A 72,089-nucleotide genomic window follows, 5' to 3' on the forward strand; every position below is an offset into this window, starting at 1 on the left:
GTGAAGAGTAAGTTTGGTTGTCCAAAGCAATACTGCCAGGAAGTGACAGAGCTGTGGTTTAATCCCATGGAGTCCAGCTCTAGAATGCACATTCTTACATCTCCCCTATGTGCAGAAGACATGCTTCTAAAAATTACTTAAGTGCCTTCAAGTGCCCTCCAAAACATGCATAGATCTGACAAACACTTTTGGCAACATATCAGGATGTATTAACACATAAAAATCAGTAGCTTTAGATCCTTATATATCACCCTGCACCAGAATCAACTCCAAATGGATCAAAGACTTTGGAGTCAAAGCAGACACTCTGAAAACATTACAGGATGGAATAGGAGAAACCCTAGGTCTCCTTGGCTCAGGCCGAAATTTTCTGAATAGAGACCCGGAAACACAACAAATCAAAGAAAGGTTGGACAAATGGGATTGCATGAAGTTGCAGAGCTTCTGCATGGCAAAGGACATAGCTAGCAAGATCAATAGAAAGCCCCCAGATTGGGAGAAGATCTTCACTAGCCATACAACGGACAAAGGTCACATATCTAAAATATACTTGGAACTCAAAAAATTAAATCCCCCAACAACAAATCCTCAAAGAAACAACTGCCCAATAAATAAGTGGGCTAATGACTTAAAGAGAAACTTCTCTGAAGAAGAAAGAAGGATGGCCAATAGACACATGAAGAAATGCTCAACCTCCCTAGCCATAAAAGAAATGCAAATCAAAACAACATTGAGATACCACCTCACCCCAGTTAGAATGGCAAAAATCAAGAACTCTAATAACAACAGATGCTGGAGGGGATGTGGACAGAAGGGAACCTTACTTCATTGTTGGTGGGAATGTAAACTTGTTCAACCACTTTGGAAAGTAGTATGGAGGTTCCTCAAAAGACTCCACATAAAGCTCCCCTATGACCCAGCAGTCCCACTTTTGGGCATTTACCCAAATGTTTACAAACAAGACCACACTAAAGCTACCAGCACAACTATGTTTATTGCAGCATTATTTACCATAGCTAAGATCTAGAACCAACCCAGATGCCCCTCAGTAGATGAATGGATCAAGAAAATGTGGTATATATACACAATGGAATTCTATGCCTCCATCAGAAAGAATGACATTGCCCCATTTGTTAGAAAATGGAAAGACTTGAAAAAAATTATATTAAGTGAAGTAAGCCAAGCCCAAAGAAACATAGATCTCATGACTTCCCTTATTTGCAATATCTAGTATATGTATGAGTCAAGCAGAAAAGGTCGGAAGGATTGGGTGGGAGGGGAGGGAGGATGGGAAGGGATGGGAAGGGTAAACAAAGGAGGAGGCTCACAATAAAAAAAAAGAAAAAAAATCAGTAGCTTTTCCTGATAGTAACAATGAGCAGTCTGAGAAAGACATCAGAACACAATTCCATACGCAGTAGCTTCAAAACACAAAGAAAAAAATAAAAAGTAGGTATAAACTAAACCAAGGAGGTGAAAGACCTCCACAATGAAAACTACCAAACCTTCAAGAAAGAAATTAAAGAAACAATTTGTGGAGGGGAAGGGCAAAAACAAATTGTTTAAATAGGGATACAGGTGGCCCCATCGCAACAATGAGATGTACAAGTTGTTATTTCAAAAAACTAACTTTACAACTTTGGTGGGGGGGAGGGGATGGGAAGGGATGGGAAGGGATGAGAAGGGGAAACAAAGGAGGAGGCTACAATGCTTGATAAGAAATGTACTTATTACCTTGCCCATGTAATTGTAACTCCTCTCTCTGTACAGTATTTTCACAATAAATTTTTTTTTAAAAAAAGAAATTAAAGAAGACACTAAGAGATGAAAAGAATGCCTGGGCTCACGGATTGGCAGAGTTAATATCATTACAGTGTCTACCCTACTAAACACAACCTATAGATTCCATGCAATGCCCATCAGAATCCCGATGTCATTCTTTGCAGGAATTAAAAAAATAAGTAATCCTAAATCTGTTGTGGAAACATAAAAGACCCCAAATAGCAAAGGAAATCCTTTGTACAAAAAGAGTAAAATGGAGATATCACAGTATCAGATTTCAAATTATACTACAGAAACATAGTAAAAAAAAAAAAAAAAAACAGACACACACAAAAAACTTGAAACTGGCATAAAAAAACCCATACTTCTCATTCATGAATGTGTCATGAAGCTCCAGAATCATCTCAGAAATAAACAATAAACTAAAAAATTACCAAGTCTCTAAGCAGTTTTGTGAATGCCTCTATTTTAGGGAATCTTGCTGAAATTTACTTCTCATTCCACCTGATTTCTGAATTCTCTCCAGTAACATAACTCTTTGTTGGTTAGCCGGGGATCACGCTGGAAGCAGAGGTTTAAATGTACCAGGTGCTTACTGATCGTCAGATTGTGCTAAGGGCTGCACCTTAAACTCCTCCCAGTGTACACATCACACATGGCCTAATGCTGTGGGAAACACACTATTAGCTCTACTCCTTGTGTGGATGTCACAGGGTGCATACAGATGAGTCCGGATGTTATAGACCATACCAAAGCTATATTGTTTATAGATTTTTTTCTTGTTTGGTTGGTTTTCTTCTCTTTGTGCAAACTTTAGAGCAGAGGGGGGGGGGGAAGAGGGGGAAGCATAGTTGTATTCATTTTTATGTACAGTTGGCACCAATTATATATGATTATACAGAATATTATGTGTTATATGACACATGCTATATATTATATATTACATAATGTATAACATATGTAATAATAAGGGCTAAGTGTATTCCTACTCAATTTCATATTTATTGGGAACCTGAGTTTTGTAGCCGTGAGCCACAGATCTCAGTTGGCCATTCAATCATGAGTGTGAACAATCAATACAACAGTGCACTATATTACCAAGCTATTATGTTCTCAGTTTAGCTGTGTTCAATGAATTTTCAATGTAACATTTTTAACTTCCAGTGCGTTTATCAGAACATAACCCTATCATTAAATTGAAGAACATCTGTATGTGAAAATAAAATGTTTCACTGGATTTCCAGTTCCTTTTTGCCAAAGCCAGATCCACAGTCTCACAAAATGACAGACGCAAAGATCCGAGTAACAGCTGCCCACTTTAAACAGAGCAAGCATATCTTCTCCAATTTGGCATCAACCCACCAGGCCAGCTTCTGCACTTATCTGCCAGCCCTGAAGACATGTGGGTCTGCAACTTCTCTACTAAAGATCTTGACAGTTCCACGAGCCAAACCAGAGCAGCTACAATCCCTCCCCACACCCCCAAACTCTCATTTAATATGATTTATGTCTGTCTTGGTGTGCTACTTATTATTTTTATATCTCTCCCAGCACAGTGCCTTTCGCAGAATAGGTGTCATACATTTTAGTTGAATAAATGAATAATTTAGTTTGAAGACAGCTGCTCATCTTTGGTTAGAATTGCTCCTCTTTTCCAAGCAAAATACTTCTTCTAATAAAACCTGAGGTCACTTTAGCTCTTCGCATCAGTGTCAATATTCACTTATCCACCCCCGCCCCGTCATCTGAGTGGAGGGGGAAAACACTGAGAATCACCTCTCATAATCCCCAGGCATGAACTCAAGAATATCCTTTAAATATCAGAAGGGGAATTTTAGCAGATCTCTCTGGCTTAGGGCTGATCCAATATTCCAGGAATGAGGCTGCTCTCAGAATCTGCCGTCTTGAGCCGTAAAACATCTGGCTTCAGCAGCTTCCATCGTCAGGAGAGCCATAGTATAACAACATATGTCAAAGACAACAGGCAAACATTTGACACAAAGTTACTCACAGAAATTGCCTAATGCAGAAGAGATGGTGGGAGGCAGAAAAAGGAGAAATGGGGAAACAATTCCACAAGAGTCAAACTACCTATGTTTATGAGTGATATTTTCTCTCACTTGGCACTTGGGTTTTTTTTGTTGTTGTTTGGGGTTTCTGGTCTAGTTGTTTTTATTTTTTGGGGGGGGGGGTCCGGACATGGGGCTTGAACTCTGGGCCTGGGTGCTGTCCCTCAGCTCTTCAGCTCAAGGGCAGCACTCTACCACTTGAGCCACAGCGCCACTTCCAGCTTTTTTCCTATGTGGTCCTGAGGAATCGAACCCAGGGCCTCATGCATGCAAGGCCAGCGTTCAACCACTGAGCCACCTTCCCAGCCCCTTGTTTTGTTTTTTGGTCAGTCCTGGGGTTTGAACTTAAGGCCTGAGCTCTGTACCTGGCTCCATTCCTGACTTTTTGTGATTAAATGGAGATAAAGAGTCTCATGGATTTTCCTGCCCTGGCTGGCATCAAATTGTGATCCTCAGATCTCAGCCTCCTAAATTGGTAGGATTACTAGTGTGAGCCACTGGTGTCTGGACAACTGGCACTTTTAAAGAAAGCCCTTGAGAGTTTACAAATGAGCAGACCAACTAGAATTAGGTTAACAGAAAATTAGAAATTACAGAGACGTTTATCTATATTTGGCTAATATGGGTTTGCATGTGACTGGCTGTTGTTGCTTATAAACTCCAGGACTCACACTGTTTGCTCTGACTTTTTTATTTCTAGGTTCAAGACTGGGATTCAAACTCATTGGTTAGTGTTCCACCAACTGAGCCACACCTCTAAACCCAGCTTTGGCATTTCAACTGTGTTGGGCAAAGAAGAATTTCTAGCTAGTTAGCATGGAAAAATGTACGTCTGTCTTGTCTCTGCCACCTTCTCCTGTCATTGAATTTGCATGTGGCAAGGAATCTCACAGATAGAAGGATTTAAATGTAATAACTTAGGCAAAGGAGGGGCTTCAAAAGGATACCATCTGAATTGACTCCTTTTATTTATAGAAAAATTAACATTCAGGGCAGTAGATGACATTTCAAATACAGATAAAATATTTTATTCCCAAGGTATTACATATCAATCCTAGCAATTTGAATCCCCAGAATTTGACCATACAGAATTCTAGAAACAATATCAAAGACATAAAAAGATTATGCCTGTACTCAGTATGTTTACAGTTATATTAGAAACCTAAAACATATCCAAATCAAACAATACAAGTAGTATTTCCAGAGCAAATCTTTGGCAAATACTTGTACAGGAAATTTCTTATTGTTAAGTCAGTGTAATATATTCTTCTTATTCAAAAGTCAAAACTTACAAAGTGATTGCCCTTCTGTGTTCCAGGCACTTGTACCCCATATAACCTCATTTAAATGGATGAATATTTCTGCTTCTGTAAATGACAGGATTGATCAAATTTGCTAAGAGGCTAACAGGAGGAGGCTTAGAGCCAGGATCTGAGCTCCTGTCTAATTGTACTCCATAAAGAATATGTACTACATTACCACTGAGCCCCAGTTTAAATTTTTCCATTTTGAACACAAAGAATTATTATATCCTTTAGTATGGAGAAGAGAAGATAACAGGGAAGACAGCAACTCTTAGTAGGACTCACTTTGTCCCAGTTAAGCAAGAATCTTCCTGGTTTTACCACCAAAATGTCATTCCTATCTGGGGCAGGGGTGGGGAGAGACCACTCAGTTTCAGTTTTTAAAAGCTTTTTGGCTCAGACAGCCCCTCTATTCCAGACAAATGATGACCACCCCATTTGCATATTTCCACAAATATGAATAGGCAGAGGCAAGAATAATTTCTGCTTCTTTCAACATTATTCCTCAGGTTACTACCATGCTGTAGCCTAGTTCATCTCAGAGATGAAAATAGTCCTTAAAACACAGTGGAAACTCTATGTTTGTCTAGTAAACAGGCAGTGGAGTGTTTACTAAATTAGATATAGTAGATAAAATCAGTCCATAATAAATGACAACAGTGAGATCATCTGACAGAATTACTGATAACTGAAAGGGAGGAAGAGCTGGTCTCTGTATGTTGGTGATGGAGGAGAACACATTATAAAGAACAAGGGTGAAGGCGCAATGCATTGTAAGTATCATATCTCTCCTCTCTCTGGAAAAATTATGACAACAGCAGCTCTTCTCCAAAGTACTGCCCAGCTGAGGATCCCATTTGAGATTCCAAAGGACCCAAGGACAGGGAAAGTGTCCAAAGGTCCATGTAGTAAAGACTCGGTCTCCAGATGAATTGGGAATTGGTGGAACCTGTAAGCAATGGGGCCTTGTGGAAGGTCTTCAGGTCATTGAGAACATGCCCCTGAAGGGAAAAGGGGACCCTAGTCTCTTCTTAGCTATGCAGTGAGTGGTTTTATCCAGCCATTCAGTCCTACCATGATGCATTGCTTCACCACAGGCAATAACTAGCTATGGACTAAAATCTCTGAAATTGAGCTAGAACAAACCTTTTCTCTTTATAAGCTGGCTACCTTGGATATTTGTGATAGCAATTCAAGGTAACTCAGTGACTGTAAGAAATAAATTTATTATGACTTGGGAAATGGGAAAATACTTTTACATGTATTATTTCAGTTCATCCTTGCACCGACATGATTCAGTTAATAGTATTATGGTCCATTCTGTGAATACAGTCACTAAGGCTTCTAAAAGTCAAGAGACTGAATCCAGAGCCCAAGTTTGTGGGTCCTGTGACACAGCATATCCCAAGTTATCATCCAACCATATCAGATACTTCATGGATTTCCAATGTCTTAAATAGATATTTTCCAACATTTGAGAGACATTAAAGAGTGAAAGATTGTATGAACAGATCTGTGAAGTAACTTAAGGTAGCTTGAGTTTGTCCACCATTGCTTGTGATTTTAGTCTTATGCATGGGTCTTGTCGACCTGAATCTGGGCCAAACCCTGTAAGCAGTTTTCCTATAATTACATCCACAAGTATCATCAGCTTACAAATGCTTCCAATAAAAGACCCCAAATATCCCCCTCAGAAGAGAAATCCCATACAACATCTCTGTCGAATGTTTCCCCTTTCTCTTTCCCCTCCATTTCCTTTTCTTTCATGTGAAAAAGATGTTCTTGCACTGATATGCCTAAATGAGGAATTCAACTAAATTTGAATGTAGATAAAGTCATGTTCTTGAATAGCTTCCTTCCTTCTTTCTTTCTTTTCTTCCTCCCTTCTCTCCTTCCTTCTTTCCTTCCCTGCCTTCCCTCCCTCTCCCCCTCCTTTCTTTGCACCAGTAGTATTGCAGTTGAACTCAGGGTCTCACATCTGCTAGGCCGGTTCTATATCACCCAGCAACAACTCGGACCCTTTGGGCCCTGGAAGATTTTGAGATAAGCTTTCACTTTTTTCCCAGAATCCACGCCTGAACTAAGATCCCACTATTTAAGGCTTCTCATCAGAACTGATGAGATGTGTGGTGGCATGGGTGTGTCTTCTCAGCTCTGATGAGAAGCCTAAAATAGTGGGATCGCCCATGCTACCACACACACCTAGCTCCACTGAAATTGGATCTTATGGACTTTCCTGCCAGGCTGGCTTGGGACCCTGGTCCTCTTGATCTCACATCCTCCACATTGTTGGCATGACCGGTGCATACCACCATGCCCAGCTATTGGATAAGGAAGAGTCTTAGCCAGGTGTCCGGGGCTCATATCTGTAATTCTAGCTACTCAGGAGGCTGAGATCCTGAAGAGTATGGTGTAAAGTCAGCCAGGACAGAAAATTCCATGAGGCCCCATTTCCAAAACAGTCAGCAAAATGCCTTTGTATGACATGTGTTTGTGTGTGTGTACCTGGATCCAGTTTCCCACTTTTCAAAAGAGCGTGGGTGGCATGGATCAGCCCACTCCAATCGGCCTCATTTTAATGAATTATATCTACAGATCCCATTTCCAAATTAGCTTACATTCTGACATCCAGGTGGCTAGGAATGCAACAGATGAATTTGTGAACAATATAATCCAACTCATCACAGCAAGAATTACTGAATAAAACTAGTTAGATTCCCCAAACCTCTTAATTACCAAATTCGTTAAATAATTAGTTTTGTATTGTGGATGATGAACTTTTTCCATATTCACTAAAATTAAATCAGTCTTTCTCATATTTAATCCACTCAAATCACCCATCTGAGAGATCTTTTTAAAAAATTCCTATCCCTTTAACTCCTGATGTTTCTGTATCATTTTCTTTCTTAGTATGTGTTGAGATATAACACATTCTCACTTAGAAAGGACATATCATGTAGATATTAAAACCACTCAACAATCTTTGTCTTATTTGTTCCAAATACCTTATGTAGCATTTGCCTCACTGACAGAATTAGCAACACAGACACAGGCTCTAAAACTAGACATTACTTACATGTATTCAATGATAAGATCACCCAAATGTTTCAAAATATGCTTATTTTTTTAATTTTTATTGTGATGTACACAGGGTATACAGTTATATTAGCCAGGTAATGAATATATTGCTTTTTTTTTGGGGGGGGAGGGTGGTCCGGTCATGGGGCCTGAACTCTGGGCCTGGGCACTGTCCCTCAGCTCTTCAGCTCAAGGCTAGTGCTCTACCACTTGAGCCACAGCACCACTTCTGGCTTTTTTCTTTTTCTTTTTGCTTATGTGGTGCTGAGGAATCGAACCCATGCATGCAAGGCAAGTGCTCTACCACTGAGCCACCTTCCCAGCCCGTGTATATTTCTTTTTGAACAGTGTCACTCCCTCCCTCATTTTCTCCCAGTCTTTTATTTTTTAAGTCTGTTACCAGAATTAGAACAATAAAAATTTCCCTTTCTATACCCAGCAGTGAGATTGTTAGATCATACGGCAGTTCTATTTTTAATTATTTTTTAAGCAATCTCCCTATTATTTTCCACAGTGGCTGCCCTCACTCAAATCCCCACCAAAGATGTGCAGGGGTTTCCTTTTCCCCACATCCTCATTAACACAGTTATCTTTCTTTATTATAATGCTCATTCTTATAAATATGAGGTGATATCTCATGATTTTCCTTATTCTGTTAGTGATGATGAGAAATTGTTCATCTTCTGATTAGCCATTTGTAAGTCATCTTCTGGAAATTGTGCATTCAGATCCTTCACTTATTTCTAATCAGGTTATTTATTTTCTTAGCATTCAGTTATCTGAGTTCCTTATATATTTCAGATACTAATCCTTATCAGAGGCATCAGATGTATTTTCCCCCTCTCGTTCTGTCACTTATCTCTTTAGTCTCATTTCCTTGGCTCTGCGGAGCTGTTTCGTTTGATGTAGTCCCATTGTCTATTTTTGCTTTTGTTGCCTGTGCTTTTGAGTTCATATTTAGCCACCTAGCAGAATCTTTAAGAACATATGCACTAACACCTGGCAGAGCTGAGGAGTTCGAATAGTTAAACTTATACTAACATATGAAAAAGAACCCTGGTCTGAAAATCAAAAGAATGAGGTTTCAGGTTTAGCTCGGTGATTAACCAGCTGTGGGACCTGGAATAAGGGTTAAACCCAGTCGGATTCCCCGGCTGCTCTGAAGTTCGTGGAAGTGCTAGCCTTCTTGAGACTTCAGCTTACTCATCTGTGAAATGAAAGGCTTGAAGCAGATCCTATCTGAGGTACTTTTCAGATCTAAAATCCTGCAGTACTGCCGAAACGAATTGCAATGACCCTGCTTCTGAAACCTGGATAAGTTGCCATTTATATATCGCGTATCTATCTGCGGTATTCTTTTTCCAAACTCAGTTGGAAACTCAAACACTACGTCTCTTTTCCAAAAGATAGCTTGTTTGTAATGCAAGGTTTGGGCAAGGACTCAGACTCAGGTGCTACAAAGGCACTGGAATACAGAAGCCTGGGGATTTTCCGTAGCTGATACTGTGGTAGGAGAATACTTATCTATGAAAATGGAATATGGCTAGTGTTTTACTCACAGGAGACTGTTCACATGGTCAAAGATTTTTTTTTAAAAGTCCTCTATTATTTTTTTTAAAAGTCCTCTATTATTAAAGGAAAATGAAGCCTAGACAAATGCAGACAAACTTGACAGACAATGGTAGTAGATGAAATGAGAGGAAATTCTGAGTTTCAGTGTCTCTGTATAATGTGCATATACCCATGTGTCTATCTACCTATCATTCTTTTACAGCCCCATGGGCCCCTCTATACGACTACAAGTAAGTGTGGATATTAAATTTATGATAATAGGAGCATCGAATTCCAGTGCAGTAGTCTCTAAGCATTTTCTTATGAGGAACGATTCTGAACTTAAAGTTTTACCATTACTGGAAGAAAGAAAGGTGTAAGTTAGTGTCAGAGCCAGCTGACAGTCCCTCCTTGCTTGAAGGCTATGGAAACTTTGGGAAGGAATGTGTTGGTAGTAAGTAGGTTAGAAATCAACCAAGAATAGTTTTCAGAGGAATGGAGAGTTGGAAAGCCCTGTTCCATGGCTGTGCTATGTAATGGGAACTTGTTCTTTGCTCTATGACCCTTTGCTCTATGACCCATCTTTTATACCTTGTCTGACTTATAATGGGGGCTAAGAAAGCTAATACTCAACAGTAGGAGAGATGGATCTCCAGAAACCCTGCTTTATTTGTGGATTTTATTACATGTGGTTTTGACCAAAACCAGTTAAACACACACACACACACACACACACACACACACACTACCCAGCTTAGGTGACGCCTTGGTTGGTTATCAACAGTGTGTTGGAATTCTGCATACTGAACATTTGAGAATTTTCCTCAATAGCATTCTCTCTATAACTATATATACCTGCAGATAGCAGGGTTTATTTTCTAATAGACATTACTATGTTTCTAATATAGATTGCTATATGTTGCAAATTTTCTTCCTCTATCTTCTAGGCACACACATAGTGAACATTTCCCAGCTTTCCTTGCTATTAAATGTAGCTATTGAGCTCTTGCCAAAAGATCATAGAATATAAGTGAAGATGATATGAGGCATTTCTTCTCCCAGACCATAGAATTTTCCACGTGATTTTTCTATGCTCCCTCTTTCCCTGTCCTCTGTGTGAAGGGAAAGGGTCTATAAATACATTAAAGGAAGGACCAACAGAGTGAAGTCACTTGCGATGGAATGATCACATGAAAACCACCCAGCCAGGAATATACTCTTTCCTGAGTGTTCAATAAGCTTACTTAATGTATTCCCATGCCATAAGGTTCTTTGGCATGTCTGTCCCAGTAGTTAGCATTCTATTAACAAACACATTCATATGTATTAACCAATACATTAATATTTATAGTTTAATAATTCTTTGCTATATGAAAGGCATAGACACATATACACACGTTTAGTTCTCACAACACCCCACAGTATAGGTACAATAGCTTCAGTAACTTGCTAGAGTAACTCGATGGAGTACAAATCTGGGCAGCCCAAATCAAAAGCCTTGACTATATACACCATCACATCCACCACCTCACTCATGACAGGAAACATTTCTAAATCCATACCTGGGCAGACACTTACTTCTTAACTTATATTAGCTATTTTTTATTTTATTAAAACAAAAGAGAAATCAGGAGGGAGAGCAAATGTTTGAAAGAAAAAAAAACTCCCTAGTACAATCCTCTTAATTAAATCTTCACAACACAGAAGCAATCTCTTATTTTTTCAGTGGGGTCTGTGGACTAAAGATAATAATGAAAATAGAAACAAAAGGTTTTGCCCATGTAATTGTAACCCCTCTGTACAGTATTTTCACAATAAAAAATAAAAATAAATAAAAAATGGAATATGTTTAGCTGGGAGGTGGCGAGAATAGGACCATGTTTTGAAGCCAGCCCAACAGAATTCAGTGATTCCATCTCATAAATGAGTTGGGCATGGGAGTGCATGTCTGTAATGTAAGATGCTCAAGATGCAAAGGTAGGAAGTCCGAGGCTGACCTGGACAAAATTAGCATGAGACCTTATCAAAAAAAAAACTAAAAGCCTAAGTAATAAAGGCATAACTCAAATGATAGAACACTTATTTCAACCCCCAGTAATGAAAGTAAAAGTTGAATATGCTAATTTGATAGCCCAAACTATAATTTATGTCCATAGTTCAATAACCAAAATGGGATTTCCAATCAACTATATTTATTATAAAATACATCAGAGAGAATAATGGACAAAACCCTTATTTCTCACCAAGAGAAGATGGGTAGAATTATCCAGCCATTAAACATTATAACTTCAAAGCCTTTCTCATGAAATGAAGAAAATGTTCATGATGTAATGTGACCCAATTACTTATTAATTGATTCAACTCACTCATTCAAAATATGTTTGCTAAGTACCAAGTTCAAACTACATGAGAGCTTGTCATATGGTCCCAGTCTCTAAAAAGTATATGGTCTAGCGAGGCTCTGGTAGTTCATGCCTGTAATCCTAGTTACTCTGAAGGTTGAGCTGAGATCCACAGTTTGAAGCCAGCCTGGGCAGGAAAATCCATGAGACTCCTATCTCCAATTAACCACAAAAAGCTGGAAGTGGAACTGTAGCTCAAGTGGTAGAGCACTAGCCTTGAACACAAAAGCTCAGGAACAACATCCAAGCCCAGAGTTCAAGGCCCAGCACCAGCAAAAAAAAAAAAAAAGTGTATATAGTCTAGTGTTTTAATGCTAACATTCACAACAGATTGGTAGTGTTTCTTTCCCAAGGTTTACTTTCCTTGTCTATGAAATAAGAAGATTAAACTAGATCATCGCTAAGGTCTCTACAACAATTGGGTTCTGAAAGTAGAAACAGAAAACTTTATTTAGTCAAGCACAAACCATCATTTGTTGTATCTAAGAGGCCATGACTCAATTAAAAATGGAATAGTAGCATACACCTACTGCTTGTATCTTCATTTATCTAAGACCGATGGGTTTCCTGGGATAGAAAACCATTAGGTGCAAAACCCAGAGAATGTCAGGCGAGCTGTGATGGTGGTCACCTTAGCTCCATCACAAGTTACTAGAGAACTGGACACCTGGCTCAAGTGGTAGAGCACCAGCTGTGAGTGGAAAAGAGAAACCCAGTTTTTGAGGTTCTTATTTCAAGCCCCAGTGCTAGTGCAAAAATAGCCACATAAACAAATAAACACTAAAAACCAAGTTATTAGACTTAAATGCTCATTTTAATTGTAATGACAGAACCCCCAACTGATGGTTTGCTTGTTATTGGAATCATTTCATATGCAAAAGAAAACAAAGAATAGGGATTATGACATGAAGTAAAAATCCACTCAATTGTCAAAATGTTTCCAAGAAAAATACATTTGACATGAACGTTAACCAAGACCACAATATCTTATGATTATCAATTGTACCACCATCAATCTCTTGGTGTTAGATGTTTTAAAACTAGAATACTTGTTTAGAGATTAGAAGGAACCCTGACTGCCAGAAGTCTTTTAATATTTCAATTAGAGGCATATTTTCAGCTTCTAAAAACTGTGACTTTAAATGGCATATTATAATTTTGTTCTCAAAAAAATGCAGTGTTCTTTTAAAGATTATTCAAATACGACTGCTCTCTAAAATTCTCATCTCTCTTTTATCTCCTCATTTACCACATAGATCAGTACAATGAGGCTAACCCCAATTATATTGTTCCTTCAAAGTGGAGCAAAAGAACCCCAAGGGGCTTGTGGGGGACCCATGGGGTTCCTAGCACACAGCAAAGCCTGCTCTAGGGGCAGGAGCTTCTCACATGAACGCTAACAGGAACTGAGCCCTTCTCCCCCGGTCCACTTGGCTTCAAAGACTCCAAGGTCTTTAACAATGCCTTCAAGAAGTCAATGCTCGGATAAAATCCTTTTTATTAACTAGTAAATTCAGGACCCCGGGACTTGGTGGATTCACCAGGAATCATTCAGATGGATTTGAGACTACGAACAAGGAACAAGAGGATTTGATTCATTTATGTTGTTTCTTGGGATGTTTCCACTTCCCTCCTCCCTAAAGACCAAAGGCTCTTAATGGCGGCTGACAAACATTCCTGAAACCTCTTTGCAAAGTTACAAGATGGCGGCTCCTAAACTTTGGACCAATTAACCACTCACTTAGGCAGTTCATCAAATCTCCAATCACTGAATTCTAGACTTGTTTTTTTGGTATTATCATCACTGTGCCTTATTTGTCCTCCTCTGACCCCCACAAAAATCATTTCCAACACACAGCAACCCCCATCCTCCATCCTAACCTCCTCCCCATCTGTGACCCCCAGATATGTCTTCCTCATGTCTAGAGCTAAATAAATGCAGTGGTGATAGGGAAAGAGACAAAGAAAGCTTCCTTTCTTGCTCTAGCTTTGGGGACTTGGGAAGTGACTAGTATTCATTTAAATAAATTATATACTCACTTAAAAAGAAATGAATCTGAAGAACAGAGGGACAGAGTCCATTTCTTTCCCTATTGCTGCTGGTACCTTTACAAGTTCTGTGTAGAGACAGGATGCTGCCTGTCTGACCAGAAGCCCTGTTTCTGTTTTAATCACTGGGCTAATAAGTGAGTGCTTGCAATACACCAAACACCACATTTTATTTGCTCACACTTAACCCCCTCCATCCTTTGGGATAGGTAGTGTTGTTCATCCCACTTTAGAGCCAAGGAAACTAAGCTTTAAAGAGACACAGTGACTTCCCCCAAAGAAACACAGCTCTTCCATTGCAGTGCTGGGATTTAAAACAGTGTTGGCCTTGTTTCAGAGCTCATCTATTGCTGCCTAACTCAATTCATACTCTCCTTCCAACCCCCAGAGGCTGTTACAGAGCCTCCTCTTAGGAGTGACTCCCTACCATCACGCACTGCTTGGGATGTGGCAACATCTCTCTCCTCCTCCCAGGAAGAACTAGAAACACAGAAGAGTGTCCCTAAATCTACCTGAAGGAGCAGACTGAAATTCTCTATGTCCACCAATGACCCACCTTCTTTCAGATAAACTCCAAGAGCACCCAGTCTACTTGAAAAGAAAAGTCAGAAAATCAGATTAAGAGACTTGGGTAAGGTTCTAGACCAAACTTGCTTTGGGAATTCTTAAACTATATTGCTTTCCAGGCAGTGGTAGGTTTTATTTTGTTTTATTGTAAAAGAAGCTGTATAGAAAGGTTACAGTTACATAAGTAAGGTAATGAGTACATTTCTTGTCAAGCATTGTTACTCTCCTCCTTTGATAAACAAAGTGGTAGGCTTTTTTGTTTATCTAGCTCTCTCTTTTCTTCATTCCGGTTCACTTGCTACCCCAAATCCTAACACTTTCATTCTGTACAGCCTTCCAGGGTCATGGTGCCATCTACCAGAATAGCCTCAAATAGACACAAAGGGGTACCAAAAATTCATCAGTGAGCTTGACACCGATGGCTTACATCTGTGATCCTAGCTACTCAGGAGGCTGAGACCTGAGGATCCTGGTTTGAAGCCAGCCCAGGGAAGGAAAGTCTGTGAGATTCTTATCCCCAATTAACTACCAAAAAGCCGGAAATGGAAGTGTGGATCAAGCGATAAAACACCAACTTGGAACAAAAAATCCAAGTGGAAAGCGGAGGTCCTGAGGTTCCAGACCCTTTACTACTAAACTCTCTGTGTCTCACTCTCTCTTTCTGCAGACATCTCTGCAAGACAGGAAGAAATGCTATAGAGATTAAGAATATAAGATTATCATTGTTGGATTTTTACCCTCTAACTTCAAAGAATACAAAAGTGCATTCTGTCATAACGTGCCCTTGCAAATCCACGCCCCCCCTCAAAGTTTTAATCTCTTATGTCTGGAGGAAATGTAATCATATTCCCCCTCCGGTCTAAAGTTGTGTTCAATGAACGAGCTCTAGCTTAAAGCTGATTTTCCCAGGGGCTTCTTCGGGGGTGCTCTCTGGAGCTGCTGCACTCTGAAGCTAAGAATCAGGTTTCTGTGGGGGGTTTCCATAGTGGCTTTTCCACCCGTGGTCCTCCCAGCCCGCCTCTCGCCCTCCCACCAACGAGGACACAACTTTTACACCCCAACCAGAGAGCTGGGATGTCAGAGTTTGAGCCAGGCTTTCCCCAAGCCTCCTGAAACCACAAGCGGATGGGTCGTTCCATGAAGGGTCCAGTCCCAAGGCCAGGGCCACGGGCGATCCCTTTCGCGGGCACGCGGGGCATGCAACCCACAGCCCAAGTCCTCCACTGAGCTCTGGCTTCCGCGGGGGGAACTCGCTTCTCCGCCCCGGAGCTGGCGTTTTCCCCCTTGCGCGTGAAGGTGGCCCCGTCCTGCCCAGCTGCCCTGTTAATTTTATTTTCCTTTCTTTTCTGGCTAAGGGCGGGGGGGGGGGGGTGCGCTTGGCCTCTCCCCCCTCCCCCCAGTGTGTCATTCCCAGACAAAAAGCCAGCCTGGCGGGGACCGGCTTCTCCCTGCAGCCAGCGGTGCTGGCGACACCGCACCCGGCCACCCGAGGCCCTGGCTGCGCGCGCGCACGCGGGCTGCGCCTTCGTGGGCGCCGACAGGGCCCCGCCGGGGGCTCCGCGGAGGACGACGGGGCCGTGCCAGGCAGGAGGCCGGGAGGGGGAGGCCTGGAAGGAGAGGCCCAGCAGGGAGGGTGTGTGGCGGGGAGGGGGGACAGAGGAGGGAGGGGAGGGCGGGATGGAGGAGATGAGGTGGCCCAGCAGCCAATCCGCGCGCAGCTCATCAGCTGACCGCTTTTGCTTACACCAGGTGCACGCCGGCTGCGGGGAGCACAAAGCGGGGCGCACGGAGGGCGCCGGGCTGCGAGCTGGGGAGCCAGGCCAGGCCCGGGGGAGGGGGCCCCCGGGGCTGCGGCGCCTTCCGGGCGGGGAGCGGGGCCGGCGGCGGCGGCGGTGGCCTCCTCTGGACCTGCCCGCCCGCTGCCCCGCCCTCTGCACCCCAGTTCTTTTCCCCTCCCTGCCCACTCCCGCCGGCCTCCAGCCCGGCCCCCCCACCCCCCCAGCCAGATTTAGCCCAGCCCCGCACGGCGGCCGCTGGAGTCGCTGCTGGCCTCTGGCGGGGTGCTCGGCCGGCGGGTCCCCCAGGAGCGCATCCTCCTCCCGCGTGCGCACCCCGACATCCACGCCTGCCGGGCCTTGGGGTAAGTGCGCCCTCCGCCTGGGCCGGAGGGAGGGAGGTCGGGGGGAGGCAGCCAGGGTGAGGGGAAGTCGAGGCAAACTTAAGGCGCAGAGGACGCTGGAGGGGCCGTGGGGAGGGGATCGCCAGCCTCAGGGGGGCCGAGGGGGCGCGGCTCCCGGAGCTCAGGAGCACTGAACCCCCTCCTTCCCCACACACACCCCGCCAAAGACAAGACTCTGGGGCTCGGTGGAGAGCGGTGGTTGGGAGGGCAGGCCAGACCGATGGACACACACGCGCGCGCGCGCGCACACACACACACACATTAGGCAGGGGCTGGAGCGCAGCACGCTGGATTCAGGGACCCGCAGTTTGGGGATTGGGGGAAGAAAAGGAGGACTGCATTGGAATCTGAAGTCGGCCAGGCAGCTAGGGGACCCGAGAAGGGCTGGGAAGGGGAACCCCAGGACGTCACGGAAGAGGCCAGAGAACGCAAAGAAGGGGGGCAGGTTAGGTCTTGGAGACGGCCTGGTCAGGGAGAGAAGAGGCCGGTGTGGGGGGGTCGTGCACACAGCACTGGGAGCTGAAGTAGAAGGTGGTCCAAGGACGGGAGCGGGGTGCGCCCCGGACGTGGCGATGGTAGAAAGGACACCCCACCCCCCCACCCCCGCCCCAAGGAGACTCCCGAGGGGAGTGAAGTATCTGAAAGACTCCCCGGTCCTGTCCGGGAGACCAGCAGCCACCAGCCCCTGCTCGGCGGCGCTGGAAAGTTTGCCAGCGCGCGTCTTTGTGCGGTGTGGAAGGGGGTATGGGCTCCCCAGGACGCGATCCACACTTGCTTCCTAGGGTCCCTGGGCCACAGCCCCCAGCAGCGGGAACGACAGCCCTGGCCGACTGGGGCTGAGTGGACAAAGTCCAGCCGTTGGCCGGGGGCTGCTGGCTCCTTGGGCAGATGGGAAAGTTGGTCCCGGGGCTCTGATTACAGGGCAGCCGGCGCGGTGGGAACCCACTGGAAAGAAGCTGACAGGTAAACTAGACTCCTGCAGAAGTCCAGTTCACCCAGATCGTCCCACAGCCTAGTGTGAGTGAATGAATGAATGAACGCACAAACGAGTGGTCAGCGTGTAAACCGTTGTGTGTGAGCCACCTTTTGGCAAAAGCCAAGGATTCAGAATACAGGTTCCTCCAAATCCCAACTCGCTATTATTTGTGTTTTCATGATCGGAGCCTGGTAATCAAGGGAGGAGGAATGGGAACGTTCCCTAAGGGAACGGGTACTGCCGACCTAGGCTGGTTTGTTTTTGCTTTGTTTGCTTTGTTTACGGGAGTTTCAGAGACCTTAGGTTGTATTGTTTTGTAAGCTGCTTTGCCACAACGGGCTGAGAAATCAGTGTTCCTCCATTGTGGCCATTACCCCATTTCTAACAGCTAGAAGGAGAGGGGGATTTACGTGGAACTCTAGATACCAATGATGTTATTAGCTCCAAAAGTCTCTGATTTGCATGCAAATGTGAGCGGGTCTTGGCAGATGTCAGCCTTGGGCATTCACATGAAGGAATTTGAAAAGACAAGGAGTCTTCCGTTAACAATAGACCTTAAGAAAATGGAATAAAGGCACAGTGTGAATTTTTTTTTTCTTGTTTGGGAATTCCATAGCTTTCCTGACACCTTTATTCTGGAGACAAGAGTCTTAGAGTGGAATTATATTGAAAGCTCCAAGACAATTTGCTCTTTACCTGCTGCCTCACATTCAATGCTGATAGATATTCTCAGCTAGTTAGGAAACAGTTCTTACAGGAGGCAGACAGAAACTTTCATCCACTTCTGGTGGCTTGGAGCGATTTGTCACTTGACTCAACTTTGGAGTTTCTTGGCTTATTTTTCTCTCTCTCCTGTGAGTAACTCTTTTGGTCACCATCCTCACAGATGACCAATACAGAAGACAGCTGTCACTGATGGGCATAAAGATCTCATTAGAACTGTGCCGTGCCAGTCAAAAATCACCCAGATTTTAAGCATCCAAACTTGTAGAACCACAAGCAATGAAACCCTCCCATTCCTACTAACAGGCATGGGCTTGGGGGTCATAGTATAAAACAATGAAAAGGAGACAGTTGTCCATTGCATCCCCAAAGCAAGAGGCTTTCTTCCTTGGCTAAGATTAGCTGAACATAACCACACTATTCACCTCCTGGCTCTGGCTGACTATTGAACAAAAGCCCAGCAGAGGCCTGGACTTTACCTTCGGACAAACCAGCACCAGTGGCCTCTTCCTTTGTCCATCCCATACACTGTGGAAGGGAGAAAGAATCCATTCACCAAACAACATTTGCCCCTGCATTCTATATATCCACTGAGAGGGGTATGGAAACATAACAACAGAAAGACAGCATTGTTTTGGAAGGTTCAGTGTTTAGGGGGGCGGAAGGGGGAGAGCAGATGTTACCCTGGTATTTTACATGCTTCCTAAAGTTGTTGTTTTTTTTTTTTCTAGTTCAGTGCCTTTTGTATATAAAGCAGTTTATCCTCAGGAGGAGGGAGAAAAAAGTGAATTGAGCCCAGTATTAGTAAGAAAATGTTATAGCCAAGTTTGCACGTTCTGTCTTAGAGCTGGCTATATAGAAGTCAGAAAAGTAGCAAATCATTGTAATAAATTCTTATGTGACTCTTAAACCTGGGCCTCTGTCTTCGTGATGGAGCTGAGGAATAGCTATGAAATGAAGGTGATTGTTTCTCAACTAAGACTATGCACTATTTTGTTGTAAACTTAGCATCAGAGCCTCATATTTCTGAATCTTTATCTTTGCGATTACCCTGCAGAGGTGAGATTGTTCTTCTGCAAATCTAATGAAGGGAAAGATTAAGGAGCTCATTCCTTAGGACACAAGAGCACTTAATGATTAGGAAGGATCACTATGCTAAATAAAGGAATCTCAGACCAGATCTTACTGCTGACTACAATGCTGGAAAATAATGGCATGTAGCTCTGGTTAGTGTCTGAAATTCTAAAAAACAAACAACAAAAGGTGGACTAGGCAAGTGGACCACTGATCCCTGTTGTTAGAACCTGCTGCCTCTAAATTCTTGACCTCAGCTGCTAGAGTTATTATAAACTTTCTATAGTAATGACACTCTAGGGAAAACAGCAGATACGTGTGTGTATACATATATATATATATATATATATATATATATATATATATATATATATATACATACATATATATTGCTATAGAGTTATAGTGCTACTTCCCAAGTCAATTGACTTTAGGAATAATCAGAATTATAGGCTTTATATGTCACTTTAAGTAAGGCATAAAACATAAATAAGACATAGTAAATTGTAGGATTTAGATGTCACTTTTACTAGATTTTCACAATACTTTTTAAGATTTATTTTTAAGCTGCAAAATAATTGTTCTCCAAATGATTCATTTGAGCGATAATGTAAGGTTACTTAAATATTAGGTTTGATTTTTAAAAATTATTATGCTGAACATCTATTTTGGGTTAAGCCAGTCTGGAGATAAAGCACATTCCATTTTAGGATCATATTTTGGTTTCTGGGAACAATGAAAATATCTTTAACTCAAGAATAGAGCTTTGATTAATATTTTATCCAGGATGAATTGTAATTATATAGATAAAATCAGAAAACCATATATTTTCTGTGTTTTGGCTCCAAGTACAGACCAGAGACACAAGTTACAAAATTCAATATTTTAGTGACCACAGGAACTATTTGTCTCAAAAGTCTTCTTAAATGAAGTTTGCTTCAAAATTTTCTTGTTTTAGCATGCTACTTTATGGATGGGTAACAGAGTATAGCTTCCATGTTTCCAAAATACACTAAGTCTATAATAAATTGCTTCTTGAATACCAATCTATGATAAGATGATTATGTATTTCAAGACTGAATGGCCACTTTGTATAAACATTAAGTGTATAGTTAATAAGGAAACACCCTTTTTATGGTACAGTGTTGTTTTTCTTTTAAAGAAACAATATGCAGGAGTACATGCTATCAGAATCTTTTGTTTGTTCGTTTGTTGTGTTTTGTGTGAACCAGTTCTAGGGCCTGATCTCAGGACCTGGGTGCCATCCCTGAGCTTATTTTTGCTAAAGGCTAGTGTTCTATGGCTTGAGTCGCAGCTCCACTTCTGGCTTTTTTTGGTAGTTAATTGGAGATAAGAGTCTCATAGTCTTTCCTGCCTTTGGCCAGCTTTGAACCATGATCCTCAGATCTCAGCCTCCTGAGTAGCGAGGATCACAGTGCCCAGAAGTTCTTTTTAACCTCTGGAATGTTTTCAATAAGCTCTAGCAAAGATAAGATCTCATTTGCAATTTTGCCAGTAGTTTGGTTGATAGGAAGCTATTACCAGTAAGAGCTAGGGGAGCTAGGATCACTTTCTTCACCTGCCAGCTGTCAGATTCCTCGGTTGTATCATAGTACAGTGGGGCCAGTAGAGCTGGAAGAACTATTTCCAGAATCAGTTAGAATGCTAAAAGGTTTATAAAAGCTATGCTTTTCCAAGACGACAGTGCTTAAACATTTAACTCAGATGGAACCTTGCACCTCTAGAGCACTGGGATGCCGAGAACTGGACTTCAGCTGGCAAGGTCCTGCCCAACCGGCCTTTCAGAGTACCCTCTGCGAAGATGCACCGGCATCCACTTACGCCACTCACTTTTAAAAGCTGTGGAGTGAAAACTGCTTTTATGGTGCCTTATTGCCTTCCATTTACACTCTCCATAGCTCAGAGGTTGAAATGTTATTTGAAAGCTCTGATTAATGTAAATGAGTTGTAATTTTCTGACCCAGGCTGTCTAAGCTCCGTTCTTTTATACCCCTGGCAGGCCTGTGGACTCCACAGCTGTCCTCATTTGTGTATGAAACAGACACACACTGGTGGCATTTGGGGGTTACCATAGTTACCTTAACAATATCCACGTGACATGACATCGGCCTGTGTGAAAGGTTTTGGTGACAGATATTTTGGAGAGCCAGGAGGAGAGAAGAACAACGATAAGTTTGAGGAACCCGTAAATTAGCCTGCCATGGGCTTTTTCAGCCCGCTTCTCAATCCCAGGAGGAGAGCTAGCCCACAGCACACAGCCACAGCCAGGGAAGGGCAACCAGGAGCTTTCCCCGAAACACACTTCCCAAGGAGACATTTCCAACAATGCCTGAACTCTGCTGGAGAGCGTTCATTAAATATTCATCTCAAAATATTTGTTCTTCCTATTTATGATTGCACTTTTCCAGATAGTGTTATTAGCACGGCCCTTTTCAAAGAAGAACCATGGATAGCCCAAGAGTAGTCTCTCTCTCATTAAAACAGAGGAGATCCCCTTGCCCCATCCCCCACCCAAAACCCCAAAAATCAGATTGTACTATTAAGCAGTAAGTACAATCAGAGAGTTTTCATTTAGGAACACTGAAAAAGCTTTACAAAGAAAGAAAGGTAGTTTAATTGGCTTCATACCTGTAATTTTCCCCTCTAAGGAAAAAAAAAACTGTTAGGATAGCAATAAAGAATATCATTAACCTGCATTGTTATTTCATATTTCTTATTACAATAGTAATAAGTCTTAATTGGCATCCATAATAATCAGTGTAATCAAGTACTGTACAGTCAAGGAAGCGCAGGCTCAATTTCCCGCTATGACACTAGTGACTAAATGTGTGACCTTCTGGTTGTCCTGCAACTCTCTTAATGTCTCCTGTGTGCAGGTCTGCAAAAGACTTGTGTTTTAAAGGACCCAGGCCAGTTGGAAGAGTTTGATTTCCTCTGTCCCGATGCTTTGATGACATAGCAAGCTAAAGGACCTTGCCTTTTCTATCTCATCTGACAGTGAAGAGATTTGTTTGTTGTTGTTTTTGTTCTTAGGGGGGAAGAATTTTACCAGATAAACAAGAAGCTGGTTAGGATCATGGACCATCTGTATACACAAGCAACTTAATGGAACATCAGCTGTATGCCAGGTGATCTAGGAGATGCTCAAACCAAGAGAAGTTAGCTTGATTTTTCTGCATTCTGTCCATCATATGCATCCTTGTTTGGTCAATCCATGTATTTGTCATGCATGCCTTGAGTACCTGGTACATTGGATACATTTCTTTCCTCAGTTTTTCCTACAATGGAGGGCAGGGGAGGGGGCTGCTGGTGGCATCTAGTGGGTAGAAGCTAAGGGTGATGAGAAGTGTCCTGTGATGTCCAGGGCAGTGTCCTGCTACCGAGAATCATCTAGACCCCTTGTCAGTGGCATAGAGCACAAGGGCTCCCATTCCTTCATTGCCTCTCCCCTCAGTGAGTTTCACGCTAGCAGTGGTTCCAGAAAGGACACTGACAGGACCAGGGCGGGGTGCCACGGAGGGGAGAGTGTGGCAGGGGTCTACATACTGCAAGAGATGTGGTTAATGGACAGAACAGGCCACCTGGGTTCAGGAGACAAGTTTAGATCTAGCTCCACTAAATGGAAATGGTTGCCCAAAGGTAGACAAAATGCTTAAATTTGTTTAAAACTAAACAAGGGATAGTGTTGGTCATTGCTAGTAAGACTCAGTCAGAATCCAGTGTGTTCGAGGAAATAAGCAGGTGAAAAAACACAATGTCAGTAGCAATGAACAGGATGGCACAAAGGAGAGATGCGGCTAAGTTGATTCCCCCCCCCAAAAAAAATGGAAAAAGCTGTAATAATACCTAATGCATTCGAAATATAAGCTTTGCAGAATCACTAAATAAGAATCACAGTTGATCTGGTTGCCACTGGCTCATGCCTGTAATCTTAGCTACTCAGGCTGTCTATGGATTTCAGTTCAAAGCCAGCCTGGGCAGGAAAGTCTGTGAGATTCTTACCTCCAACTAAACACCAAAAAGCTGGAAGTAGATCTGTGACTCAAGTGGTAAAGTGCTAGCCTAGAGCAAAAAACTCAGGAACAGCTCCAGTCCCTATAAGTTCAAGCTCCAGGACCAGCATCAGGAGAGAGAGACAGAGAGAGACAGAGAGAGACAGAGAGAGACAGAGAGAGAGAGAGAGAGAGAGAGAGAGAGATTCACATTTGACTTGCAATAGTTGATACTGCGTATTAGCTTCTTTCTTCTGTTTTCCAATAACTTAGGAACCAGAGCCCCAGGGAGTCTCCCTGTAACCAAAGTAACTTAGTGTATCTATACAGTTTATCTGGAAAAGGAGAGGGATCGCAAGGCTTCTCTTCCTTGCACAAGCAGGTTGGTCTAAGGACACACAGCTAGTGAGAGACTAGAGATGCGATGAGACCCCAGGCCTCTGCTTCTCCCAAACCCACCGCCTTTTCCCCTCCCACCGTGGCAGCTTCCTAGACAGGAGGCAGAGAGGGACACGCTGATGGTGACTCAGCACTGGAGCTCCTGGGTTACCAAAGAAACCAAGGACCTGGATGCATCCATTAAAATTTATGATGCAAGGAATTTAAACTGAGTGTTCCCTACGCCTAAGGACTAATCCAGCCTGCTCCCTGATGTCTGAAGTTGACCACAGCAGCCTCAGAAAGAACCACAGAACAAAACTTGTAACAGTAGAAGGAAAAAGGCACAGGACAATGAGAAAACCCAGAACATGTAGGAAGAGCAGAAGGGGTGCTGCTTAGAAAAAAGATGCCATAGTGCTGCTTTCTGGGTTTGATTTTTGATTTTTTTTTCCTTTGGATAGGGATATCTGAACTTTCCTATCAGGAAGATGATAACCAATATGTACATGAATACACACACACACACACACACACACATACACACACACACACACACACTCAGGAAGATGATAACCAATATGTACATGAATACATACACACACACACACACACACACACACACACACACACACACACACACACACACACACACACACACACACACACCAGAGAAGAGAAATTCCATACTGAGATGCTTACAGTTGTTTGGAATTTTCTTTTCTTTTCTTTTCCTTTCTTTTTTCTTGTTTCTTTTTTTGCCGGTCCTGGAGCTTGAGCTCAGGGCCCAGGCTCTGTCCCTGAGCTTTTGTGTTCATAGCTAGGGCTCTACCACTTTGAGCCACAGCACCATTTCTGGCTTTTTGGTAGTTAACTGGAAAGATAGAGTCCCATGCACTTTTCTATCTGGGCTGGCTTTGAACCATGATCCTCAGACCACAGCCTCCTGATGAGCTCGTATACAGTGTCAACCACCAATGCCCAACTTGTCTGGATTTTAAAAAAATAAGATTTTCACATCAAATATGAGTTTCAGAGAGAGCTTTCAAGCTGTAAAAAGCATATTGATCTCTTCCTTTTCCAGAATTGATCTCTTACTTCTATTAGAAACAAGAGGGAGAAGCTATATGACTACTCAAGGTTTGTTTATTGTTGATTTTTTTCTTCTCTCGTATCCAAGATCATATGAGAGTTAAGTAGGGCATCTGCCATATCTTGAGAGATTCCAGGACACTAATGGAATCTACATTAATTCTCTGGACTTGGAAAGAGCCACCGAGAGCAGGGCAGTAATAATTACTGATTTCTGTAGCTTGTTATTGCAGCTAAGCAGTGAGGATGACTTGAATTCCCCAGAGGACCAGTGAGCTTTGCTGTCCTCCGCAGGGACACATCCAGCCTCCTCATACACTCAGAAACTCATCACCCAGGAGGCCGAGCAAAACTTACAAGTCATCTGAAAGGAAAACACAAAGTATGTAGACGAATGTAAGGGTATTTTTTAACTCTTCATGCACAACGGACAGCAATATCAAGATGGAACCCAAAGTGAAGAAATTTCCAAATGGCTTCACATCATGACTGGGCAGTACAGTGAAAGACTAGCTCTATACGAATAAGATGCTTTGGCAGTTGGAAGCAAACTATTCCATAGACCTCCTAAATCTTAGCCCCAGAATCCATGATTTTTCCTACTCTAGCAAAGTGCTATCAGTGGAATTACAGTAATAATCAGTAACACTAGTGTTCTTCTTTACAGGCTACTGGGTGCCATCATACTTTACATGGATTAATGCATCTTTTCTATTCCACACCTCTCCTGTAGAATCCTGGTTTATGGCATAGGAAACTAACACAGAAAGCAGATAAGTAGCTTGTCTTACTGAAAGTCACAGAACTAATACATACTTAATAAATACTTGTTGAGTGAATTCATTAATCCATTTATATTTTAGAGGACAGGGTCTTTTATTCCTGTTTGCAGTTTGTTGTATCACAGGCAAAGCACTTTTAAGAAGTGTCTTTATAACTCATGAATGATAGGCAAGAAACTAAGAGACAGAACAGGGATATAAACTTGGGTCTGCCTGACTCTAAACCTAAACTACTAAAGCATTTGATTAGGCCTCTTCCCATTTAATTACAGCTATAAAACAAAAGGATTAGACTAAATTTTCTCTCATATCTCAGTTATATCCTATGCAATGCTAAATTCTGTATCTGAGAAATAGTTACGTAAAATAATCATCTTTAGCTACCTTTAATTTTGAAATGTAGCTGGGCGCTGGTGGCTCACACCTGTAATCTTTGCTATTCAGGAGGCTGAGATCTGAGGATCGTGGTTCAAAGCCAGCACAGGCAGGAAAATCTGTAGATTCTTACTTCCAATTAACCACCAGAAAACTGGGCGTGGCACTGTGGCTCAAGAGATAGAGCACTTGCCTTGAGCTGAAGAGCTCAGAGACAACACCAAGCCCCATGACCACCCAAAAAAAAAAAGCAACATAGTTTAATGTGTTCATTTAACTAATCAGCATTGTGCCATCCTTTAAAATTACATTGGAATTATTAAATTCAGGTTTTAAAACCATCTTTAAGATAAACAATTTTAAATGGAGGAGAACACATACTTGAAGATTAAATTCTGCTACCCATGACCACCATACTGCATATTAATTTTTATCATCATCATCTAAATTTATAAAAGCATCTTTCTGTTATGCAGAGAGAAGATAGATGTAAAATGATTCATTTTGGGGGGAAAAATGACTGTCTTTAATATTTTCATAGGTAGTATTAAATGACCTTTATCAGAGCTTCAAGCTACCAGCATTGTTAAAAAGCAACTACACTAGATTTGTTTCTGCAAAATGGTTTCTTTTAAAGGGTCTTTTTCATGTGCAAGTGATGCTTCAGAACAAAGTGTCAGCCACTGTTGTAGCCCTTCAGATGCACAACTCATGGCAGGGGACAGAGAGTAGGTGAAGAGGCAGGTCTTGGTACCTGCCTTAGTACTGCTCACCCTTATACCATTTTCACACAGCATCCTTCCCAGAGCTTTGGGCTCCTCATCTGCTAAGTGGAGCCTGCAAAAATTCCATGACAGAGCCTTAGCATAGAAAACCGTTAGCATAGTTTGTTATTATTGTTATTGTCATTATTATTACTATTAAGGTAAGTACATAGTTAATGATGGCAATGGGGAAGCTAATCCTGAGGTGAGTGGAGAGCTTATAAGGAGCAGGAAGATTCGGATGAGATGTTTTATGGAGTCAGTAGTTCACATAGTTGGCTGTTATTTCTGGTAGACCCCAAGAGAGCTTTATATTTATCCAGTTGTGCAAGAAATCTTTGGGTCAGGTGACATCTGTCTGGCAGACAGATGAGCAAAGCCTTTTTTGTTGTTGTTCTGTATTGTTTTTTCCTCTTTCAGGAAAAAAAAAATACTACAATGGTCCTTTGCCAGACTGGTTCCTCCTGCTACAACAAAACACCCAGGGCTATGTACTTTATAAAGAAAAGAGATTTTATGTGGGTCACTGTTCGGATAGCTAGAAAGTCGGGACTGCATGTCAGGGTCCCTTCATTGTGCTACACCATGCGGGAAGAGCAGACGTGGAACCTGTTATGTGCAGAAGGGACACAGGTTGTAAATGAGGAAGTGAAACAAAGCTGTGATTGCTTTTGGACACCCCGTCTCACAGGGATGGCTCTGTAAAGAAGTACATTAGTCTCTCCCAGCTGTGTGAAGAATCCCAATCACCCTATGACTTAATCACCGACCCCTAGCCCACCTGTTAAGGGTCCACCACCTCAACACCCTAAGCCAGGGACTGTACTTTCAGCACCTGTGACTTGTCAAACAAACAATATCCAGAGGGTAGCGGTGCCCCGGAGGTCCTTTACAGAATTATGTTTTCTAACCAGAGAGAAAGGTTAGATTCGGACCTGTCCTTCCTTAAAGAGAATCTGAACTCAGGACGCTGTAACAAGTAATGTGATGCTCTAGTTGTTGTGGGGTGCGCGGGGAAGGGGGGAGGAGGGAAGGGGGCAGGGATGGTGATGGAGAATGCACACTTAAAGCCACGGGAAGCATCTGAGTGGGCGTGGCTCACCCCTATCACCTAGCCTTGTCACACAGCTTCCTTCTTGACTAAGTCTGAGAACACTCCTGGAACACAGCCGGTCCAGAAACCAGAGCAGGTCACCAAAGGAGCCGCATGGGTGTGACCCCGGGGTTTCTGGTGGGCGCACAGCCAGGACCTGGTGGCGCCACTTACAGCCTTTTCATTGTTAGCCTGCCTCCGCTAGCTTGTTCCCATTTGCACATGAGAACATGAATCAAGGACGAGGTGGAATTGTTCCCGAGACCCTGGGCATTGTCTTACGTTTCCCTCCTAACCAGTGCCGTAGGTGGCTGTATTTATGGACAACTGGACATATGCACGCTTTTGGCCCTTCCTCTTCCCACCCCATTCGTCACCACTGGCTGCCCTTGAAAGATCTGAATCCAATTTTCTAAGTGTACTGGAAAGAACACATAGCACCCCAGAATAGAGATGTGTGAAGAAAAAACCCTCCAAAGAACATAGGCAGTGTCTTTCAGTGAGTACATATGCAGGAACAGGTTCTCCCATCTCTGGATTCCCTCCACACTGAGTCATGCTGTTCTCAATTGCTCCACATCTACCACTCAAGCATAGAATGTGCTGTCTTAATTTAGGATTATTTATATCTATCTCTGTAATGCCGTCACCACCAACACAGCTTCTTGATGGAAAGCCTGCAACTTAAGTCTTCAGTCCCTGGCACCTCTAAAAGCACTTGGCACTTCACAAATATTCTGTGAATGAAACAAATAGGAGACTTCCATATCATGGCTGTGGCCTTCAGTCAATACTGCATCTATCAAGTCATTTTTACAGATTTAGTCTCTGTAGTTGGGTAGAAAATGAGTCTCCCATAAACATACATTGTACTCCTATGTGAGTGTGTAAGAAGTTACATTCAACAAAAGAACTCCATGAGTCCCAAAGACTACACCGTGGAGGCTCAAAGAGAAGCACTCTGCAGGAAATTCTGCTCTAAGGGACAAGCAGAGCTAGCCAGGAAAGGATGTGGCCACAGCAAAGCTTTGTAAAGCCCAAACCCAGAGGCTGGAAGGAGTTGGGTGAGTTTGGGGAATGGAGACAAGAACCTGTGCAGCTCAGGATAGAAAAGGAAAAGAAGGACTTTATTTCACCCTACTTTCAAAGTATGCTTGGAGCTCAGAAAAAAAGGATTTCTACGAAGTTCGGGAAAAGGAAATTTCGAGTTCTATACAGAAGGGATGTGTCACGTGCAGTCTGAGGAGATAAAAGGCAGCAGAGAGCTTGAATTCCTGGAGAGGGAAATCACATGAGCAATTCATGCCGTTGAATCTTGGCTGGGTGGGTGGGTGGCAGGCCAGCCGGGGAGGTTTGAAGCAGCAGGTGCCAAGCTTTAAGAATAAACAGTATCTCTGGGAGAAAGTCTTTCCTTCATTTCTGTGTAGCCTGGTGCATGTGCATGAACTTAACTGACCCTTTATTGTTAAAAATCAAAAAGTAATATCAAAAGGATTGGGGCGATGTATGTGAAAAATGGTACCTTGTCAGTGTGTAGTAATTTAGCTTCTTTTAATTTCTGCTTTTGATTGATTGCTTTCTCCCCTGTGTAATACAGTCTCCCTTTTTATTGAAGTTTTGATTAAAAATCTAGTGCCTACGCCAGGTGCTGGTGGCTCACGCCTATAATCCTAACTACTCAGGAGGCCAACATCTGAGGGTTGAAGTTCAAAGCCAGCCAGGGCAGGAAAGTCTTATCTCCAATTAACTACCAGAAAACCAAAAGTGGAGCCGTGGCTCAAAGTGCTAGAGCATTAGCCCTAAGCAAAAAAGAGCTCAGGGACAGCACCCAGACCCTGAGTTCAAGCCCCCAAAGTGCCTAAAATCCTATACCTACTCACGAGGCTGAGATCTGAAGATCGCAGTTCAAAGCCAACCAGGGCAGGAAAGTCTGTGAGACTTTTTATCTCCAGTTCAACACCAAAAAGCCAGAAATAGAGGCATGGCTCAAGTAGAAGAATGCCAGCCTTCAGTGAAAAGGTTAAGGAACAGTGTCCGGGCCCTGAGTTCAAGTCCTCTTCCCTCCAAAAAAAAGTCTAGCTGACAAACCATCACCTGGTTACCCACTGATTAAATATATAAGTCTAAATAATAAATACATACATGTTTATATCCGTACAAATTTGAGGATATCTTACAAATCCTCTTTTACCTGGCACACGCATACTTCAAGTGTGCCATCCCATTCTTGTTCATGATGTCCATCATGTGGAATGCCCGTGGCCATGGTATTAACAGGAAAGAAGAGTGCGGGGAGTGTGCAAGGGAGGTGTGGGGAGTGTGTATGATCCTCCACCAGATTTTCCTGCTGGGGAATTGCACTACGGCTCGCACGAGCACCGTGCTGCTTCATGACTCGTCCTCAGTGGAGAGTTCTTTATTCGGCCTGATCTCAGTCACTGGGGCTCACAATACAGAGATCATTTCCACATTGATTTAGCATTTTGCTAACTCCACACTCAGGAGAGCAGAGAAAGGGAACGAGAGGTGTCTGGAATTTAGTCCACATTGTATGTTATTATAGAGAACCCGTGTTATTTGGTCAGTCTTTCTAAGAGCTATCTCTTTATGTTGCTGATTAATAAAGAATGACTCCTAGCTGGGCATCACCTGTCATCCTAGCTACTCAGGAGGCTGAGATCTGCAGACCACCGTCCAAAACCAGCCTGGGCAGCAAAGTCCAGGACACTCTTACCTCCAATTAACCACCACTGGAAGTGGCACTATGGCTCAAAGTGGTAGAGTGCTATAGCCCTGTACACAAAGAGCTCAGGGACAGTGCATAGGCGCTGAGTTTAAGCTCCATGACCACCAACAACAACACAAATGACTCCTAGCCAGGCACCAGCAGCTTACACCTGTAATCCTAGCAAATCAGGAGAATGAAAACTGAGGATCACAGTTCAAAGCCAGCCTGCGCAAGAAAGCTTATGAGACTCTTATCTACAACCAAAAGCCAGAAGTGGAGCTGTAGCTCAAGTGGTAGAGCTCCCACCTTGAGCAAAAATGCTAAAGGACAGCACTCAAGCTCTAAGTCAAGGCCCAGGACTGGCACAAAAACAAATACATCAAAAACCTCGTATGTTTAAAGTTCAAAATGTAGCTGTAATTTCCATTAGAGAACTAGAAGGTAAGTGTGTAATAAAGGTAATCTTATAATAGCATTTGATTATTTTATGGTTTAATGGCTCAGTGACATGATAGATATTCAACTAAAAATATTCTTTTTACTTTTAACTTAATAAAACTCATGAAGAGAAAAGACAGAAAGTGGGATTGATTACCTGTGTTGGCATTTGAATGTGATCAGCTGGTCGCTTGCACCATGTGATTGCACAAGGCCTAAACTGTGTAATTAGGGAGTGGCCTCCTCCCCTGTGTACTGTGGGTTTATTAGGCGTTCAGGGGATGGGTGCTCTGAGCATTTCACAGTGTTGGACCATTAGTTTCAAATGCAAACGAAGATAAGGGAAGACCTGGGCATCCAGGAGACTCTCTAATAAGAAATGATTTCAAATTCAGGGAGGTGATCTTCATCTGAGAGTAACTTACAATTTAAAATCTTATCAGAACTCCTAATAAAGAAGATCTCTGTGGTCCCCTCGACTCCACTTTTTTTTTTTACTAGACTCCATTTTTTGAAGTAAAGGGAGGGCTGGGAAGGTGGCTCAGTGGCAGAGTGCTTGCCTCTCATGCATGAGGCCCTGGGTTCGATTCCTCAGCACCACAGAAGCAGAAAAAGCTGGGAGTGGCGCTGTGGCTCAAGTGGCAGAGTGCTACCTTTGAGCTGAAGAGCTGAGGGACAGCGCCCAGGCCCAGAGTTCAGGCCCCACGACCGCCAAAAAGAAAAAAAGATGAGGATGAAGAAGTAGAAGTAGTAAAGGGAAACTTGGAAGAAAGTTCAGAAACAAGGCTTTAGATTTAAAAAAACTCTTAACAACAGATTTCCAGCATGAATTCATGAGACTTGAAAAAAATAAGTCCCCTCATATAAGTGGGCATTGAGCAAACAGCTTCCTAGAAAGCCTTCAGCTAACCAGAACATTTAATTTGGAACCTGAGCCTCTTCTTCTACTTAACCGAGTTTTACTCTCTAAGCTACCTTTTTTCTATAAATCTAAGAAATATATATATGTGTGTATATATACACACACATATGTGTGTGTGTGTGTGTGTGTATATATATATGTCTCCAAAATGTCTCACTAATATCTAGAGGTCCTGGTCAAGAGCTGAGGAAGGTGGCATTCAGAAAAGGGACTCAGCATCAGAAGCCAGTGGACTTGGCTTTATTCTCGGTTCTTTCCTTGACCAGTTCTGGGAATTCTGACAAGTCACCCCCATTAGCAATGGTTCTCCAAAGAAACAGAATGGACAGAAGAGACAGAATGATAGGAAGTAGGTGATGATGATAGGTGATAGATAGATGGATGGGTAGGAGGGAGGATGGATGGGTGGATGGATGGATAGATAGATAGATGGTAGATAGATGGCAGGTAGGTAAGGGGAGGGAGAGAAAGAGAGAGTAAGCTGTCACGATTATGTAGGACAGCAAGTCTCTCCAGCTGTCCTGCGTAAGACAGCAAATCTGGAAAGCTGATGTTTAGGTCCAGGGGTACAAGAACATAGGGAAAGCACCTGTCACAGAGTTTATTTTGTATCCCGATCACCGCCTCAGTCTTTGTCCCGGAGACATGCACTGTGGTCTCCCTCTAAGCCTTTAAAGGGAAGGTTTGATGAGGTGGGGTTACCTTTAACTTTTCTCTTCTTGTACACTAAGAAAATCAAGGTGTTTTTGGTTGTTGTTTGTTATTTGTTTCCCCCAGGGCCTTGTCTTTTCTAGGCAGGCTCTACGCCACTTGTTCTCTGCCCCAGGGCTTTTTGATAGGATCTTGAGTTTTTGTCCAGGGCACCCCTCAGACTTTCAGTCCTTGGGCCCTGCTTCCCAGTAACTGGATTTATAGGCAGGTGCCACTCTACCCAGTTTGTTGACAGAGATGAAGAAGTAACTTTTTGCCTACTAGCCTCCAGCGTCCATCCTCAATCCCAACCTCTTGAGAAGTTTGGATTACACATGTACTCCATCCTGCTCTGATAGAAAATCAAATTCTTCAAGTCCTTGTATACAATAAGTAGTCATATAAAATTAGTTTAGAAAAGGAATTTCAAATGGAGTTTATTAAGAGTTCAGAGACAGATGGCTTTATTTTGCTTCTTTGAAACAGACAACATTTGGTGTGCTTGATTTTGATCAAGTCAAAGGATGGGTTCTGTCATTCAGCTGAACAGCGCTGTCTTTAACCTTGATGAGCAGAGAACTTAATGCTGAGGAGAAACACACTTTCATCTATCTACATTCACATTTTAAAGGAACATTTTTATGTGGAAGGGAGACGTTCCTGACATTTTCTTAGTTTAAAGTTTAAATAGCACTCAGCCTGCTAATTGGAAAATTCTAAGCAGTCAAAAGCTTTAGAGAAATATCACCAGATCAGAGCTATAAGCACCAACATAAGGATATTGGATGTCTCATTTCTTTTAAATCAAACTAGTATAAAAAGGTTAGATAATAACTAGGAGCACTGGGTTAAAATGGTAATAATACATAGTTATAGAGTCCTTAGGCAGAGAAACAATGCAGTGTGTTGTGAAATAGATGTGAAGGTGTGTAGCATATCTTACTGGTGAGAGTTATTTCCGCTGTGGTGAAGTAAAGTCATAGTCTTTCTGCAAGCAGAATCCAATCTGAGTCTAATGCAATTGCTTAGCTTAAGCAACATCCAAAAAAAAAAAATCTATGGCTTGGTATTGGCACCTCACTCATGGCATTTTCGGTATGGGCCATGATGAGTCTAACTCCCATTGGTACATCTGGAGTATTAAGTGTATAATTCAAGCTATCAGAGCAACCACCCTCCTGGGTGCCATTTATTAATGCAGTATAGCAAAATCTATGCTCAACATGAAAAATACTGAGCAATCTACTGGGAAGTACTTATACAAGTCATGAATCTGGCCCTTCTAGGCATCTTTAAGACTGTCAAACTAAAGATGTAGCATTTACTTAATATTTAATTGTGCTGCTAATTACACAGCAATTATTTCATATAGATATTACAAGAAGAGAATTAAAATAATCTGTAGAAGGCTAAAAATTAATTGATTCCATGGTAGTTTTTGTATCACTGCACTTGATGGTACTAAAAGAAAAAAATGAAAAGAAAACCATAATAAATAGCCCAGTTGCCAGTTAATATTTTGTTCTGATTAGCTTCCTATCAGTTTCACAATTCAATAATGCTAATTTGCTACTTTATGATTCCAGCTATGCAAGCAGCCCATTACTTTTAGAGAAATAATCAAACAAAACTTTTTAGTTTCTACAAGTTATTTAAATTGGAGAAAAAATAAGAATAGTTTTTTTTTTCTTGTCCTACCTTATCAGCCACTATGGACTCTCAGGCTTAAAAGGGATTTTGAAGACCAAGGGTTCAAGGATTCTTCAAATTGTATCTGGTGAGTGACTACCAAACAGAGCAAATGACTTGGGGTATAGAGTTGAGAGAGTTCAAGAATAATTCTGAGCCTAGCCTGCTAAGCCCTCAAAGAATAAGTTGCAAAAATCAAGTTACTGAGGCTTTTGAAATGAAGAAATGAATCATCTCTCCATCTCAGCACCCGTAAGATTTCAGAGGCAATGGTAGAAAACAACTCCATTCCCAGGTAGTTGTGTATCAATAATAGTCAGTGCCTTTAATAGTTAATAAAATATGCAGTCATGCATAACAATTATCTATTAAAACCACATGCATTACTGGTTTCCTAAGGCTATGATAACCAAGCACTTCAGACAGAGTGACTTAAGACAGCAGAAGCAGTGAACGTCCAAGTTGTCAGCCGGCTCACACTTCCTGGCCTGTTCCTAGCTTCTGGGCGTTTGCTGGCAAACTGGAGGTCCTTGGATTGTAGCTGCCTAAGTCTCTGCCTTGGTGGTGACATGATGTTTGTTCTCTGTGTGTCCCTAACTTCACCCACCTTCCTTCTTCTTTTGCATATATATATATATATATATATATATATATATATATATCAGTAATTTGGGGGCTCTAACTACATCTTAACCACTATATCTGCAGCCACCCTCTTGCCAAAAATAATAGTCACTGAAGGTTCTGGAGATTGGGATTTCAGTACAGGTGTTATGATGCAGATTGAGAGGCTAGTGGCTCGTGTTCTTAGCATTTTATAGGCACGAAGTCATTTCATCTTTCCAGTGACCCTGGTAGGAAAGGACTTTGACTCCACTCTCAAAGGCAGCCAGAGAAATTAGGAGGTGATATGCACCCAGAGCTGGGTTTTCACTTCATTTGTGAAATGTATAAAAAAAATTCATTGATATGTTCTTCGAATGCCATGTTTCCCATCCCCCATTTCTCCTATTGGGAAACACAGGGACTGTTCCCTCATTTCCCCAAAACCCTTTCTATCGTCCCCCCGGATAGTAGGAAACATGCCGTCTACACTCTAAAAAGTCTTCGGAAGGACTTTTATTTCGTGTCTCCTGCAATTACCTGGTTCCAGGATAGTATTCAGAAATGACAAATGGCTTTGATGGAAGGTAACAAATAAAATCCCTGATATAGAAAACAAATCAGTATGGGACTGCCTAAACAGGTTTATTTGTTCATCCAACAGCCATCTCTCAGTGGAGTTCCTGCTCCATACACACAGACTAGCCATCAAACACTCTTGTTCTCTGGAAAGTTTTTATCAGCCTTTCCTTTAGAAAATATGTTAAATCACAGCATTTGGTAGAGGATTACACAAGTCTTGTTTTGGTTCTGTCCTATGCAAAATGTTCTTCACTGATTAGTACTTTCAAATACACTTTCAAGGTGTACTACATGTGCCTGTGAACACGGAAGAGAAAGGAGGCTGACAATAACAGGAGTGCTATTTTAACGAGAATGTTTATTATCCCTATCCCGAAAGTATGGGCAAAGTAATTCTTATGTATTGCCTTCTAATTCAAATTGTCAACTTCTTTCAGAGTGCATCAATTTTCTTACTTTTGGCTTTGGTGCTTCCAGTGTGCGTACACCTATTTCAAATGGCCTCTATCCTTCGGGGACATTTAGAGTTAAAGCCCCCCAAAGGAAGACTATCTCCCAATGTATCTGTGACTTGCTTTCATTGTTTGAGCTAATAGTCACTGAACACTTGTGGGACAGTGCCCAAATCAAGTGTAGACCTACTAAGATGAAGCAAGCATAACCTTGGCCCTCAGTCATGGCACATGAGCGTGGAGTTCAGGTCACCTCTGAGTGAATGGGGAATGAAAATAGACTTAGACAAAAGCTAGGTCTAGTGATATCTTTGCAGCCATGTGTCTGCAAGGCATTCTAAGCCTGAGTGTAGTGGAAGAGCACGGGCAAACCAGGATAGTAGACGAAAGTATTTAAATTGGTTTGCATTACCGTGTATGATGGAGCTTTAAAAAAGAATATATATGTATATAGAGTATTTGAATATAAAAAATTTACATATATTCCTAGACCCCATTCCACACCTTTCATTAAAACCTCCATGAGACATGATAATCTATCTTCTTAACATTAATAAAATAAAACCCTGGTTAATGAAAAGCTAGGTTGGATGTCTATAGCCATGCTACCTGCTAAAGTTGTTCCTGATCACATCTGCCTATTTAAATTGAATGGAAATCAACTGAAATAAACTACAGTATAAAAAATTCCAACCAGGAGCCAGTGGTTCACAACTATAATGTAGCTACTCAGGAGGATCACAGTTCAAAGCCAGCCTGGGCAGAAAAGTCCTCATGAGATTCTTATCTCCAATTAACCACTCAAAAACAGGAAGTGGCACTGTGGCTCAAGTGGTAGAGTGCTAGCTTAGGAACAGGACTTAGCACCTGAGTTCAAGTCCCACCACCGACAAAAAAAATATTCCATTTGTCCTTCCCACCAGTCACATTTCTCACATGAAGTAGCCACCCAAGAGCTTCCACACTTGGCAGTGCAGGAACTTCAGCATTCAGGGTTACTTCGGGTGGCACTGGTGTGGCGGGGGAGTCACAGGCTGGCATTTCTGATGTTTCCTTCAGGACCCACATACCTGATCATTCCTCTCTTTGGACATGTGTCATCTTTCACAGTCACATGCGTACTTGTTCTCTCCCTGTAAGATGGTAAAGTCTTAGGTGGGCGTTGATGGCTCACACCTGCAATCCTAACTACTCAGGAGGTTGAGATCTGAAGATGATGATTCAAAGCTAGCCCAGGCAGACGTATCCCAGTTACAATGGCCATTACCAAGAAAACTAGTAATAACAGATACTGGAGAGGATGTGGCCAAAAGAGAATGCTGCTACACACTGGTGGGAATGTAAACTGGTTCAACCACTCTAGGAAGCAGTATGGAAGCTCCTTAACATAGAGCTCCCCTATGACCCAGCAATTCCACTCCTGGGCATTTACCCAAATGACTACAAACAAGGCCACACCCAAACTACCAGCACAATTATGTCCACTGCAGCATTATTTACCATAGCCAAGACATGGAATCAACCCAGCTGCCCCTTAGTGGATGAATGGACGAAGAAAATGTGATATAAATATATACGCATATATATGTATATATACAATGGAAATGCAATGGAATTCTTTCATCAGAAAGAATGGCATCGCCCCATTTGTAAGGAAATGGAAAGACTTAGAAAAAAATCATACTAAGTGAAGTAAGCCAGACCCAAAGAAATACAGGCTGCCTGTTTTCTCTTATTTGTAATAATTAGCATATGTCTAGGATAGTCCTAGCAGAAGATTACAATAGCTCAATAGCTATGTACATATGACCTTGTAAAATGATACTAATCAAAGGCAACTACAAAATACAGAAACAAGAGGGTTTTTTTCCCTTAGTGTCCTGTATGCAGTCATTTCTTTTTTCTTTCATTGTTTTCTTTTGTTTCCTTTGGTTTACCTCCTGTTGTCACTCTTTTTGATTTCAGTACCCTTTGTATTGTAGTTCAGTTTATCTGCTTTGGGCATAGGAAGGGGAATCACAGAAATGGTGAGAGAAAAGACAAAGTGTGAACCAGTGCAAGGGTGATACAAGATACTATGTTGGAAATGAACTTTACAAAAATAGGGGAAGGGAAATCGGGGTGGGGGGATAGCGGGAGAAAACGAGGGAGACAGTAACAAAGTTTGACAAGAATTATACTCATTTCCTTACTTATGTAGCTGTAATCCCTCTGTACATCACCTTTACAATGAAGAAAATAATAATAGACAAAACTTTTAAAAAGTTATTAGCTATTTAAAGGATAGGATCTGGTTCCTCTGATCCTGTGACACAGTAAACAATTAATAAGTATCTTTTTAACTAAATTTAATTCATCAGATTCAACCTGCCCCATCTTGCCTATAGACTAGCTCCAGACTTAGTGGAGTCTGGAGCCCAGGATGGATCAGAGAACATGCTTCTCACGATCACAGGCATGCGTACGCATGGGGAATGGATCTGTGCTAAATTACAAGTTCGTTTTTGTTTTAACGTGGTTTTTGTAAGAGAAACCATAAAAGAACTCAGGGCTGACATTGCCCCAAATGTAGAAGAGATGCAGCAAGAACGGAATATTTACGAGCTTAAAATTTTTATAGCAGGGCACCTGGAAAGCACATTGTAGTTAGTTAGTTGTTTGATTGATTTTTTATTGAGAGTCCACTGGCAGATGCCCCACCCAGTGCTGACCCTGGGCAGACTCACTGTGAACACAACAGAGGCTGGTTCTTTGTCCCAGGAAACTCACACTCGTATATACAGCAGACTGAATACCAGCCAGGACTCTGCCTAGACAGGATAGAACAGAAAGAGACATGATGTGTGCTCTTGGCTCAAAGTATCTTTATCCACACAGACCTTCTACCACTCTTCTAGCTATCATACTGTGGCCAGATTATTTTATGAGTCTCTTATTTTGTCATCCATAAACATAGGAAACATAATGGTATCTACCTAACAGGGTTGTGAGCACACAATGAAAACATTAATGTAAAACTCGGTGTGGTACAGATGACATAATAAGAGCTCCATTAAGTACCAATTGATATTGTTCTTAAAACTTCTACTCAGCCAAAACTTCCCTGCTATAAACATTAAGCCAAAGAAAGTGGGCAATAACTACAAGGTTAGAAAATACTGCATTATTTAAAAAGGATTTGTCTAATCTTTGTCAAGCTAAGAAGTTAATTCTCTTAGTCCCTAATTTATATTTTTGCTTCCAGAACAATGAATATAAAAATGTTTGGGCAGTAGTATATTCATGTATGGAAATGTCACGATGAAACCTATTATTATGTACAATTTAATATTAAAATGTTATTTGAAGATGTTGCAATATGCCAATAGGCCAGGGGGGGAATTGAATAAATAAGAAATATGTTTTTATAGATCTGCATCTCCTTGATTTGTTGTTGATGGTAGTGGTGGTGATGATGGTTTAGTTTAATTGGTGGTGGTAATGGTTTGGTTTGGTTATTACTGAAGGATTTAACTTATTTTGAACACTCCTTTCCAAAGCAATTAGGAACATTGAAATACTTTGTTTGTCATTCAACTCTTCTTGACATAAGAGGTACAAACACCTTAATAAAGTTCACAAACAGGTGAATCCTTACAGAGTAACTGAGGGGCTGAAATCCTAAGTAACCTCATCACAAAGGTTCAGTATTTTCTCACTAAAGTAAGTATGCGACTTCTTTTAATTAACTTTCTGAAACAACATTGCTTTTGCAAATGCATCTAATATTCTAACACCATACTCTAGGGATAAAGGGTATCTCTAGTACCCAAGCTATTCGGTAAACAGATGAACCATCCCTACACCCTCACTGCGATTTGTTGATATGAAATCACTTAGGTGGAATTTGTATCTATGCTTCTGGTACTTCATGATGATCCTATTCATCTAACTCAAAATTCCTTGGGAAGGTTGTGTGACATGTATGAAGTAATGTTTAGATCATGGGCTTCTGAACCAGGGTGATCTGGTTTGATTCCTGCCTCCATCATTTCGAGCTGTGTCTCTTGAGCAGCTCATTTAATATCTCTAAACTCAGTGTTACTTACTTCCAGGATAGTGAGAGGAAAATGTAAGAGATCAAATAAATGTTAGGTTGGAAAAGAAGAGAAGCTGTTCCAGATAATATTCAGGAGACATATGTTCTTCTTGGAACAATAGATACTGACTTAGGATTTTAGCACCTGAGTCTAATTATCCAAGATGAGCTCTCCAGTGGAAATTTATGTGTATTGAGTTCTACTGCATACCAGACACCTCCCAAAACATATTCTTTCATGTAATATGAGGTAGACATCACTATATCCTTCCAGCTGAGGAAGCCAAGATCCAGAGAGATCCTTCCACATTACCACTTCACCCTTCACAGGCAGGAAAGATGAGGAGCAGGCTGTAAGTAAGAAGCAAAAGGAGAGGTTAAGGACTCAAGTCACCTAACTCTTGGCTGTGTACTCCAGTATCTCTTCCACACTGCTTCGCAAATACCTGGGAATCAGAAAGGATTCAGAGCTGGGGGCATTAAGACATGGGCCTGTGTTCTGTGATTTACTGATTCCTTTACTGACTTGACCTCTCTGTGAAAAATAGGGACAATCATAAGACATGGGTCTGTGTTTTTGCTACTGTAACAAAACCATTTTCCAAGGAATAGAGGTTTTTCAGTTCACAGTTTGGGAGGCTGAAAGTTCAACAGTGGCGGTACTGGTTCAGCCACTAGTGGAGACACTGTGAGAGACCCCAAGGGTAGGAGCACGGGGAGGAGGAAGCAATCATGTGGCAAGGCTTAAGTTTGCCCGCAAAGACCTAAGAACCTCCCACTAAGCTCCACCTCTTAACATTTCCCCATCACCACCCAATATCACCACCTGGGACTAAGTATGAATACATTATCCTTTAGGAGAACAAATAACTATCCAAACCATAACAGATGCTTTATACAGTATAAGTCACTCCGTATAGTGGTTAGAGCACAGTAAGTCTTTTGTTTAAGTCTATTAGCAAAGTTAGCTCTGTTATGCTGTATTATTCATGAGGCCTTTCCCATCTTGAATGCCTACTCCAACTCCTACTCACTGTTCCCATCTTCTTTATGCTTCCTTCATTTGAAATAATATCCTTGTATAGTTTGCAACACAGTCTGTCACCAAAGTAAAAGTTTAATTTATGCATTTTTTCCAAGTTTAAGTTGCAATTTGGCTTTGCTTCTATCGAACAGATCCACCATCGTGATCAATTCATTCCCATGTTAAAAAAGAATATTAATGAACATTGTTTACTGGCCCTGATCAGTTTGTCAATGAACTGGCCATCAGTATGCTTGGTTGAACAGTCTTCCCTGCCCATGATTTACTTATACAAAGGTCAAGAGGAAGGGAAGCCCAGGTGCCCCTCAATGGACAAGAAAATGTATATATATATATATGCAGCAGAATTTTACACAGCCATTAGAAAGAATTATATTGTGCCAAGTTGAAAGAAATGGGAAGATCTGAAAAGAATCATGTTAAGTGAAGCACGTTGGACCCAGAGAGACAAAAATGCATGTTTTCCCTGACACATAGAAGCTAGATTTAGCTTATAAAGTTAAAAGTAAATACACTGGAGGGTTTGCAAGTGTGTACAAATGCACTACTTCAAGTATGCTAGGTTCACAGAAGCACTCAAATAGTGTCATTCCTGAGAAAGACAAAGTCAAAATTCAAGAAAACAAATAGACCGCGCAGGTGCGCCAAAGGCATGTGGTGGGGTCAAGGTGATCGGGGTGGACAAATGAAAGGGAAGAGTGGAGGAGAATGCAGTCAAGAATCCGACATGGATCCTGTACAATTAAGAAGAGTGAGAGAAGGGGGAGTCAGGGCTGAGGGGAGGGATGGGTGAGAATGTCGAAAGGAGTGACATCGATCAAGATGCATTGTGTTCATCAGCTTCTTTGTTACATGGACACTCCTTTGTACAACTACTTAAACATAATTTTAAAAATGATAAAAGCAAACCACTTGCACTATCCCTAAACCGAACGTTTACCTATGCTACCAACACCTGGTTGACAAATGCAACAGTGAAAGGTCAGTGATCTTCACAGAGTCTTCAACCTTCTCTCCAAGTGACTGCAGGTGAGGTGAAGCCGTGTGGGCTTCCATACAGGTAGAGTGTAGCTGGAGATGGGGACTAGAGTGAGGGCTGGCCTTCCCATAGATGCGACCACCAACTGAGGTGGTGTAAGATGTGCTGGGCAGCTTCTAAAGCCTTCTCTAGCTCTGTGCTTCTGCATCTTTCACAGGGAGGCTAGCCTGTTTGCCTTTGATCAGCTAGAGTCTAGTCAGAATCTGAGGGTGGTGTTATTCCCCGTGGCTCTTCCATCAGCAGCCTTCCTGACTGTGCCAGGCCACCTACTTGGCTTGGATTCATGCCAGCTGGCACTAGACTTTTGGCTTTTCTTCTTTCTTTCTTTCTTTCTTTCTTTCTTTCTTTCTTTCTTTCTTTCTTTCTTTCTGTCTGTCTGTCTGTCTGTCTGTCTGTCTTTCCTTCTTTCTTTCTTTTTAAATTTTCTCTGGTAATTCTTCAGTTTATCCAATCCAGCCCTGCCCTGTTTACCATGCCTGGCCAAACCGCCTGAAAGGGCTAATGTGCTAGCCATGCCCAGCTCCTCTTAGAAGTTGAATGAATTGTGACCCCAGCTTTTATTCTCAGCTTGAAGACCAGCTGCATCTTTGGGCTTTTCCCAGAGATGTTGGCTGAGGCTGCACCTGCAATGTGATGGATTTGCCCTGGCCTGAAAGAAGAAGGAGAATGATGAGGGAATCAAAAGGTCTCTTGTGTCCATCCTTTCTGCACACTGGTACATTTATATCAGTCAAATGCACCAGAGAACGTTGGGGTTTCGATTAACTAATAATAACAATGACAAATATAATGGGCAGAAACGAAAATGAAGGAGGGAATGATCAATTTTTTTTCCCTTTGGGGACCACAGAAACCACCATAGAAATTTAAAGTGGGATTTGGCAATACTGAACTGGGAAATCCAGCCCTTGGGATTTGTTTCTCTACCCATTAACTGGGTCAGTCTGGATCCCCTAGAAAATCTCTAAGGTTCTGTCTTTGAAAAGTAGGTCTTCCAAAAGAGGAGAATTAGATGGATTTTTGGTAAATATAACGAAGTTTGCAGAGCAAAGATTCACACCTTAATAGAGTTTATAGGTTTTCACACATGTACTAGTCACCCATAATATTTTAAAATTCATAACTTATCTAGTTGTCAAATTTTTCTTGTTCACCCAGCACTGTAGGTGTTCAAATTATTATATTTACGTAATTCAGAGGTTGCCAACTGGCCACGGATTATAAAAGCCCTGGGAAAGCAGATGGGTTTATCTGGCTCACATAGCTAACACATTTAGATGCCTTTATGTGACCATTGTTTCCTGCTGTGTTAGACTCCACTGCCTTAATCAGACTATTCTTAGAAGGTACTCACTGGCTTCCAGCTCCTATAATCAAAGTCCATCCCTCTACTGTAATATAATAACAAGGTGAGGGGGGAAGGAAGGAAGGAAGGAAGGAAGGAAGGAAGGGTAGGGGTAGAAAGTAACCATTGCCTCTCAGAAAATGGCTGAAAGTTCGGTTTTCCATGACTCCAGAGGGATGGGTAGATAAAGAAACTTGAGGATAACTTTTTGAGGCTCTTTTTGACCTGGGAAGTTGTTGGTCCTTTTCCTCTCAACATACTTATTACAAGATAAATAAGAGAGGATGGAAAGGTACAGGGCGGGTTCAAAGTCACCCGGAAAGTGAAGTACAGCCTTATTCTGTGGCTGAGCTCACACACATCAGACTTCTGCACTGCTTTCCAGTGAAGAACATGGGCTCTGAGGAACAGTTCCTTATGCAAACAAGTCTCAGGGAGCTCCATTATGTCCTTGGAAAGTGATGCACTTTATTGTTTCCTAATGCATGATGGAGACTATTACTGCTTGCCTTCCCTCCCGTGCTCTCCATCTGTGATCACTTAACACACACAACAGGGTGTTCAGCTTTGGGAAAACGTGTGAGCCAGAAACATAATTTTGGACAAAGAAAGCCAAGAGTCAGAAAGGGTCAGGGGCCAGATAAAAGTTGGAGAAATGAATGTCTTTTTAAGAGTAGTCTGTGCTGATTCAGCATGCAGAATGCATTTGCAAGTCTCTCTTTCCTTCCCGAGGGAAATAAAGTATTGCCGCCACAAAGAAATTGCTGTGGTCTCTCTCTTTCGGCTCCGCCTACAGCAGACCTGGACGTTAAGCTTCAGAACTCATAGCTGATCCTACTACAAAGGCACTGTCCTGATTTCAACTCCACCCTTTCATCCTCAGTGCTGCTGGAAAAAGATTCAGATTCAATATAAGAGACTTCAAACTTGTAAATAAGAAGAGCTAACATCAATTGGGCACTTGATAGGTGTCAGGCCCTCTGCCAAAAGCTGTACATTTAATAATGCATTCTCATTCTCTCGCCATTCTCGCAAAGTAGGTTTTATGATCTCCATTTTCTAAATACGGAAATAGAGACAGAAAAAGTTCAGTAATTTGTCCAAGGTCACAGAGCTGAATCTGAAACACAGTCTGTCTCTCTGAAAGCCATGCTCCTTAAGCTGTACCCCTGGATCCCAAGCTGAAGGGTCGTGGAGGTGTTAACAAACACCTCGTTTGCAGTATAGTGGCTCTCACATGCAGGGAGATCTTTTGGTCAGTCTGGCTGAGTCCACAGAGAGAAGTCTGGCTATATATTAGCCCCATGGACACAGATACAAAAAGAAAATACAGAGACAATGTCTCTCTCTCTCTTTTTTAACCCTACAGGGCCAGAAATAAAGATTCCCACTCCTCCAATTGATGAAGCCATTCGCAAAAGAAAATACATTGCTACTAGTTGCATCTACTTGGAGACTGAGAGAGCAAAAAAGAATATTTTTTTCAATGTAACATGTATTTATGCACTAGTCAGAGTATGCACATCAAAGCAATGTCTTGAGACATGTTCAGTTGGGGAATCAAAACTTTTGTCTCCTATTGTTGTGATTACATTGACTATGCGAGATTAATTTCTAGGTTGGATGTTTGTAAGCTGTGTTTGGCTTCTGTTGTTTGTTTGGTTTCTGTGGTGCTGAGGGACTGAATGCAGACCCTCTCACCTGTGTCAAGCAAGAATTCTACCACTGTCTTACATCCCAAGCCCAAATTCCTCAAGATTCATCTGCACTGCTCCTCATGACAGGCTTTCCTTCTTTTTCAATGCTACATACTACTCCATAGAATTTACACTGATCCTCGAGTATCCACAGGGGATTTGATATGGGTATCACCCCTCAGACACAAAAATCCATGGATGCACAAGTCCCTGATATAAGATGATGCAGTATTTGCCTATGATCTGTGCATGCCTTCCTCTACAGAGTACTTTAAATCATGTCTAGATTACTAGTGATGACTAATTTCAGTGTGAATTCTACATAAGCCATTGTTATACTACATTGTTAAGAAAGTAATAACCAAAAAGCTATTTATGTCCAGATAAAAATTGTTATTTTTTAAATTACTTAAATAGACATACAAAAGGGTTACCATTCACACATAGAAAGTTTTATGTTTGAAATCATCCTATTTGCCTATTTTTTGCTTTTGTTACCAGAGCTTTTGATCCCATGTTTATGAATTCACTGACAAATCAATGTCCTGAAGCTTTTTCTGTTTTATTATGAAAAACTTTATATCTTTAGGGGTTACATGTAGGTCTTTAATGCATTTTGAGTTGATTTTTGTATGTGATAGGAGTTAGGGGTCCAACTTCATTCTTTTACACTTAGATATTTAGTTTTTCCAGCACTATTTGTTCATGAGACTATCCCAATTAACCGTGACAGTTGGTGCCCTTATCAAAGTTTTTTATTTTCTTTTATTGTCAGTCATGGGGCTTGAACTCTGGGTTTGGGCTCTGTCGCGGCGCTCTTCAGCTCAAGGCTAGCGCTCTACCACTTGAGACACAGTGCCACTTCTGGTTTTCTGGTGGTTTATTGGAGATAGGAGTCTCAAGGACTTTCTTGCCCATGCTGGCTTTGAACCCTGATCCTCAGATCTCAGCCTCCTGAGTAGCAAGGATTACAGGTATGAGCCACCAGTACCTGGCTTTCAAAAACTATTTTTAACATAGATCAGTATGCAACAGAGTTTATTTCTGCTTTCTCTGCTCTATTGCTCTATATGTCTTTACTACATTCTTTTCTGTTGTGAGAAGTGTTTTGTTTTGTTTTCTCTCTCTCTGTTTCCAAAGGGATCAAATACAAGTTTGGGAGAGGAAAATATTACCCTGGTGTACTTGATATGATGCTTGATGTTCTATTCTATTTTCTCTCTCTCCCTCTTCCCTCTCTCTCTCTCTCTTTCTCTCTCTCTCTCTCTCTCCCTCTCACACACACACACACACACACCACACACACACACACAAATTTGAACATTTCATTACAACTATCTCCAATTTCATAATTTTAACAGAAGTGAAACAATACTCATGGTACTATTGAAACTATAACTCACAAAAACTATTTTTTCACTAGTGATAAACCGATTAGGGAGCCTCTCTCATACAACTTTAATGCATATTTTACATCTTGATATGATTCTTTAAATTCAGTGAAAACACAAAAGTTAGTTGTGATTCCATTTCAGAGTTACGGAACGTAGTTTTATTCATTTGCCTTTCTATTTCAAATTAAGATTGAGGAATAACTGGTGGCAGAAAATTTCTTAATGCTTTTGTGATGGTCCTTGCACTTTTTTTAAGGATTGTTCCAAGCTGAAACAAGTGGAATAAATAAATCTGTGGCGTTAATGATATTTGGAAGTATAATCCTCCAAGGTTTGTTTTTATTTTATAGAACTTAACTGCTATGTCAGTCGGGTGGCTTTATTATACTATTGGAAAGTTCTGCAAAAACATAACTAATGGCAAAGTAACCAGATTTGGAGTGAAGGCAAGGCAGAGTAGTGCCAAATCTGCTTCTTCCCCACAGACCAGCAAGGCTTTGAGCATCTTGCAGACTTTCCAGCCTTACCAGAGTCTAGAGTAGATGATTTTATCCTTAGACCAGTAACAGGATTTGCACATTTTGTAAGACAACAAAAAAGCTGTGTGACCTTTCTTTACACTAGAAGACAACTTAACTATACCTTTTAGTACTGGCTGTTCATATTACTGTATTTTTGGTCAGCCACAAGGCTAACCATGTTTTATAAAGTCAAAGGATGACAGGCAGTGGGGGCCTGGGATGCATGGGCAATGGGCTCTCACACATTGTTTGCACTATTTTAATGAGTCTTTCTAGAAAACACTGCTTCCTGTCAGTACTCAAAACCAATGTGTATTTTAACAGGAAAAATACAAGGAAACTATAACTCTACTTTTAATAATTAGCAAGTAACTAGTCTTAGGGAAGTAAAACAAACTCTGGATTTGTAGTGGCTTTTTACAAGTGATTTACACTCAGAGTACTAGAACCAGTAACCACCAGCACTGTCTTTATTAGCAGGTGACCAGTATAGATTGACCTCATTAAAACTAGTAGATCATGGTCAATAAAAGGAAATATCTTCAGCTTTCTTTCTTTTAATTGTCCTCTAATGACCACTCTTTAGTAAGACTCAAATGGAAGAGACACCAAAATATGATGGTATGAGGGAAAAAAACCCCACAACAACTGTATTCTATAACCATAGAATAAGTAGTTAGTGACCTTGCCATGAGATTAAAGAAGCCACATGTATGATAAAGATCACTAAATATAAGTATATACAGATAGATGAGATATATACTTAGGTGAGGTATATACTTAGCCTTAGGTAAATTTTTATATTTACATATATTGAATATTTTGGGGTCTCTAATGAAGACCTTTGGTGTAGTGGAATAGAGTTATTTAATGTATTATGTCAAAATCAGATGTGGCTCAAAATGAATGAGATTCCCCACCTCAACAAGCAAGCCTGGTATGGTGGCATGCTTCCATAATTTCAGCTACAAATGAGGTCATAGGAAGGAGAATCCTTATCTGATACTGGCCCTCAGCAAAAGTAAGGCCCTAATTGAAACATACCCTAAAGGAAAAAGGGCTAGAGGTGTGGCTCAAGTGGTAGAGTGCTTGCTTGGCAAACGTAAGGCCCTGACTTCAAACCCCTACAATATCAAAAATGTATATTTGCATGCGTGTGTGTGTGTGTGTGTGTGTGTGTGTGAATGTGTGCGTATGGTGTGTGTATATGTGGTTTCCAAAGTCTTTTCTTTTTAAAGGAATGATACCATAAGTTTTCTCGGGCTTTCCTAGCAGGAGAATGCATTAGTGTATATGGGTGTCAGTGTATGCATGTATGTATGTGTGTATGTTTAATGACTTTGTTTAGTAGTCCATGTTGTATCTAATTGCAAAAGTAAAGGAATTTGAGCTAGTTTTAGTGTAGTACATGAGGTATATATCCATATAGACATGGAGATACAGAAGTGTATCCTGGGACTTAAAAGCTTGTTTTGTTATTTTGAATATGTCTTTTATTAGACTTGTGACTCTATGCCCTTTCAGTAAACAAACACAAGGTTGCATTGTAGAAAGTATACAGAATATGCATAACATTTTTACCAATCTGATTTGCAGATACATCTCCAGATGTTGATTTGGCCAAAACGACTTAAAGGAAAAGCTCTGCACATGACTGGAATTAAGAGACACAGTTAAAAGCCTTCAACCTGCCTTTCGCAAAGTCCAGAAAAGCATTCTTTCAGACTCTAGAATTTTTCTTTTCTTTTCTTTCTTAAAAAACATTTGCAACCTAGACTTGCTCGAATGCCACATTTTCCACTTTCAATTCTTGATACCACCACTTAACGTGTCTGCATTCTGTGAGAGCTGGAGGGTAGTCCAGAGGAGAGCTTTGTCCAGGAAAGCCAGCATGGCCAGGATGGGCACGTTGGTCACAGCTTGCCAAATGGTGCTGAGCTTGGTGATGACATCACTCACAGAGTCTTCCATCCTGACCAATGAGTGTCCACAGCTCTGTGTGTGTGAAATCCGCCCCTGGTTCACTCCCCAGTCCACCTACCGGGAAGCCACCACCGTTGACTGCAATGACCTCCGCCTCACCAGGATCCCCAACAACCTGTCCAGCGACACGCAAGTGCTCCTCTTACAGAGCAATAACATCGCCAAGACCGTGGATGAGCTCCAACAGCTCTTCAACTTGACCGAGTTAGATTTCTCCCAGAATAACTTCACGAACATTAAGGAGGTCGGGCTAGCCAACCTGACGCAGCTCACCACGCTCCATCTGGAGGAAAATCAGATCACGGAAATGACCGACTACTGTCTGCAAGACCTCAGCAACCTTCAAGAACTCTACATCAATCACAACCAGATTAGCACTATTTCCGCGAATGCCTTTTCGGGCTTAAAAAACCTTTTAAGGCTCCACCTGAATTCCAATAAATTGAAGGTGATTGACAGTCGCTGGTTCGATTCCACGCCCAACCTGGAAATTCTCATGATTGGGGAGAACCCTGTCATTGGAATCCTGGATATGAACTTCAGACCCCTCTCCAATCTGAGGAGCTTGGTCCTGGCAGGGATGTATCTCACTGATATTCCCGGAAATGCCTTGGTGGGCTTGGATAGCCTGGAGAGCCTGTCCTTTTATGACAACAAGCTGGTCAAAGTCCCTCAGCTTGCCCTGGAGAAGGTTCCAAATCTGAAGTTCTTAGACCTCAACAAAAACCCCATTCACAAAATACAGGAAGGAGACTTCAAAAACATGCTCCGGCTAAAAGAGCTGGGTATCAACAACATGGGAGAACTCGTCTCCGTGGACCGTTATGCCCTGGATAACCTGCCCGAACTGACCAAGCTGGAAGCTACCAACAACCCCAAACTCTCCTACATCCACCGCCTGGCTTTTCGAAGCGTCCCCGCCCTGGAGAGCTTGATGCTGAACAACAACGCCTTGAACGCCGTCTACCAAAAGACGGTGGAGTCCCTCCCGAACCTGCGCGAGATCAGCATCCACAGCAACCCCCTGCGATGCGACTGTGTCACTCACTGGATCAACTCCAACAAGACCAACATCCGCTTCATGGAGCCCCTGTCCATGTTCTGCGCCATGCCCCCGGAATTCCGCGGGCAGCAGGTGCGGGAAGTCCTGATCCAGGACTCGGGGGAGCAGTGTCTCCCCATGATCTCCCACGACACGTTCCCCAACCACTTCAATACGGATGTGGGCACCACCGTGTTCCTGGACTGCCGAGCCATGGCTGAGCCAGAACCCGAAATCTACTGGGTCACCCCCAAGGGGAATAAGATAACGGTGGAAACGCGCTCCGACAAGTACCGGCTGAGCGGGGAGGGCACCCTGGAAATCTCCAACATACAGATCGAAGATTCGGGAAGGTACACGTGCGTGGCCCAGAACGTCCAAGGGGCGGACACACGCGTGGCCACCATTAAAGTCAACGGGACCCTTGTGGACGGAACCCAGGTGCTGAAAATATACGTCAAGCAGACGGAATCTCACTCCATCTTGGTGTCCTGGAAGGTGAACTCCAACGTCATGACCTCCAACTTGAAATGGTCGTCGGCCACGATGAAGATCGACAACCCCCACATCACCTACACCGCCAGGGTCCCCGTGGACGTCCACGAGTACAACCTCACGCACCTGCAGCCCGCCACGGATTACGAAGTGTGTCTCACCGTGTCCAGCGTCCACCAGCAGACTCAGAAGTCGTGCGTAAACGTCACCACCAAACACGCCGCCTTCGCCCTGGACATCTCCGACCAAGACACCAGCACGGCGCTCGCCGCCGTCATGGGGTCCTTGTTTGCCGTCATCAGCCTGGGCTCCACCGCCATCTACGTCGCCAAAAGGTTCAAGAGGAAAAACTACCACCATTCCCTTAAAAAGTACATGCAAAAAACCTCTTCGGTGCCCCTGAACGAGTTGTACCCGCCGCTCATTAACCTCTGGGAAGGGGACAGTGACAAAGACAAAGAGGCCCCCACAGACAGCAAGCCCACCCAGGTGGACACGTCCAGAAGCTACTACATGTGGTAACGCAGCCCGTATTCTGCTTCTGGCAGTAAGGAGCACAAAGACCTTTTTGGTTGGTTGGTTGGTTTTTTTCTTTATTCCGCAAAAGTAACCAGTGGAAGACTTCTGTATTTTTTTGACTTTGCTAAGTCTGTGGCAGAGTGGAGGGAGGGCAGGTGCATATTTCGGAGGGGTTTTTTTGGTTGTTGTTTTTTGTTTTGTTTTGTTTTTTTAATTAGTGTAGTGTGTTGCAAGGGTTTGGACATGGCTGGCACTGACTGTAACTTTCCAGCTTGTGGTGGGGTTTTTTTGGTTCATTTGTTTGTTTTGTTTTGGGTATTTTGTTTTGATTTTTATTCTTATTATGAAGATTATTATTATTATATTATTATTATTATATTTTAGTTGTTGTGCTAAACTCAATAATGCTGTCCTAACTACAGTGCTCAATAAAATAATTAACGACAGGCTGGGGTTCGTCTGTGGTTTTCCCAGTGGCCTGACGCCTTCTTCTGAAGCTATCAGTAGGAAGTACTGTGTCCTCCAGAGAGCTGACAGGAAGCAGCATCAAACCTTTTGTAGCAATCTGGTCTGCAGAGGCTAAGACTAGACTGTTACCTTTATTGAATGATGTTAGTTGACTGTACTATAATGTATCAACTGAGTTGAATGTTTGCCTTTCAGAAATGATTTTTCTTTCCTTCTTCTTTTTTGTTTCTTCATTTGTTTTTGGTAATAGTTTTAAGAAACAACCAAGCTAACATGCAATAGAAATATGTATATCAGATTTTTTAATGTAATGAACTACATGTCAATTGTTACTGTATTCTTTTTATCTTTAGTAGACACTTTTAAAAGAAAAGATACTTTTGTTGTGTTTAACTCACCAACTGTGGTGTGTAATGAAGACAGAACTGTAATAAATTAGTTTTGTTCTGATTTTTTTAGAACACTTGCAATAATGGATCATTTATGGTTCTTGCTAGTTGCAGTGGTAATATTTTCACATTCATAAAAACAACCAGAACAAATGACCTCTAGAATGCTGTCTTTTAAAGGTAGGGTCTAAAAAGTTTTTAACTCTTTATTTCTAAGGCAAGAAATGCCTATTTTAATTAAGACATTCTCATGAACAGGATTTCTACATTATAAATATCACTGGCCAGAATCAAATGGATGGGAAGGGTGTTCACATAAAGCAAAAAAAAGTGTACTACTAGAGCTGGAGCTGTGGCTCAGGTGGTAGAAATCTTGCCTATCCATGTATAAGGCACTGAGTTCAAACCCCAGTGCCACTGAAAATAAATTAAAAACTAAAATAAAATAATAAAAAATATATTACTCTATCCCAATGCCTAACTAAACATGGTCACCTATTGATTGATTCACATATTTATAAAGATATTGAATCAGCCAGGCACCGCTGGCTCACGCCTGTAATCCTAGCTACTCAGGAGGCTGAGATCTGAGGATCACAGTTCAAAGCCAGCCCGGGCAGGAAAGTCCATGAGACTCTTATCGCCAATAAACCACTAGAAAACCGGAAGTGGCGCTGTGGCTCAAGCGGTAGAGCGGTCACCTTGAGCTGAAGAGCTGAGGGACAGCGCCCAAACCCAGAGTTCAAGCCCCACGACCGACAAAAAAATAAAAATTAAAAAAAAGATATTGAATCATTCCTTTTTTGTAAGCGTTAAGATCTAACTTATTTGACACAGTCCATGTCCCAGGATTAAACAATGAGCTTTGGAATGTTTTAAAAAGTACCAAAGTATTCCTTTTTAATGGCTGTCCATATGCTGACACTTATTAGTCCATCTATCAGTCTGGATTTACTGAGATAAGTGAATGATTATGGGAAGAATTCTGTACAGGTAGCATTTTTCATACAAATAGTATATAATATACAAATGATACATACACAGTTTGTCAGGATTAGGTATTTCATGGGGAATCTACAGGTGAAGTTTAGAACAGAGGGGGCTAGGTTTACATAGACTCAAGTCCTGAAGGATAGCGGGGAGGAATTTTTCAAATATAGGTAGAGCACAAAAGACCTATTTGAAAGTGCAAATTGATAAGGTAGAAATAACAAAAGGTTTGTCCCAGATGGCAGCTGTTGCCAGGGATGGCCATGTTGAGATTATAAAGAGAGTCTAAAAGGAAACAGGCACCAGAGAGCAAAAATCAAGAGCAAGGGAGCAAGAAGAAGGTCCTGAGGGGGAAGGAGCTTGCTTAGTAAATATTTCAATGATTATCAGTTTCTTCCCATTTCTAAAGGGAACGGGGAGAGAATCTCAGATGCTAGAATCAGCAAGCCACAACAGAAAAACAAACAAAGCATATCTGAGCTCGAAGCCCGACTTTCTACAGCCTACATTTGATGATGAGAAAATCCTGGGCCCAGAGAAGTTCTGTGACTCTAGGTCATTCTTGTACTCATAAAGAACTCTGCACTGCAGGCCCCGCAGTCTTCCAGACTCTCGTTTGCACGGGGCTTTTTTTTATATACTGTTCTGAAAAACCTCTGGTGCCTCTGCTTTAAAAATGCAGTCTAGCCTCAAGTTTCCATTTACCCAGCACACAACTTAATACAAGGGCAGGCCAGAGGGTCAGGAAGGACTGTGTACTGTTGATACTTACAAGTCCCTGTGAGAAAGAGCCCTGGAGATGCTTGGGATACCATTGTGGGACATTGCCTGTTGGAGAATTTTTGTCATCAAACATCTGCAGAGTCCTGGACCTCTAACAATCCCTGCTAAATCTGCAAGGGCCTGAGGCATTAGACCAGGTAGGTTATAGCTGCAAGAACGCTTCATTCATGCCATAAAGCAGTTGATTTGAATTCAGCAGAGAAAAGAAGGGGAATGGGCTTAAGAATTGGCACAGATAAATGAGGGTAACTCAACAATTTTTCCATTCTGATATACATATATAATAGCATATATATATATATATATATATATATATATATATATAATGAGGAAAACATTTGGCAATCCAACCATTTTTCCATTATGATATATAATATGTACTACATGATATATATGACATGTTACATATAATATATAATCATATATATGAGATGTAGATAGAGATAGAGACATATCATGAGGAAATCCAAATATGTTTGTCAATGGGGAATTTTTCTTTCTTTCACTTCTAAAAAGTCCTGAAGCTTATTTTTACTTTGTCAGTGTTCATAGGTTGGTTTTCACTTGATGGGAGGCAAAATGACAGAGTGCTTTTCTCTAGCTAAGTATTTCCTCATTCATCATTAATTTAATTTGCTGAGTTAGACAGCAGCCAGTAAAATTAGTTCTCAAACTAGGTCTTAACTGATAATGAAGGTCCCACTACCTTTGCCTACAAAGTGGTTTGTAGAGGTAGAATTCTAATTTCATGTTTTCCATTTTACTTCCTGCTGTCCCAAACGCATGTAGTGTATCTCTAACCTGGTTTTACGAGGCTATTTTTGCAGCAGTTTCTCAAAACAAACATTCCCTAATTTGCCCATTAGTGGACAATGGACATTCATGCTGTGAATCTAAGAAAAGATAGCAATTGATTATCAGCGTTTCCTATGTGACTAGCAAAAAAACCCAGAATCAGCTCCATTCTTTTGCAAATGCTGAAATCCGTATTTTCTCACATCTGGTTTTCAGTCGTTCATTTGCTAACAACACGATAGTAAACCCTTTGATTGGTGTTTATTTCTGTATCTGTATTCATTTTCCAAAGCATTTTCTCTTCTTCATTATGGTTTTTTACCACCGAAAGGGAAATATTTAATATCTAATCCTTTGCTGAGAAAACCATCTTCCCTGCCTATCTACCCGCTGAAAAGGGAATTTAACTACTGCTGCTGCTTTCTAAGAATAACTCCACATGCTTCTTCACTTCTCTTCACTTACTCTGCTTACAAATAGACTTTAAAAACAAATTCAAAAGGGATTACCTGTGAGAAAAGGTTTCTTTAAAGCTTAGTTTTTGCTGAAGCTCTCAAATAATTTGGGCCTAGAACCAGTCTGAGACCTGACGTAAACTGGGGTAGACACAATTCCCCCAGAGACTCCTCCACCCTGTCACACACGCTGACACCAGCCCCTCTCAGTACTAGAAGTGGGGAGATTCATGTCAAGTATATATCATCAGACCATTGGTGTGTCTCAGGGTTCCTTTCTGGACTGGGATCCTGAGGATTTGATTTAATCCAGAAAATGGTCTGGTAATCTGTTGTTTTTCTTTCTATTTTACACATAAAGAAACTAAGACCCTTACTTCCAGTTTTCTCCTCTGCCCTATACCCTCCTGAAGTGGAGGGAGGGGCATCTGTGGAAAGATGACGCTGGAGGTTGCTGGCCATTTGGGGAGAGGCAGAACCAAGGCCCAAAGGGTACTAAAGGAGGGGAGAAGAGCCCAAAGGCGTTTATGTCTTAAAATCTGTTTCTTCTAAAAAAAAAAAAACTTTATAAAACTAGGGCTCTGAGATGCACTGGCATACTATATTTATATCAGGCAAAACTTTAATTCTAATCTCCATACTTTCTCCCTATAATGCATGCAAAAAATATTTTTTAACTTCCTTCTCTCATTCCATCCTTTCTCCTTCCCTCCCTCCTACCTTCTTTCCTTCTTTCCTTCCTTCCCTCTCTCCTTCCTTCCTTCCTTTAACTCTTTCTTATATTCAGAACCCATTCTTCCTTAGGAGGAAACCATGGAAGGCTTTCATAAAACTAATAACCAACTCACCCAGTGCTGGTAGCTCAGGCCTGTCACCCTAGCTACTCAGGAGGCTGAGATCTGAGGATCATGGTTCCAAGCCAGCCCAGGCAGGAAAGTCTGTGAGACTCTTATCTCCTATTAACCACCAGAAAACCAGAAGTGGCGCCATGGCGTAAGTGGTAGAGCGCTCACTTTGAGCTGAAGAGCTCAGGGACAACGCCCAGACCCAGAGTTCAAGCCCCACGACTGACAAAACAAAAACAAAACAAAGCAAAAAAAACCCTAATAGCCAACACTAAAACTGAAACAGGAGAAGATGAAACTCATACAATGGCTTCCAAAAGTGCTGTCTGCCATCATGGAAACCCCTAGAACAGACAGATATACAAGTGGGTCTTACATAATCACCAAATCCATAAAGCTCATGAGTACATTTATATTTAGAAAATTCTGGCCCTCCCCCTAAAAAATCTATATGAAGGCCATAGTCGTTAAATACTTTATAGTATATGTAATTACCCTCCTAGTGTACCATTTTGTCCGTTACACACTGTTTCACAGGAAGCAAAACCAGTGTCATGCACCTCATGAAAACTATCACAGGGCACAAACTGGGTCACACTATTCTTTCCACCTGGGATTTCCACTCTGTATCTTACAGACTAGACTGATAAAGAGAATTCCAGCCTGCGCGTGGATGAGATGGTCCTGAATTCAAAAAAGGGGGGTGGAGGGAAGTTACCCTGAATTAATGAGGCAGCATTTGTAGTGCATGAGTCTGAGTATTAGCTTGTCTCCCCAACAGGCACTGAAGACAGCATGGGCAAGAGGAAAAGGTAAATGATGTCAGAGCAGGCAGGACTACATTCCTGCACCCTCCCCCAGCCCCGCACACACACAAACAATGTAGGCAAGAAAGCTGCACATGTATCATCCAGGGTCCTGAATCTCGGTCTCAGAGGATAAACATTGTTCGTTGTCTCTGAATGGGCTTCAGCGGGCAGAACAACTTGCCTGAAATCAAACAGCTTGCCAGAAATAGAAAAGGGGCATAATCTGTGACAAAACCTTGTGTTTTTCAAGTACATAATGATCCATGGGCTAAATCTGGGTCAGAAGCACGCACATGGGGCACTAGAGACAAGAGCAGTGGGTTTAAAGAGGGCACTGCCCACCATGGAAGCTCCATGAAGGGTCTAATTTAGGACCCAAACCTAAGGTGGATCATTCTCCATACTTACTTGTTCTACATCTGAGGAACTCAGCAAGCCTTAGATCAGCTTTACAGGTTAAATGTGGCTGGTGTGAAATGCATGGAACCCCAACAATTTCAGACTCCAGTTTCACCAAGTTGGGGATGGTGTTTGCATAGGCATTCCTAATCTGAAATCCAAAATGCACCAAAATCCAAAGCTTTTTGCACATTATGCCAATGTTTAGGACACTTTGGAGAATTGATATGATGCTTGCAATGCTTTGGTCATTGGGAATGATCAACCTGTTTGGGGAAAAATAATTGCTTCTAGGCTGATCATGTACAGACTTTTCCTTGACATGATTTCCTAAACAACATAATATGACAAATGTTCACGAGATGTCCATTGTATTAGACATATAATTTACCTAGCTATAGAAGAAACTACATATAAGATATGTACAAATACTATGCCATAGATTACACCTAAAGTACCCATGGATTTTGGTATCCAACAGAGCCAAATAATCCTACAGCCAATTAATTCCCTGTGGATACAAAAGGACAACACTAGGTGAAAATCACAGTGAGCCAAACAGGAAACAATAAAAGACAATGCTAAAACTTGTGCCACCAATTCCATGCAAACAACTAGAAGAAGCTGACACTGTAGACGAAAATAAAATTAAAAAAAAATGAATAAAATGAATCAAAACCAAGAGGTGGGCTGGGCACTGGTGGCTCACGCCTGTAATCCTAACTACTCAGGAGGCTGAGATCTGAAGATCGCGGTTCAAAGTCTGTGAGACTCTTATCACCAATAAACCACCAGAAAATCGGAAGTGGCACTGTGGCTCAATTGGTAGAGCTCTAGCCTTGAGTTGAAGAGCTCAGGAACAGCACCCAGGCCCAGAGTTCATGTCCCATGACCAAAAAAAAAAAAAAAGTGGTAGGGAGAAGTAACAGATTTCAAATACGAGGACATGACATGTACAGGTTCTGTGCCAAGCTGAAGAATGTTAGTATGGTGTGAAGTCCTCCATAGCTTTATAAAACAGGTATTTGTGTCCCCATTTTCCCCTACGGGGAACCTTACAGGGGTATCCCTACAGGGCTACCTTAGCTTCAGATGCTCCATCATTGTGCAGCATGGCTTCATCAAGCCATAACTGGCCAGCCCTTCTTGTGAAAGCACCTTACTCTCCCCTAATGACCACTTGGAGGATAACAATGATCCTAAGCCACCAACACCCTTCACAGTGCAGTCCCAAGGGAAAGTGTGATGACAACTCAAGCGTGAAATGGCCCGACAACACCAGGAGGAGATCCCTGACAAAACCTTCACATCCCATCACTCAACCTCAGAACGAAAAGAGCATACAATAATCTATACAAAAACCTCTGGGGGGAGGCAGGGGCTGTCCTAGACAGGGGGAACAAACTGCCAAGTGTGCGCTGTGACAGAATATCCTACATAATCAACTTAAAAGCAGCAAAGTGCTATCTTGGCTCCAAAATGGAACACGAATCACAGGTTTTCTTTTCTGAGGACATGGTAGAAAGCTTCCCAGAGGACTTATGGAAGCCAGAGACATTTTGGAAGAAGAGGAGGCTTCTAAAACTAGACAGTACCTACATGGGACACAGAGATAGGAGAGACATTGAAAGGAGTTTTTGCCCAAAGAGGAGGAAAGGCTGGGTCCTGTGAGGAACCTTATGGTACTAGATGAAACTTGGCTTCCAGTTGAATGCTTCCAGCCACTCAGAATAATCACTCCTGAAGTGCCTCCCTCCCAGGGGAGATAAGAGAAGCATCTTGATAACCCTTTCTAAGCCCTGGGGCTTCAAGGTGCCAGTCTCAGCTGTGGTAATAGGTGAGACGGTACAATTAAACAGATGTGGGACTGCCCTAATTGCTTAAGTCAATCCCAGTCAGTGGCCTGCAGTTACTACTACCTGCAATGACGGTGTTCGGTGTCTAGAAAATAGGCAATTAGTTCGCTCTGATGTTTGGAAAACTGAAAATGATAATGAGTTTTAAAGCACAAACGAACTCTCTTTGCAACTTGACCCTGGCTCACTAAACATCTTTCTAAGTCACTTGCTTCCAAAAAAAAAACAAAAAAAAACCTGATATGTTAGCGTTGTAACAAATAAATAGTAAAGGGGAATAGTAAAGAAAAAGTGATGCTTCCATTCAGCTGCTCCACCCCTAAGCTCACAGATTCTCTGTTTGCAAATGTAAAATAAGTGCAACACATTATAGCACAGCCTAATACAAAATTCTTCTGTATCCAGACTCTTGATAGAAATTTGTGACAGCAAGCAGAGATTGATAAAAAAGGGTCCTTTCCCCCAATTCAGTTCTTAACAAGTTATTGGTAGACCTAACATGGTTATTTTTATCACCTGTTTGCCAAGTCCACGCATCTATTCTTTTTCTGGAGAAAGGTTTGTTTTTTAATTATCAAAAATTATCTACTATCTATCTATCAAAAATTCCAATCTACTCCCCTGGATAGACCATATAAAAGTGATACTTTGCTTTCTATTAGCAATGTAGACAGTTTATAGACTATGAAAAGCACTGTATAATTCAAGTCAAAAGAAGTTTGTCAAATTAAGTTATAATACTTTTTTTTTTTTAGAGCAGATGCGTCTTCCTGGTGAGATGTTGTGTCTGGTAATAGATTTTTGTACTGTTGCCGAGAACAAGCTGGCATTTAATTGACTTGGAGAACAGACTGAATTTCTTAGTTTTCCTTTCTTCTTTGTCCTTCCATATTGAGGCCTGGGAAATGTTAACTTCATTCCAAGTTTGTGGGATTCATTCAGCCCAGGACATCTGCTTGGGCTGAGCCACTTGTGGTGATATACAATTGTTTGGGTTTGTGTTCAGTTCCCCAAGGTGCTATCCTGAACACGACACAACAGCTCAGATTTTGCCGAGCATATTACAATTCTCGATGGATCTGGTAGTTACGAATATTCCCCACAAGATGAGTACACATTCCTGGCAGCTGTCTGGGGGTGTACTCACAATTCCCCAAACTTCAGAAGCCTTATGTAAAATAGTACAGTGTTTGAGGTTTGATTTCTTGTGTTTTTTGTTTGTTTTTGACTTGAGCAACTTTTGCACTTTGAAGATGACTAGCAAGAATTACACAATAATCATTCTCAGATTTAATAAATACCAGTGGCCAGGTTTTAGAGGTGGGGGAGGAGTTGGGTGAAGAATCATGGCACATGGCGAGAAATGGAAAGAAAGCCATACAACCAGTTTAGAAATTCCAAATAATGGTATAGCAGATACAGAACCCATTGCTTAGGGGGAGAGTGGCAGGCATCTTTCTCTTTCTCTTAAAAACTCAAGATTACAAGATTTTAATAGGAGTGGAGAAATAATACCTCAAAGTTTGCTGCAAGAAAAGCTTTACTAAACAGTCTTTTGTATCTCTCTTCCCTCTCATCTTATTTTCTCTAAGCAGGATTGTGATGGGATTTTGACCGTTACTCCTAAACTCACTTGAGCTTGAGTTCTCTCCTCCCGTGTAAGCTACGTGGATCCTGGGGAGTGAAGAGAATTTAAAGTTGGACTGCGAAGGACAGAAACAGTAACGTGGGCTCTAAGGCTCTCGGTCTTTGAAGCTTTCTGTGAAGTTATCCTGGCTGGTTCCCCCAGAGAATCCAGAAGAAAAATCCAGCATAAAAGTTCCACCCACAAGTTGGAAAATCTTGTGTGAAAGTAGCACTGTGCTCAAAGAGGTAGAGTGGTAGCTTTGCACAAAAAGTTCTCCACAATAGTGACCAGGCCCCATGACCATAAAAAAAACACAACACACAAAAACCCTGTGTATATGTGGCTATTTGTCCAAATTCTTTTTGTGTCTGTGTGCAGGTCCTGGGACATGAATTCAGGGCCTAGATGCTATCCCTGAGCTTATTTTCCTTGAGGTTAGTGCTCAACCACTTGAGCCACAGCTCTACTTTCGGCTTTTTCTGTGATTAATTGGAAACAAGAGCCTTACAGACTTTTCTAGTGAGCTGGTTTTGAACCATGATCCTCAGATCTCAGCCTCCTGAGTAGCTAGGATGATAGGCGTGAACCACTGGTGCCCAATTTATGTGTCCAAATTTGGAGTGAGCACTTATGAAACGAAGTGCTGGGGGGAGCCTTGGCAACTTTCCTTTCATCCCAATAGATTTGCTACTTTTCTTTAGAGTACAGAGTCCTTGCATGGCTTTTCTAGGGCTGCCCTGGAAGAATACTGTAGACTGGATGGCGTAAACACCAGAAATGTATTCACACAAATCTCTAGCGGCTAGACGACCAAGGCAAAGAGTTGACAGGGTTGGTTTTTCTTTGTGGCCTCTCTCCTTGTTTCATAGCTGACAATCGTCCCCTGTGTGTGTGTGTCTGTCTGTCTGTCTGTCTGTCTGTGTCTGTGTGTCAGTGTGTCTGTGTCTGTATCCTTTTTCTTCTTCTTAAAAGGACGCTACTCATATTTGATGAGGGCCCCTATTAAGTGACCTCATTTTCACGTGATCACTTCTGTGAAGATCCTATCTCTAGATACAGTCACATCGTTGGCCACTGGGAGTGATGAGTGTGGGGAAGCTGGGGACACATCCAACGTAGAGCCATGCTGTGTGGGAGACTATTTTGATGTGTACATCTGGTTGTGAAATCGTGAGCAGAGCCTTGTCTTTATCATGACAACATTCACTATGAGCTCTGCTTCCTTTCCTCATTGACCGTGTGGGTGTCTCCAGTCCCATAGTATCTCACTAAGGTTTTTGGACACACGAGTGTGAGAGGAACTCCCGTGTACCATTTAGTACAATAACAGATGGAGAAACTGAAGCCCAGGAAAAGAGTAACTTGATAAAGTCCTTCCACCTACCCAGGGGAAAGCAGAAAGTAGAGTTAATTTCTCTTGGATTTCAGAAATAAGAAAACAAAAGCTTTGTAGCTAAAAACTTCCTGCCACAAGTCATCAGGAAAACTGCCTACTCCTGATTACACTTAATCTTGAGTGAAATTGGTCTATGTTCATATTTAGTTTGGACTGCAAAAGTCTTGCTGTGGTCCCTATCATCTACATAGGAAGTTCTGTCAGTTTTCACCTCAATTATGCCGAACACAACCTACACCAACAACCCCACCCCATTTCTATTCATCTTGAAAAAAAAACTTTCAAAATGCACACTCCATCTTTTTCTTGCCATCTCATGAGAGGAAATGATGGTAACAGATATAATTCATCAAAAAATCTTTTCAACCATCAAAACACTCTGCTTCTCATGAGATCATTTTTTAAACTATGCCACAAATGAAAATGATAACTGTCATGGAGAAATTAACTGTTAGGCTGAAAAGATTCAGCTCCAACATATAGTATCTTCCAAATCCACTTAAATCCATGAGTCCTAAAACATAGCTAACATGTAACCAAATCTTCCCCTGTCCCAAAGCTCGAGTGCTACTGAAAATTCATATGCATACTTCTTGGGGAATTTCAGTTTAAGACGAAACTAGGTCTTCAGATAAAGTGGTAGCCACAGGAAGATCTTTTCACTAAATATTTACTGAGCATATACTATGTGTAGGCCATGATCACAGGATGGTTCTGTTTGCTGGAGAGGACAAGCAGCAGCATGAAAGGGTAGACACTGTCTCATCCCAAAGGCTTGTAGAAAACGAAGAAATTCCCCCAGTTCTCTCCACCACAGTGGAAGCCCAGAAGAGCATCCTTAATTCAAATGGCTGCCATGTTCACCTCAAAAAAGGCTAAAAGGAAAAAAATTTTTAAAGGAGTGATCACTTAGAACTGTGGAAAGATTTCTAGAGGAGGCAGCACACAGCATCACTTCAGAAAATTTTGAAGTTGCTTAAGAAGTTCATATGGATATGAGATTCCATTTATTAAGCATCACATGCAAAGCCTTTTGGGAATGTGGGGAAAGGCATGAGGAAAAGCATGTGGGAAAAGAAATCTGAAGAAATAATGGAAATCATGGGATATATACAGCACCCCTAACAATAATCCAGTTACTCGATCAAGAGGGAGTAAGCTTACTGACAATATCCTAGGCACAAAGGTAAGGCTTTACTCTATATGCATAATCTCATGTAATCTTTAACATAATCCCATGAGACAGATTTCATCAGGTTTTTCCATCTTACACAAGAGAAAAAGGGCTTCTTAGAAAGGTCAAGCAATTTGCTCAAGGTCAGTGAAGATGCAGAATAAAGTATTTAACCTGAGAACCTACGATTAGAACCATCACACTATTCTGGAATTTGATTATGAGTAAACCTAAGTGCCAGTCTCAGGGTGTGAAACTTAATTCTGCAAGAATACTGAAGCCAAGAAAGGGATTTGAACCATGAGAGTAATATAATCAATGCTATTCTTTAGAAAAGCCCAGAGAGCAATACAAATGGCCATAGATCAAGCATTCAGAATAGACACAAAAAGTACTCCTTTTAGAATTCTCACCAAAATTAAAAACAAAATAACAGGCCCAGCTTTCAAGGACAAAGGCTCTTTTACAACGTCAGCTACCATGAAATAACAGATGCAGTTAATAAGAAAAGCTCTCCTTCATTCTCCACTCCCCTTTCACGAGCCATCCTAGATCAGATCATCAGACTACAGGGAGTCCACACAATGGCAGCTGCAGGGACAAGAGAAGCAAATCCTCACCGTGGCTACTAGAAGGTTTGACACACAACTTGCTTTGTCTTTTAAATGTATATACAAGCAAGACTCATTTACCCATAGACGTAGTATGGGGCTGACCTATGGCAAATGATTAATTCCAATGTGCACCCTTACTGCCAGTTCACTTCCTTTCTGCATTCTCTAGCCAGTGCCCCAATGCAATTTATATTACCATGGAACCCACCAAAATGTGTGATGTTATTTATAAGAAAATATAAAGAGAGGGAAATTATATTCCAAGCCTAAAAAGAATCACATTCCCAATGGTCTACTTCTCTACTGCCTGAGAACACATTGAAGTTACTTAAGAGGTTCATGCTGAAATATGAGTTTCCCACATAGGAAATATCACATGTAAATGTATTTGTTGTCTATAATTAAAAAATTTTTAAATCGCATTCCTGGGAAACTGCCTACTTGACTATGGAAATCCAAAGACTTACAAACAAGTGTAAGTATCTTAAGAAATATGGTCAAAACCTGTTAGAACAAAAGTCAAGACTTCCTTATGAATTTTATGATTCATCCATTTATCATACAATAAGTCTTGAATAAGCCCCTACTATTAATCTTGGGATACAAGATGGGAAAAACAGACTTGGCTCCTATCCACCTGAACTTAAATTCTTGAAAGACAACTAGACAATAAATGAGTTAAATAATTAATTCATTACACCTTGTAAATGCTATGAAGAAGAGAAAGAACTGAGATAAGAATGACTGGTGTATGGGGAAGTAATCAATTCCCTTCCTGTGCCCAACCATCTCCAGGACTTTGTAGATCACACTAATGAGAAAACTCAGTCCCTTAGTGCTGGCTTAGCACTGGCTGCCTCTATCTACCCTGTTGAGGCTGCTTTGTTACTTAAATGTCTTCCTAGCAGAGGGCTCACAGCAGTTTGCAAATGGCACTTCCATTCATCACTGCAACACTCCTGAGAGGCAAGAGAGAGTTCAGGCCTCATTACCCCTACTTAAGGAAGAGGAAGGGCAATGACTGGAGAAGTACCTTCGGCAAAATATTCAGGAGTCAAGCAGCAGCAGGGTGGAGGCTGGAGCTGAGCTCAGGTCCCTGTGTTCCTAGCTTTTGGTTACACCATTCCATCTTTCAGTGTCAGTTGGCAACTAGTCCAAAGACAGAACTTGGAATGAACCAGCTCATGCCTAACTTTAGGTTGTGGGGAAAAAGTAGGAAAGCATATCTATTCCACACACAAAACAATTCCCAGTAGTCATTAATATGAAGTTTGTTTGCTTAAACTTATATATCTTCCTATGTAGTTTACTATATAGAATCGCCAACTAAAACAACAACAACAACAACAACAAGCAAAGTTGGATACCTAAACCCAGTAGGCCACACCTTTAATCCTAGGTATTTAGGAGGCTGAGATCTGAGGATTTGAAGTCCATGCATCCTCTAGCACTCTCTCTCCTGAGTTCTTGAAGAGTAAGTGATGATCACAATATCTCTCATTCTCTCCCCTTTCTTTCTTTTGCTTCTCTCTCCTCTCCTCTCTTCCCTCTCTTTTCTCTCTCCCCTTTCTCCTTCCTCTCCCTCCTTCTCTTTCTCTTCCTGTTTTTCTTTCTCTATTTCTTTCTCTCCCCACCAGTAGTACTGGGCTTGAACTTAGGGCCTCATACTCTCACTTGGCTTTTTAACTCAAGGCTAGAGCTCTACTACCTGAGCCACAGCTCTTCTTGCTTTTTGTTGATTAGTTGGAAATGTGTCTCACGGACTTTTTCTACCTGATCTGGTTTGAACCACGATCCTCAAGTCTCTGCCTCCTGAATAACTAAGATTACAGGAGTGAGCCACCGATGCCTGGCTTTTGCAATGTCTCTTTATTCTTAAATAGCTCAGTGTTTATTTTCTAAAAGTAGAATATTCTCTTACATGATCACAATATGGTGTAGAAAATCATGCCAGTTAATAAGGATAAAATAGGATGATCTAATCTACAGACCTTATTTAGATCTTACTAATTTTCCTACCAAAGTTTATATAGCAAAAGAAATGTCCAAGACTATATTTGTCACTTTTTGTGTATTTTTTAATTTTCTTTTAATCTGGAATAGTTCTTGATCCTTTGTGCTTTATGACATTGACATTTTCTAAGGAGACAGGCTGGTTATTTTATAGACTGCTTCTCAATTTGGTTTTGTCAGATCTTTTTTACCTGATTACATCAAGTTACACCCTTTAGGATGCAATGCTATGGAAATGGCTCCAGATTCCTCTCCGTGCATCTTATCAGAAAGAACACACAAATGCACCCTATTAAAGAGCTAGCTACCAGATTTCCGAATGTGAAGTTATTCTTTTTCTTTTATAATTATCTTGTGAGAAAATTCCTTAAATTGTAAATAAATTGACTTTCACCCACTGGTTTTAGAATCCACTGAATATCTTTGCCTAAATCAAGCTACTATTAGAACATTTCTCAAATGATGATCTGCCCCTCACCAAACAGCTAATAGAGAAATAGACTGAGTGTATTGCTTTTTCTAATTACTCTGTTCTTCCAGCTCCTCCTATATGCTTTGCTTCTTTTCCTCCCTCTCTCTGGAATCACTGTAGCTTTGAGAGTTGAAAATTAGGGTTTTAAGAAGAGATTAAAAGAATTCACTAGCCCTGTGCTAGTGGCTCACACCTGTAATCCTACCTGCTCAGGAGGCTGAGATCTGAGGATTGCAGTTTGAAGCCAGTCTGGGCAGAAAAGTCCCCATGAGACTCTTAGCTCCAATTAACCCATTCAAGAACCAGAAGTGGAGCTGTGGCTCAAAGTGGTAGAGCACTAGCCTTGAGCAAAAGAGCTCAGGGACAGAGCCCAGGCCCTGAGTCCAAGCCTTATAACCAATTTTATAAAGAAGAATTTACTTTGCTTAAAGAAAGTCAAAAGGTAGCAATATACTGATATAAAAGAAGATTGCACACTTCTATATGGCACATTTCCAGAAAATTCTATTTTTCACAAAACCATCTGCAAAGTTGACATCTGGAAGCATGAACTTGAGAAGCTCAGGATGAGAATGTTATATTTTAAAACCTTTAACAGCTGAGTCTCAGGATGATGAGCTCTGGAGTCAAACTCTCTAGGGTTAAATATAGGCTCTAACCCTTCTTGACCTTAGGTAAGAAACTAACCTCTGAAGTTTTTTTCCTCACCTGTAAAATAGAGATAATAATGGTCATTATCCCCATGGATAGTATTTCATAGATAATACATCTAACATATCTAACACAGAGCCTGTTAGAAATCATATACCCAAGCACATTTCATGATTTTTATTAGCTTATATTAGTTATTCATTTGTTACATCTCCACACATATTGGCCAACCAATCCATCTACCAATAATTAGCTAATGGATTGATACAGTCAACAATATTTACTGATCACCTACTATGTGTCAATATTACGGTCAGCACTAAAACCATGATAGATATTGTGTCTGCCTTCCTGTACCCTACAATCTAGAAGTATTAGCTACAAGAGTGCCATATAACTTCCATCTAAGAAATATGTAAAACTTTTATGTGAGGACAAGGGTAAACCTTTATGAACCCATAAACTATAAAACCATCATTTTAGTCAGACATTTGGAGCAAAACTCATTAGAAATTAATACAAGTTAATGTTAACAGTACCAAAATCTTACATTTAATAAGTATGCTTTTTTTTTTGGCTGGTCGTGGGGCTTGAACTCTGGGCTTGGGTGCTGTCCCTCAGCTCTTCAGGTCAAGGCAAGTGCTCTACCACTCTACCAGAGTGCCACTTCCAGTTTTCAAGTGGTTTATTGGAGGTAAGAGTCTCACGGACTTTCCTGCCCCAGCTGGCTTTGAACCGAGATCCTCAGATCTCAGCCTCCTGAGTAGCTAGGATTACAGGCATGAGCCACCGGCACTCAGCACATAAGTGTGCTTTATGAAGCAGTGCACACTTGTCTACAGAGAATCCTGTAATAAGAGAGAAAAGTGTAATTATTTTAAGTTACGGACACAGAAACTCCAGTTCAAAACATGAAGTGTTTTGCTCAAGGTCACAAATGAGTTGTTTTTTTCAACTCCTGAGGAAAGGATAGGTAGTCCAGTAGGCCAGCCTGGGGAGGAAGTCTCTCAGGGAGCTCTAGCAGACCATCTCTCTCTGTGATACATTCATTACCTACAAGTACAAACTACCTTAGATGAGCCATCCAGTTCCCTGTCTAGGGAATGAAAATACTTTAAAGGCTTACTAAACATGGAGATCATAATCTGAATACTAACGACTACTGCTAAAGTTTAACACATGCATCCCACACGAAAGCCTGCCTCCACTGCTGAATGATGTAAACATTACCCACACTGTTACACAGACGCGAACAGAAAGGACAAGGGTAGGTTTAGTGGTTTGCCCAAATGATATACGGAAAAATCAGAAAAGGAAGGGTTGGAGATATGGATCTCTGATTCTAGAATTGAAAACTTCCAGCAATGAGCCATGTTCTTTCCAGTATCTCTACCATCATGCGTGAACTCAAGCTGGAGACTTGTGGAATAGTGGCATTTGATAGAAAATATATGTAAGAAAATATATATAAGGACAATGGATAGAAAATTACAGCCTCTACCCCTCATCGGAAGAGGCCCTCTATGTATCATTAGGTAAAGATGAAAATATTTAGATCAAACTCCATCAATCTCCCCAATATCACTTACCAATAACTTGTTCCTGCCCTAACTCCTCACTCACGTGGGAATGCCTCAGATCCCTGTCTCGCCTCTATCAACTTGGACATCGTAGGTCCTGATTTGCCAGCCCTTTCTTCAGTACTATTTCTGTCAGAATTCCCGATGAGTTTGACAACTAGGTAGACACTCCTTCCTCAACTTGATATGTTCTTTCCCGCACTTCATTCCTGCTCACCCATACTACACCACCCTGGCACATCACACAGCTAGACTCCAGCCCTCATATCATTCCACTTTCAAATACCCCACTGAGGAAGTTCCCATCCTACCAGGCTCACTTCCGCTGTTCACAGCAATCTAAAGCAAGCGAGCCACTCGTCCTAATGCTGGTTTCCACTCCTATAAATCCCCCATGTTCTCATGTCCCTCTTTCTTACCTTCTCGTATTTGTATCACCCTGTGCTTTTAATGGGCCTCTCACCCATACTCCTTGCCCCTGATCATGTTCATATTCTCCAACCAAACCCTGCCCTAATTAATCCATTTTCTACCAACCTTGAATTCATACTTGCATAGCAAGACATGCCTGGGGAAAATTACAATGATTAAAAATTCTCTACCCTTAAGTTCATGACCACCAAGTTCAAAAAAATCATCATCATGCCAGCAACCTTTCTGCATTTCTCAATCTATTCTCTCTCCGTCTCCCTCCCACCAACCCCATCCTAAAGAATTAATTCACATTTTCTTTCTCTTCCAGTTGCCAAAATCCTCCCATTTCCTCACTCTGGGCTAGCAGGTTACTGTTTGCTTCTCAACTCCCTGGGAAAAGGAAGGCATTAAGAAGGGAAATTCCATGTTCTCATCCCCGTTTCTGGCCACCCCTGCATTTTGTCCATCTGTCTTCCCTTCTGCTACTTCTCGTTGCTTCCTGGACTAATTCCCCTGTTCCTATCTAAATTCATGGCCAGATGTGCACTAGATCTTTTCCCCTCCTACCTCCTTTACGATATTTCCCTAGCAAATTGCTGCCTCTCTTCCATGAACAATTAAATGTTCCTTTGTCAGCTTTCAAGTGTGCCATGATTTCCTCCATCTCAAAACAACGCCATCTTGACCTACTTCTCCTCACCCCATTTCTCAGCTACCCCTTAGAGCAAGCCGGTTCTTATTGATCTAGTTACCTGAAACTGGTCTTGACACACCAATGACTGCCATGCTGTTGCATGGACTAATTGCGTTCAAGTCCTCGTCTTCTGGAGAGGTGAGCAGCAGGTGACACATCTGACTGATCTCTTTCTCTTGGAAAGTTTCTTCCCTCTGCTTCCTTTCTTTCTACCTTAATGGCAGCCCTTCTCAGTCACCTTTGCATCTTCCTCTCCATCTCCTGAGCTCTTCATGGTTTAGGGCCTGGAGATGGATGTCCTGCTCCCTCTCGCCCATTCTTGTCCTCTGCGCTAACTGCCATCTGCACATTCGCGACTCCAAAATTTCTATCACCGCTTCCCACATCTCTCCTGAATGGTCTTCAATGCAAAACTTCCTGCTTCACCTCTCCAGGCCTGATAGCTAACAGGCATTTTTAAAGATAGTTTGTTCAAATCTGAATTCCTGATCTTTGTCCCAACCGCAGAGGACCCTGGGGGAGAGCAGGCATGAGGCCCACCTGTCAGCTGTGACCAAGGCTACAACTGACTCTCCAATATTGCAGAGAGGACTATTATTTATTTATTTTTTCCAGAGGTTTTTGCCTGGTTGTAGTGTTATGATGAAAAGACCCCCAAGGGCATTTGTTATTAATCGGGTCATCTTCCTGATAGATGCCAACTGTGGGAAACGACCATCCTTTGTTTATTCCCTGGATGTCTTGTCTTTCAATCCCATCTATGACACCAAGGGGGCAGTTCTTGTTAATAGGCCCTTCCTTTCTTCACTATGGAAGGCTTTAGCAAGTGACACAGACAGTGACACTATATTGTCAATGGGCTCTTCCTCCCCTTTACCATTTTAAGTCCATAAAATACACTTTACCGCCAGCAGAGAGTGGGGAGATGGCCTCCGGGCCTGCCAGAAGTTTTTACAGGGTTTGAACATTTTCTTTTTTTTTTTTTTTTTTTTTTAAATTTTATTTTATTTTATTTGAGAACATACTGTACAGAGGGGTTACAATTACATGGGCAGGAAAATGCATACATTTCTTACCAAGCATTGCAGCCTCCTCCTTTGTTTACCCTTCACCTCCCTTCCCAGCCTCCCCCCTCCCCCCCACCCAATCATACCCCCCCCCATACCGACATTGTAAAGCTGGTTTTGACATGACATTTTGTACTTCTCATTGTTGCAACAGGTCCACCTGAATTCTTAAACGACTTGTTTGTCCCCGTCTCCTCCACATGTTATACTGACATCAAATATAGTGAAAGCGGGGGTTACACTGTGGGGGAGGGACATACAAAGCAACAAAGAAATAATATTATAAATGCGTTAGAAACACATGCATGAAAGAAACAAAAACATTAAAATACATATTTGAGGGTTCGTTTTCCTAACATCACATTCTCTGACTTTTTCCGCTTGACTCATACCTATACTAGATATTGCAAATAAGGGGAACCATGGGACCTATGTTTCTTTGGGCCTGACTTACTTCACTTAATATAATTTTTTCCAAGCCTTTCCATTTCCTAACAAATGGGGCAATGTCATTCTTTCTGATGGAGGCATAGAATTCCATTGTGTATATATACCACATCTTCTTGATCCATTCATCTACTGAGGGGCATCTGGGTTGGTTCCATATCTTAGCTATGGTAAATAATGCTGCAATAAACATAGTTGTGCTGGTAGCTTTAGTGTGGCCTTGTTTGTGATCATTTGGGTAAATGCCCAAAAGTGGGATTGCTGGGTCATTGGGGAGCTCTATGTGGAGTCTTTTGAGGAACCTCCATACTGCTTTCCAAAGTGGTTGAACAAGTTTACATTCCCACCAACAATGAAGTAAGGTTCCTTTCTGTCCACATCCCCTCCAGCATCTGTTGTTGTTAGAGTTCTTGATTTTTGCTGTTCTAACTGGAGTGAGGTGATATCTCAATGTTGTTTTGATTTGCATTTCTTTTATGGCTAGGGATGTTGAACATTTCTTCATGTGTCTATTGGCCATCCTTCTTTCTTCTTCAGAGAAGCTTCTCTTTAAGTCTTTCGCCCACTTACTTATTGGGCAGTTGTTTCTTTGAGGATTTGTTGTTGGGTGGTTTAATTTTTTGAGTTCCAAGTATATT

At 41.7% G+C, this 72,089-nt stretch overlaps 1 protein-coding gene across 3 annotated transcripts; it reads left to right on the plus strand.

The window, feature by feature from the left end:
* Positions 1–16,764: 16,764 nt before the first annotated feature.
* On the plus strand, positions 16,765–51,959 carry Lrrn1 (leucine rich repeat neuronal 1). 3 transcript variants are annotated; one of them, XM_042680286.1, is made up of 2 exons: positions 16,765–16,942; positions 49,071–51,959. In XM_042680286.1, the coding sequence occupies exon 2, from the start codon at positions 49,366–49,368 to the stop codon at positions 51,514–51,516; it is 2,151 nt and encodes a 716-aa protein (XP_042536220.1). In that variant the 5' UTR covers positions 16,765–16,942; positions 49,071–49,365; the 3' UTR covers positions 51,517–51,959. The 3 variants fall into 3 exon arrangements, with proteins under 3 accessions (XP_042536220.1, XP_042536221.1, XP_042536222.1); XM_042680287.1 differs by lacking the exon at positions 16,765–16,942 and adding an exon at positions 22,821–22,903; XM_042680288.1 differs by lacking the exon at positions 16,765–16,942 and adding an exon at positions 34,775–34,806.
* Positions 51,960–72,089: the final 20,130 nt, after the last annotated feature.

This window comes from Dipodomys spectabilis, unplaced genomic scaffold (genome assembly GCF_019054845.1).
Source record: "Dipodomys spectabilis isolate Male_0828 unplaced genomic scaffold, ASM1905484v1 ptg000054l, whole genome shotgun sequence".
NCBI lineage: Eukaryota > Metazoa > Chordata > Mammalia > Rodentia > Heteromyidae > Dipodomys > Dipodomys spectabilis.

Bases quoted from the DNA above. Each gene is read 5' to 3' on its own strand.
- Lrrn1 (XM_042680286.1), top strand. From the start codon at position 49,366: ATGGCCAGGATGGGCACGTTGGTCACAGCTTGCCAAATGGTGCTGAGC.